The sequence below is a fragment of the Anomaloglossus baeobatrachus genome, chromosome 5 (genome assembly GCF_048569485.1).
Source record: "Anomaloglossus baeobatrachus isolate aAnoBae1 chromosome 5, aAnoBae1.hap1, whole genome shotgun sequence".
Classification (NCBI taxonomy): Eukaryota; Metazoa; Chordata; class Amphibia; order Anura; family Aromobatidae; genus Anomaloglossus; species Anomaloglossus baeobatrachus.
This window is the reverse complement of record NC_134357.1, coordinates 448942341-449014429: the sequence shown is the minus strand read 5'-3', so window position 1 is coordinate 449014429 and position 72089 is coordinate 448942341. Positions and strand designations below refer to the sequence as shown.

At 49.6% G+C, this 72089-nt stretch overlaps 1 protein-coding gene across 1 annotated transcript; it reads right to left on the bottom strand.

Moving 5' to 3' along the window:
• Window positions 1-12310: 12310 nt before the first annotated feature.
• NSFL1C (NSFL1 cofactor) lies at window positions 12311-66979 on the bottom strand. Its single transcript, XM_075350506.1, has 9 exons — window positions 66824-66979; window positions 56602-56699; window positions 43987-44061; window positions 40332-40497; window positions 40112-40204; window positions 39916-40025; window positions 39315-39452; window positions 39045-39209; window positions 12311-14194 (listed from the first exon to the last, which is right to left on the bottom strand). Exons 1-9 carry the CDS (start codon window positions 66926-66928, stop codon window positions 14032-14034), a joined length of 1113 nt encoding a protein of 370 aa, XP_075206621.1. The 5' UTR covers window positions 66929-66979; the 3' UTR covers window positions 12311-14031.
• Window positions 66980-72089: the final 5110 nt, after the last annotated feature.

Below are 72089 nucleotides of genomic sequence, written 5' to 3'. Positions count from 1 at the left end.
TATCCTGGAAAAACAGTTGCTTCCTTCTGCTCAGGCAATGTTCCCCAACTCTGAGGACTGTTTTTTTCCCAGCAGTACAATGCTCCATGCTACACAGCTAGGTCAATCAACGTGTGGATGAAAGACCACCACATCAAAACCCTGTCATGGCCACCTCAATCTCCAGACCTAAACCCCATTGAAAACCTCTGGAATGTAATCAAGTGGAAGATGGATAGTCACAAGAGATCAAACAAAGAAGAACTGCTTACATTTTTGCACCAGGAGTGGCATAAGGTCACCCAAAAGCAATGTTAAAGACTGGTGGAAAGCATGCCAAGACACATGAAAGCTGTGATAAAAATCATGGTTATTCCACAAAATATTGATTTCTGAACTCCTCCTGAATTAAAACATTAGTATTGTTATTTCTAAAAGATTATGAATTTGTTTTCTTTGCATTATTAGAGGTCTGAAAACAATGCATTGTTTGGTTATTTTGACTATTTCTCATTTTCAGAAAATAAATACAAAACTTATGCTTGGAAATTCGGAGACATGTCAGTAGTTTATAGAATAAAAGAACTATTTACATTTTACTCAAATATAGAGAAAAATCAGAAAAACTGACAATTTTGCAGTGGTCTCTTAATTTTTGCCAAAGCTGTACATAACACCACATAACCAAACATGATTATATGTGTATATATGTATGTGTGTATGACCACAGAATCATACACGTGTGCCACTAATGAGCCAACCAGTCTCCTCCCATGACTGTACCCAGTGACCACATAATGGTCCTGTCCTCAGACACCTTAGTTATCATTATCCGAGAGAGTACTGAGTGATATATATATACATATATTTCTCACACACTGTGTGTGTGTATTATATATATATACATACATACACACACACACACACACACACACATTTTATATATGTTTATATATCCTCTTCCGAAAATAAGACCTACCCTGAAAAAAAGTCTTTGCATGATTTTCTTAATATTTTTGTGGATGCTAAAAATATAGGCCCTACTACACAAATAAGCCCTAGTTACAGTTCATAAAAAAAGTGAATTGAAATAGTGTCCAGGCAGCTGTAGATATAAAAAGTAAAATTAATTGGCAATAGAATGCAGCAGGACAGAGAACCTTGAAAAAAAGAAAGCTAAATGCACTCATAAGACACCAATGAGACTCGAGCAATAAGGGTTGGCAAGTGTCAAGCTCTCACACAATCCTTATTGCTTTGAGTCTTTTGGAGGTGATATTTTTGGAGGTATCTGCTTTTATTTGTGAATATAGTCTATATACTATAGTACACTACCATATGTAAAGAGATGAGCAAGAAATATATCATACTAGTATATTGACCCCTAGACAACATGAGGGCAAAAAGAATGAACTATTCCATTGTTACAAGAAAGGAATTGTGGAGGATTCTCGGGCAAAACTCTTTCTGCTTTCTGCAAAGAGAACATGCTGGATATCTGAATGGTCTGAAAATGGCGAACAGAGTACAATAACCGCAGTCAAAAGGTTACAAGGGGAAAGCTAAGAAGCGCAAGTGTGGATCAGGTTGGCAATACTTGTTTCCTGAGCTAGAAGACATGATCTGGGTTGCTGACAGGACAGCAAAGGCTTTGGTCATGACTATTATCTGAATAAATGTGGATTTCTTGCACAAGAAGAAATGTAGATTTTTATTCATGGAAAAGAAGGGAATTTTGTTTACTTACCGTAAATTCCTTTTCTTCTAGCTCCAATTGGGAGACCCAGACAATTGGGTGTATAGCTTCTGCCTCCGGAGGCCACACAAAGTATTACACTTAAAAGTGTAAAGCCCCTCCCCTTCTGCCTATACACCCCCCGTGCATCACGGGCTCCTCAGTTTTAGTGCAAAAGCAAGAAGGAGGAAAGCTAATAAATTGGTTTAAAGTAACTTCAATCCGAAGAAATTTCGGAGAACTGAAACCATTCAACATGAACAACATGTGTACACGAAAAAACAACAGCCCGAAGGGAACAGGGCGGGTGCTGGGTCTCCCAATTGGAGCTAGAAGAAAAGGAATTTACGGTAAGTAAACAAAATTCCCTTCTTCTTTGTCGCTCCATTGGGAGACCCAGACAATTGGGACGTCCAAAAGCTGTCCCTGGGTGGGTAAAATAATACCTCGTAATAGAGCCGTAAAACGGCCCTTTCCTACAGGTGGACAATCGCCGCCTGAAGGACTCGCCTACCTAGGCTGGCATCCGCCGAAGCATAGGTATGCACCGGATAGTGTTTGGTGAAAGTGTGCAGGCTCGACCAGGTAGCCGCCTGGCACACCTGCTGAGCCGTAGCCTGGTGCCGCAAAGCCCAGGACGCACCCACGGCTCTGGTAGAATGGGCCTTCAGCCCTGAGGGAACCGGAAGTCCAGAAGAACGGTAGGCTTTGAGAATTGGTTCCTTGATCCACCGAGCCAGGGTGGATTTGGAAGCCTGTGACCCCTTACGCTGACCAGCGACAAGGACAAAGAGTGCATCCGAGCGGCGCAGGGGCGCCGTACGGGAAATGTAGATTCTGAGCGCTCTCACCAGATCTAACAAATGCAAATCCCTTTCACATTGATGAACTGGATGAGGACAAAAAGAAGGTAAGGAGATATCCTGATTGAGATGAAAGGTGGATACCACCTTAGGAAGAAATTCCGGAACCGGGCGCAGCACCACCTTGTCCTGGTGAAACACCAGGAAAGGAGCCTTGCATGACAGCGCTGCTAGCTCAGACACTCTCCGAAGTGATGTGACTGCTACTAGGAAGACCACCTTCTGCGAAAGGCGAGAAAGAGAAATATCCTTCAAAGGCTCGAAAGGTGGCTTCTGAAGAGCCATCAGAACCCTGTTCAGATCCCAGGGTTCCAACGGCCGCCTGTAAGGAGGGACTATGTGACAAACCCCCTGCAGGAACGTGCGTACCTGAGAAAGCCTGGCAAGACGCTTCTGAAAGAACACAGAGAGCGCTGAGACTTGTCCCTTAAGGGCGCCGAGCGACAAACCTTTTTCCAATCCTGATTGAAGAAAGGAAAGAAAAGTGGGCAAGGCAAATGGCCAGGGAGAAAACCCCTGATCAGAGCACCAAGATAAGAATATCTTCCACGTCCTGTGGTAGATCTTGGCAGACGTTGGTTTCCTGGCCTGTCTCATAGTGGCAATGACCTCTTGAGATAACCCTGAAGACGCTAGGATCCAGGACTCAATGGCCACACAGTCAGGTTGAGGGCCGCAGAATTCAGATGGAAAAACGGCCCTTGAGACAGCAAGTCTGGTCGGTCTGGTAGTGCCCACGGTTGGCCCACCGTGAGATGCCACAGATCCGGGTACCATGACCTCCTCGGCCAGTCTGGAGCGACGAGAATGGCGCGGCGGCAGTCGGACCTGATCTTGCGTAACACTCTGGGCAACAGTGCCAGAGGTGGAAACACATAAGGGAGTTGAAACTGCGACCAATCCTGAACTAAGGCGTCTGCCGCCAGAGCTCTGTGATCGTGAGATCGTGCCATGAATGCCGGGACCTTGTTGTTGTGCCGGGACGCCATTAGGTCGACGTCCGGCATCCCCCAGCGGCAACAGATCTCCTGAAACACGTCCGGGTGAAGGGACCATTCCCCTGCGTCCATGCCCTGGCGACTGAGAAAGTCTGCTTCCCAGTTTTCTACGCCCGGGATGTGAACTGCGGATATGGTGGAGGCCGTGGCTTCCACCCACATCAAAATCCGCCGGACTTCCTGGAAGGCTTGCCGACTGCGTGTTCCGCCTTGGTGGTTGATGTAAGCCACCGCTGTGGAGTTGTCCGACTGAATTCGGATCTGCTTGCCTTCCAGCCACTGCTGGAACGCTTTTAGGGCAAGATACACTGCCCTGATCTCCAGAACATTGATCTGAAGGGAGGACTCTTGCTGAGTCCACGTACCCTGAGCCCTGTGGTGGAGAAAGACTGCTCCCCACCCTGACAGACTCGCGTCCGTCGTGACCACCGCCCAGGATGGGGGTAGGAAGGATTTCCCCTTCGACAATGAAGTGGGAAGAAGCCACCACCGAAGGGAAGCTTTGGCTGCCTGAGAGAGGGAGACGTTCCTGTCGAGGGACGTCGACTTCCTGTCCCATTTGCGTAGGATGTTCCATTGAAGAGGACGCAGGTGAAACTGCGCGAAAGGGACTGCCTCCATTGCTGCCACCATCTTCCCTAGGAAGTGCATGAGGCGCCTCAAGGGGTGTGACTGACCTTGAAGGAGAGATTGCAACCCTGTCTGCAGTGACCGCTGTTTGTTCAGCGGAAGCATCACCATCGTTGAGAGGGTATGAAACTCCATGCCAAGATATGTCAGCGATTGGGCCGGTGTCAGATTTGACTTTGGAAAATTGATGATCCACCCGAAACTCTGGAGAGTCTCCAGAGTAGCGTTGAGGCTGTGTTGGCATGCCTCTTGAGAGGGTGCCTTGACAAGCAGATCGTCTAAGTAAGGGATCACCGAGTGTCCCTGAGAGTAGAGGACCGCTACTACTGTAGCCATGACCTTGGTGAAAACCCGTGGGGCTGTCGCCAGGCCGAAAGGCAGTGCCAGGAACTGAAGGTGTTCGTCTCCTATGGCGAAGCGCAGGAAGCGCTGATGCTCTGGAGCAATCGGTACGTGGAGATAAGCATCTTTGATATCGATCGATGCAAGGAAATCTCCTTGGGACATTGAGGCGATGACGGAGCGGAGGGATTCCATCCGGAACCGCCTGGTCTTTACGTGTTTGTTGAGCAGTTTTAGGTCCAGGACAGGACGGAAAGACCCGTCCTTCTTTGGAACAAGTTGGAGTAAAAACCGTGACCCTGTTGCTGAAGAGGAACCGGGACCACCACTCCTTCTGCCTTCAGAGTGCCCACCGCCTGCAGAAGAGCATCGGCTCGCTCGGGAGGCGGAGATGTTCTGACGAATCGAGTCGGAGGACGAGAGCTGAACTCTATCCTGTAACCGTGAGACAGAATGTCTCTCACCCAACGGTCTTTTACCTGTGGCAGCCAGGTGTCGCAAAAGCGGGAGAGCCTGCCACCGACCGAGGATGCGGTGTGAGGAGGCCGAAAGTCATGAGGAAGCCGCCTTGGTAGCGGTACCTCCGGCGGTCTTTTTAGGACGTGACTTAGACCGCCATGAATCGGAGTTCCTCTAATCCTTCTGAGGCCTTTTGGACGAGGAGAATTGGGACCTGCCCGCGCCCCGAAAGGACCGAAACCTCGACTGTCCCCTCCTCTGTTGGGGTATGTTTGGTTTGGCCTGGGGTAAGGATGTATCCTTTCCCTTGGATTGTTTGATGATTTCATCCAATCGCTCACCAAACAAGCGGTCGCCAGAAAATGGCAAACTGGTTAAGCACTTTTTGGAAGCAGAATCTGCCTTCCATTCCCGTAGCCACAAGGCCCTGCGTATTGCCACCGAATTGGCGGATGCAACCGCCGTACGGCTCGCAGAGTCCAGGACAGCATTAATAGCGTAGGACGCAAATGCCGACGTCTGAGAGGTTAAGGACGCCGCTTGCGGAGCAGACGTACGTGTGACTGCGTCAATTTGCGCTTGACCCGCTGAGATAGCTTGGAGTGCCCATACGGCTGCGAATGCTGGAGCAAAAGACGCGCCGATAGCTTCATAGATGGATTTCAACCAGAGCTCCATCTGTCTGTCAGTGGCATCTTTGAGTGAAGCCCCATCTTCCACTGCAACTATGGATCTAGCCGCCAGTCTGGAGATTGGAGGATCCACCTTGGGACACTGAGCCCAGCCCTTGACAACGTCAGGGGGGAAGGGATAACGTGTATCCTTAAGGCGCTTGGAAAAACGCATATCTGGACAAGCTCGGTGTTTCTGGACTGCCTCTCTGAAGTCAGAGTGGTCCAGAAACATACTCGTTGTACGCTTGGGAAACCTGAAACGGAATTTCTCCTGCTGAGAAGCTGACTCCTCCACTGGAGGAGCTGAGGGAGAAATATCCAACATTTGATTGATGGACGCGATAAGATCATTCACTATGGCGTCCCCATCAGGAGTATCTAGGTTGAGAGCGGCCTCAGGATCAGAATCCTGATCAGCTACCTCCGCTTCATCATACAGAGAGTCCTCCCGCTGAGACCCTGAACAATGTGATGATGTCGAGGGAATTTCCCAGCGAGCTCGCTTAGGCGGTCTGGGGCTGCGGTCCGTGTCAGAGACCTCACCCTGGGATCTATGAGACACCCCGGGAGCACATTGTTGTTCCAACTGAGGGGGACCAGGGTGCAATGATTCAACAGTGCCCATGGTCTGAGATACCGGTCTGGACTGCAAGGCTTCTAGTATCCTAGCCATAGTCTCAGAAAGTCTATCAGTAAAAACTGCAAACTCCGTCCCCGTCACCTGGACAGTGTTAACAGGTGGTTCCCCCTGGGCCACCCTTAGCAGAGGCTCCGGCTGAGAAAGTGCCACAGGGGCCGAGCATTGCACACAATGAGGGTCGGTGGAACCTGCCGGTAGTATAGCCGTACATGCGGCGCAGGCAGCATAGTAAGCCTGTGCTTTGGCACCCTTGCTTTTTGCGGACGACATGCTGTTGTCTCCTCTGAGCAATCCAGGAGGGTATATAGCCAAAAATCAACAGTGCGACCATACAGTGTAAAGTATAGCCTATAAGCATATAAATCTATATGTACACTTCTGCACTAGTGGGGCCAGCACCTCAGGTGCTGCTTACCGCCCGCTCAAAGCGGTTGTGTGATCACCAGAATCCCTGCCTGGGTCTCCCAGAGCTTGTCTCCCCTCTCCAGCGTCAGAAGAGCTGACAGGAATGGCTGCCGGCGTCCTGTGGAGAGGAGGGGGCCGTGGGCGTGCCCTAGAAAGTGCGGGAATCTGGTGTCCCACTGTGCTCAGTGAGGGGGGTGGAGGATGCAAAGCATGCTCCAGCCCTCAGCGATGACGTCCTGTGCAGCGTCCCGCCCTTCCCCTGACTGGCAGGCCTGGGGGCGGGAAAAAAGTGAGACTAGGCCGCAAAAGCCGGGGACTAAAGTTATAAGCGCGGCCGGCGTATAAGCGCGGTCAGCGCGGTAGTCCCCGGCGCACTAACACTCCCAGCCGCGCTGCAGTGTGAAATGGCAGCGCGCGGTCAGCGCGGTAGTCCCCAGTAAACTAACACACCCAGCCACGCTGCAGTGTGTGATGGCACAAGCGCGGTCAGCGCTGCGGTCCCCGGCGCACTAACACACCCAGCAATGCTGCAGTGTTTCTGTGCGCGGTCCCCACGGGGACACAGAGTACCTCAAAGTAGCAGGGCCTTGTCCCTGATGATACTCGGCTCCTTGTCCAGCAGAGTCCCCAGGGGCTGTGGATGGAGCACGGTCTCAGTGCCTGGAGACAGATTAGGATCCCACTTCACCCAGAGCCCTAAAGGGATGGGGAAGGAAAACAGCATGTGGGCTCCAGCCTCCGTACCCGCAATGGATACCTCAACCTTAACAACACCGCCGACAAGAGTGGGGTGAGAAGGGAGCATGCTGGGGGCCCTGTTATGGGCCCACTTTTCTTCCATCCGACATAGTCAGCAGCTGCTGCTGACTAAGATGTGGAGCTATGCGTGGATGTCAGCCTCCTTCGCACAAAGCATGTAAACTGAGGAGCCCGTGATGCACGGGGGGTGTATAGGCAGAAGGGGAGGGGCTTTACACTTTTAAGTGTAATACTTTGTGTGGCCTCCGGAGGCAGAAGCTATACACCCCAATTGTCTGGGTCTCCCAATGGAGCGACAAAGAAATAAGACACTTCCTGAAATAAGCCCTAGAGCATCTTTTGGAGCAAAAATTAAGACCCTTTCTTGTTTTCTGAGAAACACAGTGTAATTTTTATATATATATATATATTATATATTATATATATATACATATATATACACACATATATATACATACATACATATATATATATATATATATATACACACACACACACACACACACACAGTACAGACCAAAGGTTTGGACACACCTTCTCGTTCAAAGAGTTTTCTTTATTTTCGGGACTCTGTAAATTGTAGATTCACATTGAAGACATTAAAACTATGCATTAAAACATGTGGAATGAAATACTTAAAGTGTGAAACAACTGAAAATATGTCTTATATTCTAGGTTCTTCAAAGTAGCCATCTTTTGCTTTGATTACTGCTTTGCACAATCTTGGCATTCTCTTGATGAGCTTCAAGAGGTCACCTGAAATGGTTTCCCAACAGTCTTGAAGGAGTTCCCAGAGATGCCTAGCACTTGTTGCCCCTTTTGCCTTCACTCTGCGGTCCAGCTCACCCCAAACCATCTCGATTGGGTTCAGGTCTGGTGACTGTGGAGACCAGGTCATCGGGCATAGCACCCCATCACTCTCCTTCTTAGTCAAATAGCCCTTACACAGCCTGGAGCTGTGTTTGGGGTCATTGTCCTGTTGAAAAATAAAATGGATGGCCTAATTGAACGCAAATCGGATGGAATAGCATGCCGCTGCAAGATGCTGTGGTAGCCATGCTGGTACTGTATGCCTTCAATTTTGCATAAATCCCCAACAATGTCACCAGCAAAGCACCCCCACACCATCACACCTCCTCCTCCATGCTTCACGGTGGGAACCAGGCATGTAGAGTCCATCCGTTCACCTTTTCTACAAAAACACAGTGGTTGGATCCAAAGATCTCAAATTTGGACTCCTCAGACCAAAGCACATATTTCCACTGGTCTAATGTCCATTCCTTGTGTTCTTTAGCCCAAACAAGTCTCTTCTGCTTGTTGCCTGTCCTTAGCAGTGGTTTCCTAGCAGCTATTTTATCATGAAGGCCTGCTGCACAAAGTCTCCTCTTTACAGTTGTTCTAGAGATGGTGTGTCCAAACTTTTGGTCTGTACTAATAAATTTATTATATATATATAGTAGATGACCTTTGTTCAAAAGTTAGATTTTTACAAATGTATTTTTGTGTCATTTAAGGTTTCATCTTTTTCCTTTCATTTTCTGTAGCAGATTTGTGGCCTATATCTGATGCAATACACAGACTAACGGTTACCCCACTATAGCTATACACTATAAAGCATCTACTTAAAGTGAACTTGTCAGGTCCAATATGTACCCAGAACAACGAGCAGTTCTGGGTGTATATTGCTAATCCCTGCCCAACAGTCCCTGTATACACTAGTATAGATAAAGGGATCTTTAGAAAAAGTGTTTCTAAAGATCTTTTATAATACACTAATGAGAGCAGGGACTAGTCCCAAGGGTGTAATATCCCCCGACTAGTCCACCCTCTTAGCATGTAAAGGTCCAGTCACACTAAGCAACTTACCAGCGATCCCAACAACGATAGGGATCGCTGGTAAGTTGCTAGGAGGTTGCTGGTGAGATGTCACACTGCGACGCTCCAGCGATCCCACCAGCAACCTGACCTGGCAGGGATCGCTGGAGCGTGGCTACACGAGTTGCTGGTGAGCTCACCAGCAACCAGTGACCAGCCCCCAGCGCCGCGTGGAAGATGCTGCACTTGGTAAATATCGGGTAACCAACCCGATATTTACCTTGGTTACCAGTGCACGGAGCTACAGAACAGAGAACAGGGAGCAGCGCACACTGAGCGCTGGCTCCCTGCTCTCCTAGTTACAGCACACATCGGGTTAATTACCCGATGTGTGCTGCAGCTAAATGTGCACAGAGCAGGGAGCAGCGCACAATGCTTAGCGCTGGCTCCCTGCTCTCCTAGCTACAGCACACATCGGGTTAATTACCCGATGTGTGCTGCAGCTAAATGTGCACAGAGCAGGGAGCAGCGCACAATGCTTAGCGCTGGCTCCCTGCTCTCCTAGTTACAGCACACATCGGGTTAATTACCCGATGTGTACTGCAGCTAAATGTGCACAGAGCAGGGAGCAGCGCACAATGCTTAGCGCTGGCTCCCTGCTCTCCTAGCTACAGCACACATCGGGTTAATTAACCCGATGTGTCCTGAAGCTACATGTGCACAGAGCAGGAGCCGGCACTGACAGAGCGGCGGAGGCTGGTATCAAAGGTAAATATCGGGTAACCAAGGACAGGGCTTCTTGGTTACCCGATGTTTACATTGGTTACCAGCCTCCGCAGAGGCCGGCTCCTGCTGTCTGCACATTTAGTTGTTGCTGTCTCGCTGTCACACACAGCGATCTGTGCTTCACAGCGGGACAGCAACAACTAAAAAATGGCCCAGGACATTCAGCAACAACCAACGACCTCACAGCAGGGGCCAGGTTGTTGCTGGATGTCACACACAGCAACATCGCTAGCAACGTCACAAAAGTTGTTCGTTAGCAGCGATGTTGCTAGCGATGTTGCTTAGTGTGACGGGGCCTTAAGGCGAGTGCTAATATACTATTCAATGGCCAGCACCATCAGCAGTGGTGTGTACCTGTGTCTGTTGTCACTGCTTCAGAACACCGGGCGTAGGCTCAGTGCGCATTGTCATAAGTCCCCAGCACTTCTGGTTATACGCACTAGACCTCTCTGAAGCCAGGACACGTACACCCGGCTTCATATTGTGCATGACCAGAAGTGCGGAGCATTCTGATTGTGCGTACTGACCTTAACCCGGCGTCTGAAGCGGTGTCAACGGACACAGGTTTACGCGTCACTGCTGATGACGCTGGGCAATGGGCATTGAATAGTATGTTAGTACACCATTGTGGGTGTGCTAACATGCTAAGAGGGTAGACTGCTTTGGGGATATAATGCCCTTGTAACTAGTCCATGCGCTCATTAGCATATCGTAAAGGATCTTGGAAATACACTTCAGCAAAAGTGTCTGGCAATGGCCAAGAAATGGGACAAGTGCAAGGAATGTATGGGTGACATGAAAATGGCAATGTCATCACCGATAGGTGGGGGTCCAACCAATACATACACTATAAACATCTATGGTTGGAACAGAGAGGATCTATTACAAGGAAGGTGGTCATGTGATTCCCCCCCCCCATTTTTATATAAAAGCTGGCCACTCTTGCTATGGGATTTACAGCATTTATGATGGGAAAACCCCCGTTCAATCATTGCTTCCTGCTGCAGCCACTATTAGCCTGTGCGTCCTGCATTATTAACAGCTCCATTGTTAACCACATTAATTATAAACACGTTCACAAGTCACCCATGGGTTCAGGTTTGCTCTCTTGGGCTACCGACACCTCAGCAACATGATCCAAACAAATACAAGCAGATCGAATGATAACGAGGTCTACAGACCAGTCACCCACAGAACGGATGTCCCTGACACACTGTAACAAGCCCTGCAGCTGTTTTGGTTGGGAATGGCCAGTACAGGTTCCCTTCCACAGATGATCTGGCCTGATAATGGTCTAGTGCTCTATTGTTACGAGCCGTGTTACCTCGGTTAGAAAAAGTCAGCCTTTGCATGTAAACCATGAAGTTTCCATTCACTGACAGATAACAGGACTCTTGAAAATGTTGAGAAACTGAAACAAAAGTTTTAAAAGCACCAGAACGATTTCTTATACAAAGAATAAGCTTTACTTGTCTCATAAAAGCTATAAATAATAGTTCTGTTTTATAATCAAAGCAAAAGGGTAAAAACAATCCTGTATGAAGCATTTTATTATCCACCCCCCGGGGTGTAGAGAGTAACTGCACCCCAGGTTCTAGTGCACGAAGATGCCCAAAAGCCCCTTTACCACGTTGGACACTTTCCTAATGAACGGTATGTGCTCGGTGTGGACCCCATTACAGACTTTAGACTGAGCCCCAGAAGAATTTGGTTACACCTCTGCCCTCTTCTGTGAAGTAGTTTCCTGCAGCAGAAACCTCTCCCCATTGCTTCTTCTGCAAGGAGCTACCAAAATACGAAAGTCCCACCCATTTTGTGTAAGCTCCACCTCCTCCATCATACCACATCCAAAAATGGGGGCAATAAGGACAGACTTCCTTCTATCTATATGGCTGGACCACATATGACAAGCTTTTCTCCCCACCCATTCACCTTTTGTGCCTCCCCGATTTCCTCATCGACTGTAGCTTACGAGCAGGGCCCTCACTCCTGGTATCTTAATTTTGTTATTTTGTATTGTCTCATATTATCTGTACATGTCTCCTCTGAATTGTAAAGCGCTGCGGAATATGCTGGTGCTATAGAAATAAAACATTATTATTATTTTATTCTTTCAATCTTCCTAAACAGGCTTCATTACTTTACACCAATGGTTTCCAGGTTTTTGCTTTCCAGCTGCTGCAAAATTACATTTCCCAGCATGCACTTACAACTTACTAGGAGTCTTAATTTTGCAACAGAATTTATTACAACATCATCAGCTAAGAGATACCTATAGATTATAATCCAGCTGTCCAGTGATGATGATATACTCCAATATAGACTGTGGGACCTCCAGAAGGGCTGAAGGACATGACTGAAACCCAATTTAATAGGTCATTCTGCTTCGCTAAAAGTCAACTTCCACCACTGAGCATTTTTTTTTTATTAAATCAAGTAGAGTCGAAAATGACAGTAATTGCTCCAAGTGAACTGCATAGAGCTAAATACAGATGAGCAGATCGGGCAATATTGTAAGTCGCCTGTTCCCAGAAAATTGGATATGTAGAGAAGTTATTCTCCCCAAGTTTAAAGTCCTTATTATGCACTGGGGCTCTCTCCAGAACCCAGAGCATAAACATTATGTGTTAAAAGCAAAATAAAACCTTATACTCGCCCTCCGCTACTCAGCACCACCCGTTTGGGCTCCTGATCCCCCGCGCTCAGATTGGCATCTACGTGCCTCTCGCATTGTTGGACTTTCTTAGCTCACCATGGAGGGATCTGCACAAGAGCGCAGAAAGTTGACGATGTCATGGCATCACAACATGTAACGTGACCTTCCTGCTCGCCTGCGCAGGACCCTCCTTCGCGCCAGGACAGCATTACTGTCCCAGTGTGAGACCCAAAAATTCCAACATGAGTGGTGGGGTTTCAGAAGATGCGGCAAGGACCGGTCAGGTAGCGGGCAGTAGCAGACGTGAGTGGTGAAGGGAGTATAACAATTCTTTATTTTTTTTTTACACTTTTTGATGGTCTATTATGGCTCAGAAAAACAATGCAGCCCTTATTTTGCTAAAACAGAGTGGAATCGAAGTATACAAACATTTTTTTCACATTTTGGCGAATTTAGATTGTTGCAGAATTCAATTCCACTTTAATTTATTAGCAGAGGTGAGTATAACAATTTGTTTTAAATTTGGGTACCCCATTAGGATTCAGAAAAAATGGCGGCCAGCAGGCCTTATTTTGCTGAATCAGCGTGGAAGCAAATTAAAAAAATAAAAAAAATTTAAAAGAAAAAAATAAACCACATTTTAGTGGATGCAGATCTTTGTAAAAATAAAGTAGAATTCAATTCCACTTTAATTTCTTCGCTCATCTCTAGGGTTAAACTTCTGCCTACCTGGAGCCATCACTAGGGGGAGGAATAATACGCCAATATACAGTGAGCTCCCTCTAGTGGTGGCTGCAGGTAGACAGGACTTTATCATGTAAAACTATATGCAGCGGATTTGGAGCTCTGTATCAGGAAGAGAGTGCAAAACCCCCTATAAAGCTATGTTCTGTAATGAATCTGCTCAGATTATCGAATCTGAAAGCAATAGTATTGAAATATGGACATTTGCAATATTCCCACCAGATCTTATTGAAGGGAAATATTTTTGGATACAGGAAATTTCTCCTTACCTCAGGTATTTGGGATAAATGGCCAAGCTCAGGATATTCAGGTCTGACGTAAATTATTAAGACAGTTTTTTTTTTTAAGTTTTATTTCCTATTTATTTCACTTTTTAAGTCCAATGCTTATTACAAATCCTGCAAAATGTACGTCTAGAGAGGATATTAGGAGTCCACCCGAAGCATTGGGGAACCCAGGACTACATGACAGAATGGCTCCATGTCACCAGAAGAGGTTGGAACAGAAGGGAAGAGTGGAATAGAATGATGGGATGGGGGTGTGATGTCATATTAATCGCTGCACAATGACAGCATTCAGAAGGTTTGCCTCCTTCAGCGTCAGGTCTTCATCGGTCAACTCTTTGTTTGGGAAAGTTGTCATTAGTACGAAGCTGGTGGCAGCCATGGCTGGTCGAGCGCTGGCAATAAACATACGAATGTCGCGAATCCTGCAGAGGAGACAGATAATATCAATGACAGCAGCAGGTAACTAGTGTAATTATGCGTATAGGAGATGACAAGGTAATATCTGTGCACCAAGAGGGCAGGACTCTAAACCTTCTCACAGATGTTCCCATAAGACTCCTTCCATAACTAAAGCTCTGTAGGTATTCCTTCCATTCTTCATAACATGAGCCTGTAACACACAAATCTTCTAAAATACTCTGTGCCAATACCCAAAAGTCAGTAATTACCCACTTGCCTCTATTAGCCTAAGGACCAGGGGGCATACACTGCGAGTGGAAGAAAAGCGATTCCGGCAGCTAAATAGGAAAGGGTTCTTTACAGTTAGAGCAGTCAGACTGTGGAATGCCCTACCACAAAAGGTAGTAATGGCAGAAACTATAACTGCGGGCGTCATGCTGGCTGTGTGAAGCAGAGCGGTGTGGCGGGTGTCACATATGCTCTGTCGATGGTGCAGGCTTCAAAGAAATGGCTCGCAGAGTTGGTGCAGATTGAGCTATCGGCTAAAAGACAAGCCAAGATCTTATCTGCGCACGCGCCACCTCCGGGCGCCATTTTCCTTATGTCCAATGCTGGGAGATCAATGGACCGGAGGCGGCACGTGCGCAAATGAGATCTTGAGCCGAGAGCTCCATCTGCGCACACTTTGACTCTGGGCACCATAATTTAAAGCCCACACTGCCGACAGAGCATCTCACCTGCCGCACTGCCCTACTCTACAGAGCCTATTCTCCACCTCCCGGTAAGCTACATTTGCATTATAAGATGCACCCCTCATTTTTCTCACAAATTTTTGTGAGGAAAAGTGCGATGCATAATCTAAAATATATATATCTATCTATCTATACACAGGGTGGTCCAAAAGTATGTGGACAGTATGTGTAATAGGGTTATGAAGGGGGAGATTTATCAAACAGTGGAAAGTGATACTGACTCAGTTGCCCTTAGCGACCAGATTCCACCTTTCATTTTCCAAAGAATCTGTGAAGACTGGAAAGTGGAATCTGATTGGTTGATAAGGGCAACCGAGTAAGCTTCACTTTACACCATGTGTGTGTGTAATATATAATATATATATATATATAAATAAAAACAACGACAAAGCAAAGCAGAGTCCAGCAATAACGTGAACAATCCAGGATGCTGTTAAAAAATTTTTTCCTTCTTTTTATTCATAAATTCATTAAAATATAATGGTCCAAGCAATTCAGAACAGCATTATCGCAGGAAAATAGCGCAGATAGGACTACGTGTTTCAGCGGTAAAATCCGCCTTCTTCACGGTCCAGAATCTGATCTGCTTTCCAAACATACAACCTTATATACATCTCACTCCCATCAGTGTAATTACAAACATGTATGAGAGATTTAAAAACATGAGCTAGAAAAGCAAATCAAACATGTAAGCTATCCGCATATTGATCAATATACAGCATGCATAAGAGTTATAAGGAAAGGATTCAGCATTTTGGAGAAAAATACAATCAGAAAATCCAATAACCTGACCATAAAATTATTTTTCAAGTGATACAAAAAGCCTAACACAGTAGTAATAGCCAGCAACATATAATGCAACAATGTATCAATAGTGCATAATGATATCCATACGATTGTTAAAGCCATGTGGCATGCGGGTCCCCAGCTCAAATATCCACCTTCTCTCTTGCAAGCACTTTTTTATGAAAATCTCCCCCTCTCAATGGTTTTTTTACATGCTCTATGCCCATAAAAGAAAAAACGCGTAAATCCCCATTGTGTGGCTATCTTGCGATGTGGTGGGGTTATATCCCTCTATCCCCCATCATATCGCGATACGATGTATCACATATTATTTGTCCAGATACAGCAATTACGAGGATTCCATCCAGAAGTTTATTGCCTCTTCAATTCAGTTTCTTTTAAGTCATAATTATTTTTCGTTTGATGAGAGATACTTCCTCCAGACACAAGGCGTGAGTATGGGCGCTAAGTTTTCACCTTCCCTAGCTAACCTGGTTATGTCCGTGTGGGAGGAAAATTATATTTTTAACATTGATAACCCATACAAGGATAATATTGTTTGGCTGGGTAGATTTATTGATGATCTGATATTTGTCTGGAGGGGTAGTCTCTCGTCTGCGAGGAGTTGTTTTTTCTTATTTGGATTTGAATGATTTCAATCTAAAATTTACGAGTAGTGGTCATGAGGTATCAACAAACTTCTTGGACTTAAAATTGACCGCAGATTTGGATAGCAATAAGGTCTTTATCTCCCTATAAAAAATCTACTGCATGCAACAGTATTTTAATGGCTTCCTCTAGTCATCCCAAACATGTCATTCAGAATATTCCTGTGGGGGAGCTCATTAGACTAAAAAGGAATACCACATCTAGTGATAGATTGGAGGAAGAAATTGAAATAACTTGTAACAATTTAAAAAAAAGGGGGTATCCTAATTGGTCTTTGGAGAGAGCCAAGAAAAAAGTAGCAGGCATTGATAGGGTTAAACTGTTGGATTCTACTAAGAAAAAAAGACAGTTTGACTCCAAAAAATCTGGGGTAGTTTTCAGCACCAACTATAGTCCTCAGTTTAACCCCTTCATGACCGCGGGCAGTAAAATTACGTCCTATTTTAACGTGACTTAACGACCAGGGACGTAATTTTACTGCCTAAACTTCATTTGATTGCCGTGGCCATAGCAACGGCTTTCAAATGATGTCCCCTGCTGTTTCTTACAGCAGGGGACCTTTGCTTGACCCCAGGGGGGGCGGCATCGCCACCCCCTATCGACGATCGATGTGATTGGCTGTTCAAATCTGAACCGCCAACCACATCGATCGCACTAATTTCGGCAAAAATAATGCCCGAATTAGTGCGATCCTGTGAGATCCAGCTATGAGATGCCGCAGCTGCTGCAGCATATCATAGGTGGACCTCAAACATGCCGCCCCCAGCCCCTGCAGCACTGATTGGAGCGATCGTGCTATGACGCGCAATCGCTCCAATCAGTGTGCAGTGGGGCGGTCTGATCTGCCGGTGGCCGCCCTCCCCAGGCCTGTGCTGGCCTGTGAGCCCTCCCCCAACATGTCTGCAGCGTGGAGTGGCTGGTACTTTTGGTACCACGCCACCGCTGCTGCTGCCGCCGCCGCCTCTGATGTCTCCGCCGCTCCTGCTCCAATGGTAAGTATTCCGCCCCCCTGCGCGCTCCCGTGAAGGCTCCTGCCCGTGCCCCCCCCGATCTGCCCCCCTACGCCCCGATCTGCCCCCCGGCATCCCGATCTGCTACCACCGCTGCTGCTGAGGTCACCGCTGCTGCTGCAAAGTAAGTACTGTGCTCACTTTGCAGCCCGTGCGCGCTCCCGTGGTGCCCCTGCGCGCTGCCGTGATAGCCCCTGCCGTGCCCCCCCCGCGATCTGCTCCCCCCAACCACACCAAACCCCCCCCCCCCCCGACATCCCGATCCGCTCCCCCCGCGATCTGACTGCCTCCCCCATTATTTCTATTCTGCTTCTGCAGTTCCCTCTCCGGTCTCCCCCTCTGCTCTCCCCCTCCCCCTCTGCTCTCCCCCTCCCCCTCTGCTCTCCCCCCCCCCCTCTCCCCCTCTGCTCTCCCCCGACGTCCTCTTACCTGTCTTCACCGGCCTGATCACATCTGCGTCCATCGCTGGGTCCTTCCTGGGCATTCTGCTGATCTGCCCGCTGCTCCTGTAAAGCTGTCCATCTCTCTGCCATCTGTTCCTCTGCAGCTCTTCTGGTCAGTGATCCTCCTGCTAGTCCTCTGGGTACTGTGAGTATAACTTTTTTTTTTTTTTTTTTTTTCCGTATCCCCTGTCCATTTTTACACCTCATCCGTCCGTGCGTCCCGCCAAGCGCTGATCAGGAATGCAGATAACGGATCGGCATCCCTGCTCAATTTTTGGCGTGACTTTTTTTTCCGTATCCCCGACGCTTTTTGTATCGCATCCGTCCGTGCGTCCCGCCAAGCGCTGATCAGGGATGCAGATAACGGATCGGCATCCCTGCTCAATTTTTGGCGTGACTTTTTTTTCCGTATCCCCGACGCTTTTTGTATCGCATCCGTCCGTGCGTCCCGCCAAGCGCTGATCAGGGATGCAGATAACGGATCGGCATCCCTGCTCAATTTTTGGCGTGACTTTTTTTTCCGTATCCCCGACGCTTTTTGTATCGCATCCGTCCGTGCGTCCCGCCAAGCGCTGATCAGGGATGCACATAACGGATCTGCATCCGTGGTCAATTTTTGGCGTGACTTTTTTCCGTATCCCCGACGCTTTTTGTATCGCATCCGTCCGTGCGTCCCGCCAAGCGCTGATCAGGGATGCACATAATGGATCGGCATCCATGGTCAATTTTTTGCTTGACTTTTTTCCGTATTCACGATGCTTTTTGTATCGCATCCGTCCGTGCGTCCCGCCGAGCGCTGATCAGGGATGCAGATAACGGATCTGCATCCGTGGTCAGTTTTTGGCGTGACTTTTTTCCGTATTTGCGACGCTTTTTGTATCGCATCCGTCCGTGCATCCCGCCAAGCGCTGATCAGGGATGCACATAACGTATCTGCATCCATGGTCAATTTTTGTCGTGACTTTTTTTTTTACGTATCCCCGACGCTTTTTTTTTATCGCATCCGACCGTGCATCCTGCAGCGGCCGATCAGTGCACCGCGTCTGTGCGTTTGAAAAGTCAAATGGCGCGCCTTCTCTTCTGAGCCCCGCCATGCGCTCAAACAATTACTTTCCACCACATATGAGGTATCTGCGTACTCAGGAGAAATTGCACAATACATTTTATGGTGCATTTTTTCCTGATAGCCTTGTGAAAAAAAAAGCTACCTAGTTGAAGCAACCGTTTTGTGGTAAAAAATTTTTTTTTTCTTTTCACGGCTCAACGCTATAAACTTCTGTGAAGCCCCCAGGTGTTCAAAGTGCTCACCAAACATCTAGAAAAATTATTTGAGGGCTCTAGTTTCCAAAATGGTGTCACTTGTGGGGGAGCTCCACTGTTTAGGCACCATAGGGGGTCTCCAAACGTGACATGGCGTCCGCTAATGATTCCAACCAATTTTGCTGTCAAATGGCGCTCCTTCTCTTCTGAGCCCCGCCATGCGCCCAAACAATTACTTTCCACCACATATGAGGTATCTGCGTACTCAGGAGAAAATGCACAATACGTTTTATGGTGCATTTTTTCCTGATAGCCTTGTGAAAAAAAAAGCTACCTAGTTGAAGCAACCGTTTTGTGGTAAAAAAAAATTTTTTCTTTTCACGGCTCAACGCTATAAACTTCTGTGAAGCCCCCAGGTGTTCAAAGTGCTCACCAAACATCTAGAACAATTATTTGAGGGCTCTAGTTTCCGAAATGGGGTCACTTGTGGGGGAGCTCCATTGTTTAGGCACCTCAGGGGGTCTTCAAACCCGACATGGCGTCCGCTAACAGGTGCAGCTAATTTTGCACTCAAAAATTCAAATGGCGCTCCTTGCCTTCCGAGCACTGCTGTGTGTCCAAACATTTGATTTCCACCATATATGAGGTATCTGCGTATTCAGGAGAAAATGCACAATACATTTTATGGTGCATTTTTTCCTGTTACCCTTGTGAAAAAAAAGCTACCTAGTTGAAGCAACCGTTTGTGGTAAAAGAAGGGAATTTTGTTTACTTACCGTAAATTCCTTTTCTTCTAGCTCTAATTGGGAGACCCAGACAATTGGGTGTATAGGCTATGCCTCCGGAGGCCGCACAAAGTATTACACTCAAAAGTGTTAAGCCCCTCCCCTTCTGCCTATACACCCCCCGTGCTCCCACGGGCTCCTCAGTTTTGGTGCAAAAGCAAGAAGGAGGAAAAAGAATTATAAACTGGTTAAAAGTAACTTAAATCCGAAGGAATATCGGAGAACTGAAACCATTCAACATGAACAACATGTGTACACAAAAAAACAGGGGCGGGCGCTGGGTCTCCCAATTAGAGCTAGAAGAAAAGGAATTTACGGTAAGTAAACAAAATTCCCTTCTTCTTTGTCGCTCCATTGGGAGACCCAGACAATTGGGACGTCCAAAAGCAGTCCCTGGGTGGGTAAAAGAATACCTCAATAAAAAAGAGCCGAAAAAACGGCCCCCTCTTACAGGTGGGCAACCGCCGCCTGAAGGACTCGCCTACCTAGACTGGCGTCTGCCGAAGCATAGGTATGCACTTGATAGTGTTTCGTGAAAGTGTACAGACTAGACCACGTAGCTGCCTGACACACCTGTTGAGCCGTAGCCTGGTGCCGCAATGCCCAGGACGCACCCACGGCTCTGGTAGAATGGGCTTTCAGCCCTGAAGGAAGCGGAAGCCCAGAAGAACGGTAGGCTTCGAAAATCGGTTCCTTGATCCACCGAGCCAAGGTTGACTTGGAAGCCTGCGAACCCTTACGCTGGCCAGCGACAAGGACAAAGAGCGCATCTGAACGACGCAGGGGCGCCGTGCGAGACACGTAGAGCCGGAGTGCTCTCACAAGATCCAAAGAGTGCAAATCCTTTTCACACTGGTGAATTGGATTAGGGCAAAATGAAGGCAAGGAGATATCCTGATTGAGATGAAAAGGGGATACCACCTTAGGGAGAAATTCCGGGACCGGACGCAGAACCACCTTATCCTGGTGAAACACCAGGAAGGGGGCTTTGCATGACAGCGCTGCTAGCTCAGACACTCTCCGGAGTGATGTGACTGCCACTAGAAAGGCCACCTTCTGCGAAAGACGTGATAAAGAGACATCCCGCAGCGGCTCGAAAGGTGGTTTCTGAAGAGCCGTTCGCACCCTGTTAAGATCCCAGAGTTGCAGCGGACGCTTGTAAGGTGGGACTATGTGGCAAACTCCCTGCAGGAACGTGCGGACCTGCGGAAGCCTGGCTAGGCGCTTTTGAAAAAATACGGAGAGCGCCGATACTTGGCCCTTGAGAGAGCCAAGTGACAAACCCTTGTCCATTCCGGATTGAAGGAATGAAAGAAAAGTGGGTAAGGCAAACGGCCATGGAGTAAAACCGTTATTAGCGCACCAGGATAGGAAGATTTGCCAAGACCTATAATAGATCTTGGCGGACGTAGGCTTCCTGGCCTGTCTCATGGTGACAATGACATCCTGAGATAACCCTGAAGACGCTAGGAGCCAGGACTCAATGGCCACACAGTCAGGTTGAGGGCCACAGAATTCAGATGGAAAAACGGGCCTTGTGACAGCAAGTCTGGGCGGTCTGGAAGCGCCCACGGTTGACCCACCGTGAGATGCCACAGATCCGGGTACCACGACCGCCTCGGCCAGTCTGGAGCGACGAGAATGGCGCGACGGCAGTCGGACCTGATCTTGCGTAACACTCTGGGCAGCATCGCCAGAAAAGGAAACACATAAGGCAGTCGAAACTGCGACCAATCCTGAACTAACGCGTCCGCCGCCAGAGCTCTGTGATCCTGAGACCGTGCCATGAATGCCGGGACTTTGTTGTTGTGCCGTGACGCCATGAGATCGACGTCCGGCGTTCCCCAGCGGCGACAGATCTCTCGAAACACGTCTGGGTGCAGAGACCATTCCCCCGCATCCATGACCTGACGACTGAGAAAATCTGCTTCCCAGTTTTCTACGCCCGGGATGTGAACTGCGGAGATGGTGGAGGCTGTGGCTTCCACTCACTGCAGAATGCGTCGGACTTCCTGGAAGGCTTGACGACTGCGAGTGCCGCCTTGGTGGTTGATGTATGCGACGGCAGTGGCGTTGTCCGACTGGATACGGATCTGCCTGCCCTCCAGCCACCGATGAAAAGCCAATAGGGCTAGATACACTGCCCTTATCTCCAGAATATTGATCTGAAGGGATGACTATCGGAGTCCAGGTTCCCTGAGCCCTGTGGTGGAGAAAAACCGCCCCCCACCCTGACAGGCTCGCGTCCGTCGTGACCACAGCCCAGGTGGGGGGTAGGAAGGATTTTCCCTGCGATAGAGAGTTGGGAAGGAGCCACCACTGAAGTGACGTCTTGGTTGCAAGGGAAAGAGAGACGTTCCTGTCGAGTGAAGGCGACTTCCTGTCCCATTTGCGGAGAATGTCCCACTGGAGTGGCCGCAGATGGAATTGCGCGAAGGGCACTGCCTCCATCGCTGCCACCATCTTCCCCAGGAAGTGCATGAGGCGCCTCAAGGGGTGTGACTGACCCCGAAGAAGAGATTGCACCCCTGCCTGCAGCGAAAGCTGCTTGTCCAGCGGTAGCATGACTACTGCTGACTGAGTATGAAACTCCATCCCAAGGTACGTCAGTGATTGGGTCGGTGTCAACTTGGATTTTGGGAAGTTGATGATCCACCCGAACTGCTGGAGAGTCGCCAGAGCGACGGAAAGGCTGTTTTGACACGCCATCTGAGAGGGTGCCCTGACCAGAAGATCGTCTAAGTAGGGAATCACCGAGTGGCCCTGAGAGTGTAGGACCGCCACAACAGATGCCATGACCTTGGTGAACACCCGTGGGGCTGTCGCCAGGCCGAAAGGCAGTGCCACGAACTGAAGGTGTTCGTCCCTGATGGCGAAACGCAAAAAGCGTTGATGTTCGGGTGCGATCGGCACATGGAGATAAGCATCCTTGATGTCGATCGATGCTAGGAAGTCTCCTTGTGACATCGAAGCGATGACAGAGCGGAGAGATTACATCCGAAACCGTCTGGTGCTCACATGTCTGTTGAGCAGTTTGAGGTCCAGAACGGGACGGAACGAGCCGTCCTTCTTTGGCACCACAAACAAGTTGGAGTAAAAGCCGCGACCATGTTCCTGGAGGGGAACAGGGATCACAACTCCTTCTGTCTTCAGAGCGTTCACCGCCTGAAAAAGTGCATCGGCTCGCTCGGGGGGCGGAGATGTTCTGAAGAAACGAGTCGGGGGACGAGAGCTGAACTCTATCCTGTAACCGTGAGACAGAATGTCTCTCACCCATCGGTCTTGAACATGTGGCCACCAGGCGTCGCAAAAGCGGGAGAGCCTGCCACCGACCGAGGATGCGGTTCGGGGATGCCGAGAGTCATGAGGAGGCCGCCTTGGAAGCAGTGCCTCCTGCGGCCTTTTGGGGGCGTGACTTGGACCGCCACGCATAGGAGTTCCTCTGGCCTTTCTCCGGCCTGCTGGACGAAGAGGATTGGGGCTTGGCGGAGGGACGAAAGGACCGAAACCTCGATTGTATTTTCCGTTGCTGAGGTCTCTTTGGTTTGGACTGGGGTAAGGAGGAGTCCTTTCCCTTGGATTCCTTAATAATCTCATCCAATTTTTCACCAAACAAGCGGTCGCCAGCAAACGGCAAACCGGTTAAGAACCTCTTGGAAGCCGAGTCTGCCTTCCATTCGCGCAGCCACATGGCCCTGCGGACTGCCACAGAGTTAGCGGATGCCACCGCTGTACGGCTAGCAGAGTCTAAAACTGCGTTCATGGCGTAGGAAGAAAAAGCTGACGCCTGAGAAGTCAAAGACGCAACCTGCGGAGTAGAATTACGTGTGTCTGCATTAATCTCAGCCAGACAAGCTGAGATAGCTTGTAGTGCCCACACGGCTGCAAAGGCCGGGGCAAAAGACGCGCCCGTGGCTTCATAGATGGATTTTACCAGGAGCTCTATCTGCCTGTCAGTGGCATCCTTTAGCGATGATCCATCTGCAACCGATACCACAGATCTAGCCGCCAATCTAGAGACTGGGGGATCCACCTTGGGACATTGAGCCCAACCCTTAACCACGTCAGAGGGGAAGGGGTAACGTGTGTCAGTAAGGCGCTTAGTAAAGCGCTTGTCCGGAACCGCTCTGGGCTTCTGGACAGCATCTCTGAAGTTAGAGTGATCGAAAAACGCACTCCGTGTACGTTTGGGGAACCGAAACTGGTGTTTCTCCTGCTGAGAAGTCGACTCCTCTACCGGTGGCGGCGGGGGAGAGATATCTAACACCTGGTTGATGGACGAGATGAAGGGAATTTTGTTACTTACCGTAAATTCCTTTTCTTCTAGCTCTTATTGGGAGACCCAGACGATTGGGGTATAGCTACTGCCCTCCGGAGGCCACACAAAGCACTACACTAAAAAGTGCAAGGCCCCTCCCCTTCTGGCTATACCCCCCCGTGGTATCACGGGTTCTCCAGTTTTAGTGCCAAAGCAAGAAGGAGGAAGCCAATAACTGGTTTAAACAAATTAACTCCGAATAACGTCGGAGAACTGAAAAACCGTTCAACATGAACAACATGTGTACCCGCAAACAACAAAAAAATCCCGAAGGACAACAGGGCGGGTGCTGGGTCTCCCAATAAGAGCTAGAAGAAAAGGAATTTACGGTAAGTAACAAAATTCCCTTCTTCTTCAGCGCTCTATTGGGAGACCCAGACGATTGGGACGTCCAAAAGCTGTCCCTGGGTGGGTAAAGAGATACCTCATGTTAGAGCTGCAAAACAGCCCTCCCCTACGGGGATGTCACTGCCGCCTGCAGGACTCTTCTACCTAAGCTGGCATCCGCCGAAGCATAGGTATGCACCTGATAATGTTTGGTGAAAGTGTGCAGACTCGACCAGGTAGCTGCCTGGCACACCTGTTGAGCCGAAGCCTGGTGTCGCAAAGCCCAGGACGCACCCACAGCTCTGGTTGAGTGGGCTTTCAGCCCTGAAGGAACCGGCAGCCCAGCAGAACGGTAGGCTTCCAGAATTGGTTCTTTGATCCATCGAGCCAGGGTGGCTTTAGAAGCCTGCGACCCCTTGCGCTGGCCAGCGACAAGGACAAAAAGTGCATCTGAACGGCGGATAGGCGCCGTGCGAGAAATATAGATTCTGAGTGCTCTCACCAGATCTAGCAAACGTAAGTCTTTCTCATACCGGTGAACCGGATGAGGACAAAAGGAAGGCAAGGATATATCCTGATTAAGATGAAACGAGGATACGACCTTAGGGAGAAACTCCGGAATGGGGCGCAGCACTACCTTGTCCTGGTGGAACACCAGGAAGGGAGCCTTGGATGACAGAGCTGCCAGCTCAGACACTCGCCGAAGCGATGTGATCGCAACAAGAAACGCCACTTTCTGTGACAGGCGAGAAAAGGAAACGTCCTTTAGAGGCTCGAAGGGCGGCTTTTGCAGAGCAACTAGTACTCTGTTCAGATCCCATGGATCTAACGGCCGCTTGTACGGGGGCACAATATGACAGACCCCCTGTAGGAACGTGCGCACCTTAGGAAGACGTGCTAGACGCTTCTGAAAAAACACAGATAGTGCCGAGACTTGCCCTTTAAGGGAGCTGAGCGACAATCCCTTTTCCAACCCCGATTGCAGGAAGGAAAGAAAGGTGGGCAATGCAAATGGCCAAGGGGATACTCTCTGTGCAGAGCACCAGGATAAGAAAATCTTCCACGTTCTGTGGTAGATCTTAGCAGACGTTGACTTCCTAGCTTGTCTCATTGTGGCTACGACTCCTTGAGATAATCCTGCGGACGCTAGGATCCAGGACTCAATGGCCACACAGTCAGGTTCAGGGCCGCAGAATTCTGATGGAAAAACGGCCCTTGGGACAGTAAGTCTGGTCGGTCTGGCAGTGACCATGGTCGACCGACCGTGAGATGCCACAGATCCGGATACCACGATCTCCTCGGCCAGTCTGGGGCGACGAGTATGACGCGGCTGCAATCGGATCTGATCTTGCGTAACACTCTGGGCAAGAGTGCCAGAGGTGGGAAGACGTATGGGAGCCGGAACTGCGACCAATCTTGAACTAATGCGTCTGCCGCCAGAGCTCTTTGATCGCGCGACCTCGCCATGAATGCCGGGACCTTGTTGTTGTGCCGGGACGCCATTAGGTCGACGTCCGGCACTCCCCATCGGCGACAGATTTCCTGAAACACGTCCGGGTGAAGGGACCACTCCCCTGCGTCCATGCCCTGGCGACTGAGGAAGTCTGCTTCCCAATTTTCTACGCCTGGGATGTGAACCGCGGATATGGTGGATGCTGTGTCCTCCACCCACATTAGAATGCGCCGGACTTCTTGGAACGCTTGCCGACTGCGCGTCCCTCCTTGGTGGTTGATGTATGCCACCGCTGTGGAGTTGTCCGACTGGATTCGGATCTGCTTTCCTTCCAGCCACTGTTGGAAGGCCAGTAGGGCAAGATACACTGCCCTGATTTCCAGAACATTGATCTGAAGGGTGGACTCCTGCGGAGTCCACGTCCCCTGTGCCCTGTGGTGGAGAAACACTGCTCCCCACCCTGACAGACTCGCATCTGTCGTGACCACTGCCCAGGATGGGGGCAGGAAGGATCTTCCCTGAGACAATGAGGTGGGAAGGAGCCACCATTGTAGAGAGTCCTTGGCCGTCTGGGAAAGAGAGACTTTCCTGTCCAGGGACGTTGACTTCCCGTCCCATTGGCGGAGAATGTCCCATTGAAGTGGGCGCAGATGAAACTGCGCAAAGGGAACTGCTTCCATGGCTGCCACCATCTTCCCGAGGAAGTGCATGAGGCGCCGTAAGGGGTGCGACTGGCCTTGAAGGAGGGATTGCACCCCTGTCTGTAGGGACCGCTGCTTGTTCAGCGGAAGCTTCACTCTCGCTGCTCGAGTATGAAACTCCATGCCAAGATACGTTAGCGACTGTGACGGTGACAGATTCGACTTTGGAAAGTTGATGATCCATCCGAACGTCTGTAGAGTCTCCAGCGTAGCATGTAGACTGAGTTGGCATGCCTCTTGAGAGGGTGCCTTGACAAGTAGATCGTCTAGGTAAGGGATCACCGAGTGTCCCTGAGAGTGCAAGACTGCTACCACCGCCGCCATGACCTTGGTGAAGACCCGGGGGGCTGTCGCCAGACCGAATGGCAGAGCTACGAACTGAAGATGGTCGTTTCCTATCACAAAACGTAGAAAACGTTGATGTTCTGTAGCAATTGGCACGTGGAGATAAGCATCTTTGATGTCTATTGAGGCAAGGAAGTCTCCTTGAGACATTGAGGCAACGACAGAGCGGAGGGTTTCCATCCGGAACCGTCTGGCGTGCACATGTTTGTTGAGCAGCTTTAGATCCAGAACAGGACGGAACGAGCCGTCCTTTTTTGGAACCACAAAGAGATTGGAGTAAAACCCTCGCCCTTGTTCCTGAGGCGGTACAGGAACCACTACTCCTTCCGCTCTTAGGGAGTCCACCGCCTGCAGCAGGGCATCTGCTCGGTCTGGATGTGGGGAGGTTCTGAAGAACCGAGCTGGAGGACGAGAACTGAACTCGATTCTGTACCCGCGAGACAAAATGTTTGTCACCCACCGGTCTTTGACCTGTGACATCCAAATGTCGGAAAAGCGGGAGAGCCTGCCCCCGACCGGAGATGCGGAGGGGGGGAGCTGGAAGTCATGAGGTAGCCGCTTTGGAAGCGGTTCCTCCATTTGCTTTCTTGGGGCGTGCGTGAGCCCGCCAGGAATCTGAGACTCTTTGCGTCCTCTGCGTCCCTTTGGACGAGGAGAATTGTGTCTTGCCCGAACCTCGAAAGGACTGAAACCTCTGCTGCCATTTTTTCTGCTGAGGTTTGCTTGATCTGGGCTGGGGTAAGGAAGAGTCTTTACCCTTGGACTGTTTAATGATGTCAGCCAATGGCTCGCCAAACAGTCTATCTCTAGATAAAGGCAAGCTGGTTAAACATTTTTTGGAACCAGCATCTGCTTTCCAGTCCTTTAACCACAAGGCTCTGCGCAAAACTACCGAATTGGCGGACGCCATTGAGGTGCGGCTGGTAGATTCTAGGACCGCATTGATAGCGTAAGACGCAAACGCAGACATCTGCGAGGTAAGGGACGCCACTTGCGGCACCGCTGGATGTATGATAGCATCCACTTTTGCTAAACCAGCTGAAATAGCTTGGAGCGCCCATACGGCTGCGAATGCTGGAGAAAACGACGCGCCGATAGCTTCATAGACAGATTTTAACCAAAGGTCCATCTGTCTGTCATTGGCATCCTTAAGTGAAGCGCCATCCTCCACTGCAACTATGGATCTAGCTGCAAGTTTGGAAATCGGGGGGTCTACTTTTGGACACTGGGTCCAGCGCTTGACCACATCAGGGGGGAAAGGAAAACGTGTATCCTTAGAACGTTTAGAGAAACGTCTTTCTGGATGAGCGTCGTGTTTCTGGATTGACTCTCTGAAGTCAGAGTGATCCAAGAAAGCACTCAATTTACGCTTGGGATAGAGGAAACGAAACTTCTCCTGCTCTGCAGCTGCCTCCTCTGCAGAAGGAGCTGGGGGAGAAATATCCAACAGTCTATTGATGGCTGAGATAAGCTCGTTTACCATGGCGTCCCCATCCGGGGTATCCAGATTGAGAGGGGTTCCAGGATAAGACTCCTGATCACTCTCTTCAGACGCATCACAGGGCGACTGATTGCGTTGAGACCCTGAGCAGTGTGATGACGTTGAGGGTCTTTCCCAGCGAGCTCGCTTAGGGTGGCTGGGGCTATCATCTGAGTCATAATACTCAGCCTGGGAAGCCGGGGACCCCCTTGCAGTCTGGATTAATTCCAACTGAGGGGGATTAGAGGACAGAGACCTCGCCGTGTCCATAGACTGAGCCCCAGTCATGGATTGCAAAGTTTCAAGGATTTTTGCCATAGTCACAGACATTCCATCAGCAAAAACTGCAAAGTCTGTCCCTGACACCGGGGCAGGACTTACAAGCGTCTCAGCCTGGGTCACTACCCCTCCGGACTCCGGCTGGCGAAGCAGCACCGGATCTGAGCATTGCACACAATGGGGGTCTTTGGAACCTGCTGGTAGAGCAGCCCCACATGCAGCACACGCAGTGTACACAGCCCTAGCCTTGGCAGCCTTGCGTTTTGTGGATGACATGTTGCTGCTTCCTCAGAGCGATCTGGGGTATCCAGCCAGGAAGCGACCTCACAGTGCAAGAAATAAATAAATATATATATCTGGTGACACAGTACACCAATACACACTGAGGCACTAGAGGGGCCAGCTGAAATGCCGCTTACCGCCCGCTTAAGAGCGGGTGTGTGGTCTCCAAAAGCCCCCTAGTCCAGGTCTCCCAGAGCCTTGCGTCCTTCCTCCAGCCAGACTGCATGTAATGGCTGCCGGCGTCCTGGGAGAGGAGGGGGGGCGGGCCCTGGGCGTTCCTGACTAAGAGCGGGAAGCCTGCTTCCCTCTGTGCCTAGTGAGAGGGCTGGAGCATGTAAATCAGGCTCCAGCCCTCGTCGCTGCTGCGAAACAGCGTCTCTCCCCTACCCTGATTGACAGGGTGGGGGCGGGAACGAAGCGGAGCTAGGCCGCAAAAAAGCCGGGGACTAAAGTTATAAACGCCGCCGCCGTAAAAGCGTGGTCGGCGTGTCCCCGGCGCACCACAAGTCACAGCAGCGCCGCCCGATCCAGTGGGGGTCGGCGCTGCGTTCCCACAACACAAAGTCCCCCAGTAAACTGTAGGAACACTAACTCCAACGTTACGGTCCCCGGCGCACTACAACACCCAGCCAGCCCGGAGTGTGTCTGTGCCTGCCAGGGACACAGAGTACCTGTATGATGCAGGGCCATGTCCCTGATTGTACTCCTGCTCCGTATCCATCAGGTGCTATGGGTCTGTGGATGGAGCCCGGCGTCAGAGCTTAGAGGCCGGCAGGATCCCACTTCCACAGAGCCCTACAAGGGGATGTGGAAGGAAAACAGCATGTGGGGCTCCAGCCCCTGTACCAGCAATAGGTACCTCAACCTTACAACACCATCCACGGGTGAGAAGGGAGCATGCTGGGGGCCCTGTTATGGGCCCTCTTTTCTTCCATCCGAAATAGTCAGCAGCTACTGCTGACTAAAATCTGTGGAGCCATGCGTGGATGTCTGACCTCCTTCGCACAAAGCTTGAAAACTGGAGAACCCGTGATACCACGGGGGGGTATAGCCAGAAGGGGAGGGGCCTTGCACTTTTTAGTGTAGTGCTTTGTGTGGCCTCCGGAGGGCAGTAGCTATACCCCAATCGTCTGGGTCTCCCAATAGAGCGCTGAAGAAAAGGTCATTTACTATGGCGTCCCCTTCAGGTGTATCAAGATTGAGAGCAACGTCAGTGTCAGAGCCCTGAGCTGCGACGTCCGCCTCGTCCTCCAGAGAGTCCTCACGCTGGGAACCCGAGCAGCGTGAAGAAGTCGGGGAAGATTCCCAGCGGGCCCGCTTAGCTGGTCTGGGACTGTGGTCCGGGCCGGAGTCCTCCACGTGAGACCTAGGGCCCCCCCTGGGAACGTGCTGCGGCGCGGACAGAGAGGGGCCTGGAGGTGAAGATCCAACAGGGCCCGGGGCTTGTGTAAGGACCGGTCTGGACTGCAAAGCTTCAAGCAGCTTGGCAGACCATTTGTCCATAGACTGAGCCATGGATTGTGAGAGTGACTCAGAGTTTTTCAGCAAAAACTGCAAACTCTGTCCCTGCCGCCTGGACAGGGGGAGCAAGGGGTTCTACCTGAGCCGAGGGGCCCACTAGTGACCGAGGCTCGGGTTGAGGAAGCAAAACAGGGGTTGAGCATTGCTCACAGTGAGGGTAGGTGGAACCCGCAGGTAACTTAGCCGCACAAGAGGTACAGATCGCAAAATAACCCTGTGCCTTGGCACCCTTGCTCCTTGTGGACGACATGCTGTTGTCTCCTAGGAGAGTGATCACTGAGGGTATATGGGAAGGGTATACAGCCCGACCGAACAGAAGAAGGGAATTTTGTTTACTTACCGTAAATTCCTTTTCTTCTAGCTCTAATTGGGAGACCCAGACAATTGGGTGTATAGGCTATGCCTCCGAAGGCCGCACAAAGTACTACACTTAAAAGTGTTAGGCCCCTCCCCTTCTGCCTATACACCCCCTGTGCTCCCACGGGCTGCTCAGTTTTGGTGCAAAAGCAAGAAGGAGGAAAAAATAATTATAAACTGGTTTAAAGTAACTTCAATCCGAAGGAAACTCGGAGAACTGAAACCATTCAACATGAACAACATGTGTACACAAAAAAACAGGGGCGGGTGCTGGGTCTCCCAATTAGAGCTAGAAGAAAAGGAATTTACGGTAAGTAAACAAAATTCCCTTCTTCTTTTTCGCTCTATTGGGAGACCCAGACAATTGGGACGTCCAAAAGCAGTCCCTGGGTGGGTAAAATAATACCTCGTAAGAGAGCCGTAAAACGGCCCTTTCCTACAGGTGGGCAACCGCCGCCTGAAGGACTCGTCCACCTAGGCTGGCATCCGCCGCAGCATAGGTATGCACCTGATAGTGCTTCGTGAAAGTGTGCAGGCTCGACCAGGTAGCCGCCTGACACACCTGTTGAGCCGTAGCCTGGTGCCTCAAAGCCCAGGACGCTCCCACGGCTCTGGTAGAATGGGCCTTCAGCCCTGAGGGAACCGGAAGCCCAGCCGAACGGTAAGCTTCGATAATTGGCTCCTTGATCCACCGAGCCAGGGTTGATTTGGAAGCCTGTGACCCTTTACGCTGGCCAGCGACAAGGACAAAGAGTGCATCCGAGCGGCGCAGGGGCGCCGTACGAGAAATGTAGAATCTGAGTGCTCTCACCAGATCTAACAAGTGCAAATCCTTTTCACATTGGTGAACTGGATGAGGATAAAAAGAGGGTAAGGAAATATCCTGATTGAGATGAAAGGGGGATACCACCTTAGGGAGAAATTCCGGAACCGGACGTAGAACCACCTTGTCCTGGTGAAAAACCAGAAAAGGGGCTTTGCACGACAACGCTGCTAGCTCAGACACTCTCCGAAGAGAAGTGACTGCTACTAGAAAAACCACTTTCTGCGAAAGTCGTGAGAGGGAGATATCTCTCATTGGCTCGAATGGTGGTTTCTGAAGAACCATCAGCACCCTGTTTAGATCCCAGGGTTCTAACGGCCGCTTGTAAGGTGGAACGATGTGACAAACTCCCTGCAGGAACGTGCGTACCTGTGGAAGTCTAGCTAGGCGCTTCTGGAAAAACACAGAGAGCGCTGAAACTTGTCCCTTAAGGGAACCGAGCGACAAACCCTTTTCCAGTCCAGATTGAAGGAAGGACAGAAAAGTAGGTAATGCAAATGGCCAGGGAGAAAAACCCTGAGCAGAGCACCACGACAGGAAAATTTTCCACGTCCTGTGATAAATCTTGGCGGACGTTGGTTTCCTAGCCTGTCTCATAGTGGCAATGACTTCTTGAGATAACCCTGAAGACGCTAGGATCCAGGACTCAATGGCCACACAGTCAGGTTGAGGGCCGCAGAATTCAGATGGAAAAACGGCCCTTGAGACAGCAAGTCTGGTCGGTCTGGTAGTGCCCACGGTTGGCCGACCGTGAGATGCCACAGATCCGGGTACCACGACCTCCTCGGCCAGTCTGGAGCGACGAGGATGGCGCGGCGGCAGTCGGACCTGATCTTGCGTAACACTCTGGGCAACAGTGCCAGCGGAGGAAACACATAAGGGAGCTGAAACTGCGACCAATCCTGAACTAAGGCGTCTGCCGCCAGAGCTCTGGGATCTTGAGACCGTGCCATGAACGTCGGTACCTTGTTGTTGTTCCGGGACGCCATGAGGTCGACGTCCGGCACCCCCCAGCGGCAACAGATCTCCTGAAACACGTCCGGGTGAAGGGACCATTCCCCTGCGTCCATGCCCTGGCGACTGAGATAATCTGCTTCCCAGTTTTCCACGCCTGGGATGTGAACTGCGGATATGGTGGAGGCCGTGGCTTCCACCCACATCAAAATCCGCCGGACTTCCTGGAAGGCTTGTCGACTGCGTGTGCCGCCTTGGTGGTTGATGTATGCCACCGCTGTGGAATTGTCCGACTGAATTCGGATCTGCTTGCCTTCCAGCCACTGCTGGAACGCTTTCAGGGCAAGATACACTGCCCTGATCTCCAGAACATTGATCTGAAGCGAGGACTCTTGCCGGGTCCACGTACCCTGAGTCCTGTGGTGGAGAAAAACCGCTCCCCACCCTGACAGACTTGCGTCCGTCGTGACTACTTCCCAGGATGGGGGTAGGAAGGATTTCCCCTTCGATAATGAAGTGGGAAGAAGCCACCACCGAAGGGAAGCTTTGGTCGCCTGAGAGAGGGAGACGGTCCTGTCGAGGGCCGTCGGCTTCCTGTCCCATTTGCGTAGGATGCAGGGCTGTGGAGTCGGTAAGCCAAACCTTCGACTCCGACTCCGACTCCGACTCCTCAAATTCTCTTGCACCGGCTCCGGCTCCGACTCCGGCTCCGGCTCCGACTCCGGCTCCGGCTCCGACTCCGGCTCCGGCTCCGACTCCGGCTCCGACTCCGGCTCCTACATATATTGCTTATAGTTAGGTGAAAAATTTATTGTAGTACATGAATATGTGTATGTGAACATCAGACATTTAATAATTTTTATGATACAATAATCAAGATATTTGGATAGAACATAAAATATATTTATTGGAATACAACTTTAGAACACAAAAAACTGTAATAAATTGTAAATATGTAATACACTATGTAATATACAGTAGATTACATATATATCTTGTGTGTGTATATACACTGTATATATATATATATATATATATATATATATATATATATATATATATATATATATATTTTACATATTTACAATTTATTAGTTTTTTGTGTTCTAAAGTTGTATTCCAATAAATATTTTATGTTCTATCCAAATATCTTGATTATTGTATCATAAAAACAATTAAATGTCTGATGTTCACATTGTACTACAATAAATTTTTCACTTAAATATAAGCATTATACTAAATGTTATTATTTAGTAAAATATTCAGCACATTCTGCATTGCACTCCTGTCCCCAATTTATTATATATTTTAGGAGTCGGAGTCGGTGCATTTTATACCGACTCCGACTCCACCAAAATGAGCTTCGACTCCGACTCCGACTCCACGACTCCGACTCCACAGCCCTGGTAGGATGTCCCATTGAAGAGGACGCAGGTGAAACTGCGCGAAAGGGACTGCTTCCATTGCTGCCACCATCTTCCCCAGGAAGTGCATGAGGCGCCTCAAGGGGTGTGACTGGCCTTGAAGGAGAGATTGTACCCCTGTCTGTAGTGACCGCTGCTTGATCAGCGGAAGCTTCACTATCGCTGAGAGGGTATGAAACTCCATGCCAAGGTATGTGAGCGATTGGGCCGGTGTCAGATTTGACTTTGGAAAATTGATGATCCACCCGAAACTCTGGAGAGTCTCCAGGGTAGCGTCGAGGCTGTGTTGGCATGCCTCTAGAGAGGGTGCCTTGATCAACAGATCGTCCAAGTACGGGATCACCGAGTGACCCTGAGAATGGAGGACCGCTACTACAGTAGCCATAACCTTGGTGAAAACCCGTGGGGCTGTTGCCAGGCCGAATGGCAGTGCCACGAACTGCAGGTGTTCGTTTCCTATGGCGAAGCGCAAGAAGCGCTGGTGCTCTGGGGCAATCGGAACGTGGAGATAAGCATCTTTGATATCGATCGATGCAAGGAAATCTCCTTGGGACATTGAGGCGATGACGGAGCGAAGGGATTCATCCGGAACCGCCTGGTCTTTACGTGTTTGTTGAGAAGTTTCAGGTCTAGGACAGGACGGAAAGACCCGTCCTTCTTTGGGACCACAAACAAGTTGGAGTAAAAACCGTGGCCCTGTTGATGAAGAGGAACAGGGACCACCACTCCTTCTGCCTTCAGAGTGTCCAGCGCCTGCAGAAGAGCCTCGGCTCTCTCGGGAGGCGGAGAAGACCTGAAGAATCGAGTCGGGGGACGAGAGATGAACTCTATCTTGTAACCGTGAGACAGAATGTCTCTCACCCAGCGGTCTTTTATTTGTGGCAGCCAGGCGTCGCAAAAGCGGGAGAGCCTGCCACCGACCGAGGATGCTACTAGAGGAGGTCGAAAGTCATGAGGAAGCCGCCTTGTTAGCGGTGCCTCCAATGTTCTTTTTAGGACGTGACTTAGACCGCCATGCATCAGAGTTCCTTTGTTCTTTCTGAGACCTTTTGGACGAGGAGAATTGGGACCTGCCCGCGCCCCGAAAAAACCGAAACCTCGACTGCCCTCTCCTCTGTTGGGGAATGTTCTGTTTGGGCTGGGGTAAGGATGTATCCTTTCCCTTAGATTGTTTGATGATTTCATCCAGACGCTCGCCAAACAGCCTGTCGCCAGAAATTGGCAAACTGGTTAAGCGCTTTTTGGAAGCAGAATCTGCCTTCCATTCCCGTAGCCACAAGGCCCTGCGGAGTACCACCGAATTGGCGGTCGCCACCGCCGTACGGCTCACAGAGTCCAGGACAGCATTAATAGCGTAAGACGCAATTGCCGAGGTCTGGGTGGTAATGGATGCCACTTGTGGCGCGGCCGTGCATGTGGCTGCTTCAATTTGCGCTTGACCTGCTGAGATAGCTTGCAGCGCCCATACGGCTGCGAATGCTGGGGCAAAAGAAGCTCCGATAGCTTCATAGATGGATTTCAACCAGAGCTCCATCTGCCTGTCAGTGGCATCTTTGAGCGAGGCCCCATCTTCCACTGCAAGTATGGATCTAGCCGCCAGTCTGGAGATTGGAGGATCCACTTTGGGACATTGAGTCCAACCTTTAACCACGTCCGGGGGGAAAGGATAACGTGTATCCTTAAGGCGCTTAGAAAAACGCTTATCTGGACAAGCATGGTGATTCTGGATTGCCTCTCTGAAATCAGAGTGGTCTAGAAACATACTCTGTGTCCGCTTGGGAAACCTGAAACGAAATTTCTCCTGCTGAGAAGCTGACTCCTCCGCCGGAGGGGCTGAGGGAGAAATATCCAGCAACTGATGGATGGACGCAATAAGATCGTTTACTATGGCGTCCCCGTCTGGAGTATTAAGATTGAGAGCGCTCTCAGGATCAGAATCCTGATCAGCTGTCTCCGCATCATCAACCAAAGATTCCCCCCGCTGAGACCCTAAACAATATGATGTCGAGGGAAATTCTAAGCGAGCCCGCTTAGTCAATCTGGGGCTGGGGTCTAAGTCAGAACCCTCAGACTGGGATGTAGGAGATACCCCGGGAGGACATTGTTGGTCCAACTGAGGGGGGCCCGGGAACAACGATTCAACAGGGTCCCGTTGCTGAGATACCGGCCTGGACTGCAAGGCTTCTAGTATCTTAGCCATAGTCTCAGAGAGTTTAGCAAACTCAGTCCCCGTCACCTGGACAGTGCCAACAGGTGGCTCCCCCTGGGCCCCTCTTAGCATAGGCTCCGGCTGAAGAAGTGGCACAGGGGTCGAACACTGCACACAATGAGGGTCAGTGGAACCTGCCGGTAGTGGGGTCTTACAAGCGGCGCAGGCAGCATAATAAGCCTGTGTTTTGGCACCCCTGCCTTTTGTGGGCGCCATGCTATAGTTTTCCTTGAGTTACACAAAAGGGTATATAGCCAGAATGCACTGTGCTCATACAGTGTAAAGTATATATGATACCCAAATAATGTACCAATACCCTACAGCACCATGGGGCTAGCACCAACAGGTGCTGCTTACCAGCCGCCTAAAGCTGTTGTGAGGCCACCAGAGACCGTGTCTGGGTCTCCCAGGACTTGTCCCTCTTCTGCAGCGTCGGTGGAGCTGACAGGAATGGCTGCGGCGTCCTGACGAGATGAGGGAGCTGTGGGCGTGGCCGAGAAAGAGCGCGAACTGGTGCTCACACCGTGCACAGTGAGGGGGGTGGAGTATGTAAATCATACTCCAGCCCTCAGAGCTGCTCGCTCCGTGCAGCGTCCCGCCCTTCCCCCTGCCTGTCAGGGCTGAGGGCGGGAGAAAAGTAAACTAGGCCGCAAGGAAGCCGGGGACTCTAGTAATAAACGCGGCCGCCGTAAAAGCGCGGCCGGCGTGAAAGTCCCCGGTGAACTACAAGTCCCAGCCGCGCCGCAGTGTCCCATGGCAGCGGCGGTTAGTGCGGCAGCCCTTACATATAAACACACTCAGCGACGCTGAGTGTGTAATGGCACATATAGACCCGGTCAGCGCCGCGGTCCCCGGTGCACTAGCACACCCAGCAAAGCTGAGGTGATGCCATGCGCGGTCCCCACAGGGATACAGAGTACCTTCAAGATGCAGGGCCATGTCCCTGAACGATACTCGGCTCCTATCCATCAGGCTCCACAGGAGTTGTGGATGGAGCACGGTCTCAGTGCCTGGAGACCGGTAAGATCCCACTTCACCCAGAGCCCAGAGGGGGATGGGGAAGGAAAGCAGCATGTGGGCTCCAGCCTCCGTACCCGCAATGGATACCTCAACCTTAACAACACCGCCGACAAGAGTGGGGTGAGAAGGGAGCATGCTGGGGGCCCTATATGGGCCCACTTTTCTTCCAACCGACATAGTCAGCAGCTGCTGCTGACTAATCTGTGGAGCTGTGCTGTGCGTGTCTGACCTCCTTCGCACAAAGCAAAAAACTGAGCAGCCCGTGGGAGCACGGGGGGTGTATAGGCAGAAGGGGAGGGGCCTAACACTTTTGAGTGTAATACTTTGTGCGGCCTCCGGAGGCATAGCCTATACACCCAATTGTCTGGGTCTCCCAATAGAGCGAAAAAGAAATATATAAATATATATATAGTATCTATTCCGGCACCCTAAGGGGACCAGCACCGGGTGACCGGTGTGGCTTACCGACCGCTAAAAAGCGGAGTGTGTGTCCTCCAGATTCCCTGCCTTAGGTCTCCCAGCGTTGCAGAGCTCTTTCCAGGAAATCCTCCACAGGCAGAATGCCAAAGAAATGGCTGCCGGAGCTCTCAGGGGAGGAGTGGAGCCGTGGGCGGCGTTAGAAAAAGTGCGGGAATCTGGAGTCCCCACAGTGATCAGTGAGGGGGGGAGGAAACATACAGGATGCTCCGGCCCTCACAGCCGACGTCAGGCCGGCCGTCCCGCCCTTACCCCTGATAGACAGGCCCGGGGGCGGGAGTTTTGCTACTAGGCCGCAATTGAAGCCGGGGACTAAATTTAAGACCGCAGCCGACAAACAGGCGCGGTCGGCGCGGAAGTCCGCCGGCCGTCACAAATAAGCAGCTGCTGCAGTGTCCGGGATGAAGGCGCTCCATGCACATCCCCCATGGGGATACAGAGTAGCAGGGCCCGGTCCCTGAGGATAAATAAACTCCTGTCCGACAGATTCCCACAGGGGCTGCGGAGGGAGCACGGTCCCAGTGAATGGATGACCGCTCAGGATCCCACTTCTCCCAGAGCCGCTAAGGGATGGTGAAGGAGACGGCATGAGGCTCCGGCCTTTGTACCCGCAATGGGTACCTCAACCTTAACAGCACCGCCGACTTAGTGGGGTGAGAAGGGAACATGCCGGGGGCCCCGTGGGGGCCCACTTTTCTTCCAACCGATATAACTAATCTGAGAATTCATGAGTGGATGTGTGCCTCCTTCCACACAAAGCATAAAACTGAGGAGCACGGGAGGGTGTATAGGCAGAGGGGAGGGGTTACACTTTTTAAAGTGTAATACTTTGTGTGGCCTCCGGAGGCAGAAGCTATACACCCAATTGTCTGGGTCTCCCAATGGAGCGACAAAGAAAGAATGTATGACGGGGAAACACGGTATGTATACATACATACATACATACATACATACATACATATATATATATATACACACACACACAAACACACACACACATACAGACATAGAAGCAGTAACCATTTGTACCTGCATCGGGTCATCAATACCACTTAGATCTTTAGTGAGATGTGAAACCAGAACCCCTTTGTGATGGTATCAGGCAATCACAAATGTAAAGGGTCTCTAATTGAAATGTCATAAAATGTGAACATTGGAAATCCCCTGTGGATATACACGATGATCATGGAACTCTTACCGGTGACTGTGATTGAACATTTGGACCAGTCTTCCCCCATCTGCAAGTCGAATCTGAATGTTCGTGGTGGCATTGGAGTTGTCGATGATCACAGAGGAACTGGCCCGGGCTTCATTTTCAGCCTGCTGTGACGGGGACGCTGTACTCAGGACATTGGGGGTCGTACTGGCAGCAACCAAAAAGGAGGAAGCAACGAAAAAAAATGTGTTAGCGAAACTAGTACTGTCCTAATAGAAGAGGCATCAATGTAACTGTGGGCACATCTCTCACCTGCCCAGTTTCTGCCCTTCTCCTGTGAAGGCTTTGAAGGAAGTTTTAGGTTTCATATAGTCTTCGTCACGGTGGTCTTCCATATCTAAGTTCACCTGTCCGCCCTGGGCTAGCCTGCGGAGCTCGCCTGGAATCTCCCTGATTTTGTATATTTGGAGAAACATGGTTATGGATAATAGCAGTAGTATACGGTGTCCTATTAAAATGTCTCGCCACAACACCCCCCCCCCAGAGTTAATTAGCTTTCTTTACCCCTCATAAAAGGAATTGACGATACCTTACAATATGGGCTAATGTGCGTGGTCAAGTCCTTTTGTTTATTTAGTGGCATATTGACTAATATACATTAAAAATGTGATTCTCATAGTTGCCTAAAACAAAACGATCTTCTGAGTCACTAGTCAAGTGACAATGTTGCGTAAAAAAACACTGAAGGGTAAAGTGTGATTTACTAAACTTTTTTTATGAAGTCGCAGCAATCGGATCACCAGTAGTTTACATAATTAATCTTATAAATTCAATCTCCTGAATGTTTTTTTTCATTGAAATAAACCTTCTTTTGACACCAGATCACAGTAAAAAGACTATCCCCAATGCATACCCTCTGCGTATAGCTTCCAAGAACTGCGCATTGCTAGGATCCTGATAGCTACGCAGATCACCGTCGTCCATACTGAATCCGTTCTTCCAGAGCTTTAGGACCACGTGGACCTGCAGAAGAGGGTGAGAAATTAACTACCCACAAAACAGTGGAGAAATCTAAGCAGTATTCAGACATACAATTATCAGACACTCACATCCTGTCCTTGGTGATGTTTGCGAGCACCAGCTACATAGGCAGATTCCTCCTCTGGGGCTGCCCCCAGCCTGTAACCACCGCCTGCAAATGGCTGAAAATGGAGGAGATTATCAGTCACAGCTGTGTTTTCAATAACTGAGGGTCAAAAGGTGTCATTAGAAATGGGAAAATCAGCTATTCTGGTGCAATCTGTATAGGCATCCCATCACTGATCTCACCGATGATCGGCTGCTTTCACCGGGGCTTTTGGTAGTTCTGTCCACAGCAACAGCTCCATGTTCTTTGGCTCCTTTGAAGAGATCCTCCACCAGCTCATTAGGGCTCCTCTTTCTTGGTGGACCAACAATTTGCTGCCCACTTCTCTCTGAACCACCAGCGTAAAACCTGTAGTATGATAATCCACAGACAAGTATTCTACTACTGTTCTCAATGTACAAGAATATATCTACTATAGTACTGTCCCCTATGTACAAGACTATAATACTGCCCCAATCTACAAGAATATAACTACCATAATACTGCCCCCTATGTGTAAGAATATAACTACTATAATACTGCCCCCCTATGTACAAGAATATAACTACTATAATACTGCCCCCCCATGTACAAGAATATAACTGCTATAATACTGCCCCATATGTACAAGAATATAACTATTATAATACTGGTGAGATCTCCCCTAACCCTGGCCTTCCTTCCACTAGTTTATATAACTCTCTTCCTGCTGCACATAGAAACTTTGCTAATCTTATTAACATTCATTACATGACTTCTTTTGTTTCTTAATTGTGCTCTCTGGAACTCATGGTCAGTCTGCAACAAACTCTACTACATCCATTACTTCTTCCTTTCTAATTCCCCTAACCTTTTGACACTCATTGACACCTGAATCCAGCGGTCTGACACCACTGCTCTCTCATATGGTGGCCTACAATTTTCACATACCCCCAGACCTGAGAACAGACAAGGTGGAAGAGGTGATTGCCTGCTCTTTTCATCACAATGTGCTTTCCAGGTTAACCTCCCCAACCCCTTGGTACCCTCGTTTGTGTTTCCTTCCTTTGAGGTCCACGTTGTAAGACAATTCAACCCCTTCTCCCTGTGAGTGGCGGTTGTGTATCGCCCTCTAGGCCCCACCCGTCAGTTCCTGGTTGCCACCTGGCTTACACATGTTCTATCCTGTGACAATCCCACTCATTATGGGAGACTAACATCCCCATTGATAACCCCCTCTCTGCATCTGCTACTCATCTTCTTTCCCTCTAACCTGGTCTCTCGGCCTTTCACAGTTTACTTTCTACACATGAAGATGGGAATACTCTGGACCTGGTCTTCTCCCGATTCTGCTCATTGTATGACTTTACTAACTTCCCTCTTCCACTCTCTGACCACAACCGTCTTTCCTTCTCTGTCAATAACTGTCTACCCGCTCAGGACTCCACCACTTACAGCACATAGAGAAATCTACATGCCATGAATACCCAGCAACTTATGAGCAATCTAAAGTCCTCTTTAGCTCTGCACTCCTCCCTCTTCTGTCCAGACTCTGTATTGTCACATTATAATAATACATTGCATAGGGCCCTGGATGAAGCAGATGATGTCAAACCTGGCAAACACGTTTTCTCCAGCAGTGCTCTAGGTGTGCTCTTTTCAGCAGAAGACTTATCCACTATGAGTTTGTGCTCAAAACTTACAGCTATGCTGAATAGATCTGGCTAAACAAGTCTACTTCACCATCCTCATCACATCACTAGCCAATAATCCAAAATAACTTTCCACTCCCTTCTGAGCCCTAAAATCGAGGTTCCGGTCATCAACGGCAGCGCTAAGAATCTGGCCACTTATCAACGATATCAGGCCATTTTTTCCCAATCAGTTCACAGCTTGCATCCCCTTCCCTCCCGCACCTCCAGTTCACTTTCACCCCTTGACTACGTAACAGACGTTACCCTGCTGATTCTTTTTGCCCTACTACCAGCATCAGTGACCCAATTCCCTCATATCTTCTTCAGTCCCTCTCCCAGGCTGTCACCACCCATCTAACTAAAATGTTTAATCTCTTTCTCCTGGAAACTTTCCCTCCTCATGCCATCATAACCCCTCTACTATAAAAACCATCCCTGGCCCAGAACTGGTCTAACTACAGCCCAGTCTCTCCTTCATTTCTAAACTTCTGGAACACTTGTTCCGGTCCAGTCTAATCCGCTAGCTCCCAGAAAATTCTTTTCTTGACCCTCTTCAATCCGGTTTCCGATCCTTACACTCTACTGAGACTGCTCTCACTGAAGTCTATAACGATCTATTAACATCTAAATCTAATGGTCACTACTCCCTGGCTGATTCTCCTGGATCTTTCCGCTGCATTTGACACTGTGGATCACCAGCTTCTTTTCACTATCAGCCTTAAAGAAACTGCTCTCTCCTGATTCTTCTCCTACCTCTGACTACTCCTTCACTTTTGCCGGCTCCTCTTCGCCTTACTATTGGCTGTCTAGGCCCCCTCCTCTTCTATCTAGCCCCTTTTATACAAACCATCAGCAGATTTGGTCCCCTCTCTATTCTGATAACACCCACTTATAAACCTCTTCTACTGACATCACCTCCACCTTAATAGAAAATTCTTGAGATTGAATATCTGCTGTCTCTAACGCCAGGTCCTCCCTCCATCGGAAACTGAATCTCTTCAAAATTGAACTTCGTGTTTCCTCCCTATAATAACCTTCCTATACCTGAAATAGCAATTTCCTTGGGTGATTCAACCATAACTCCCAAGAAGCACACGTATTATCTTGGGGTCATAATTAAACACACAACTTTCCTTTATTCTCTACATTTAATCATTCACTTGCTCATGTCATCTGCATCTAAAAAAAAAATCTCTATAATCCAACCTTTTCTCACCTTTGAAACTGCAAAAACTCTTACTGTCGCTCTTATTTATTCATCTGGCCTACTGCAAATCCCTGATTGATCCCCTTCGTACCATACTTTATCCTCTCCATCCTGAATGCAGCAGCCAGGGTCGTATTTCTGTCCAGCCGCTATACCAATGCCTCCACCTTGTGCCAGCCATTGTACTGGTTACCCATCCGCTACAGAGCACAATATAAACTAATTGCCTCCACCATCATACATCTTCTCCATCTCTATCACCCTACCTGTGCTCTCTATTCTGCAACTTATCTAAGATTAACAGCCTCCATAATCTGAATTTCCCACTGCCTTCTCCAAGATCTCTCTCGTGCTACACCAGTCTTCTTGAATGCACTATTCCACACAACCCAATTAATACTTAGCCCCCACACTTTTAAGGGGGCTTTAAAAACACTGCTTTAAACAAATCTATAACCTCACTTCACTAATCTAACTCTCCCCGGTTCCTTCCTCTAATTTGCCCTCAGAATCTAGTCCCTCAGTCATCTGTCTCCACAACCTCCATGTACCCTATAACACTTGGTAAATGCATTTAGACAGATACTGTCTTACAACGGCTAGTTTTTAAGATGGCTGGACTGTACATGACAAGCACACCCTACCTATTATGCCCCCACCCCTCCCCATCTACCTATAGACTGTAAGCTTGTGAGCAGGGTCCTCACTCCTAGAACTGCTGGACTGTGTTACTAAAGCTATATGCTATCTGAAGAAGTGTTACGGGGGCAAATTAAACTCTCTTTTGACCACCACAGAGGAAACAAAAACTAGAGATAGCTGCTAAATCAACTTGAACACAAACCCAACAAACAGCTGCTTATATCTTAGCTTCCAGGACCCATGTGTTATTCGGGTCACAAAGCTGTTACCATTGACATTGGCACCAATATTTGGAGTCATCCACAAAACAGCTGGTGAGTATATAAGAAATCTGACCTTTGCCCTTCCTCCTCTTCTTCCTCCTCTTCCTGAGCGTGCACCAAGTCTCTGAAAGACGTCACCCTGTGATCGCTGAGATGGGAGAAAATGATGAAAAGTCAGTGCTCGGAAATAATGTCTTGAAAGTTTATCAGGGTTTAGGAGTCAACCTGGTTTTTGTAGTAGCCAGACTGTAAAATATAGATTGATGCTGTCCGTACTGTCTCACTTTACTGCTGCTGCACTAACTTGAGCTCAGACAGTCCAATTGTGTTAAGTGTCATAGTCAAACAGAAAAAAAAAGCATGAGGATGTGCTCCAGGAGGGTGATGCATCATTTCCAAGTGGCTTTGTCCTGAATCGTCACGGATTCTACATATGAAATGCTCACACCACCGTATATGTCGGATGAGTGCTAACCGATTTTTTATTGGATAGCACTCGGTCCAATGTTATTCTATGGGGCAGTGCTGATCTGCATTTTTTTCTCACCGATTTGGCACAAGAAAAAAAAATTACAGCTTCTACAACTTACCAAGAAAATTGGATGCCACTCACCCATTCATGTCTATGGGTGGGAAAACATCAGATTGTATTTGGATGACATCTGAGTGCAGGTAGATTACCAGAGATTGACGCAAAAGGAGAAGATGGAGAAATTCTGTTCTCCATCTTCCCCTCACAGTGTGCTTCCATTCTCGCATCTAAAAGGTCCAGTCACACTAAGCAACTTACCAGCGATCCCAACAACGATAGGGATCGCTGGTAAGTTGCTAGGAGGTTGCTGGTGAGATGTCACACTGCGACGCTCCAGCGATCCCACCAGCAACCTGACCTGGCAGGGATCGCTGGAGCGTTGCTACACGAGTTGCTGGTGAGCTCACCAGCAACCAGTGACCAGCCCCCAGCGCCGCGTGGAAGATGCTGCGCTTTGTAACTAAGGTAAATATCGGGTAACCAACCTGATATTTACCTTGGTTACCAGCGCACGGAGCTACACGTGCAGAGAGCAGGGAGCAGCGCACACTGAGCGCTGGCTCCTTGCTCTCCTAGTTACAGCACACATCGGGTTAATTACCCGATGTGTGCTGCAGCTAAATGTGCACAGAGCAGGGAGCAGCGCACAATGCTTAGCGCTGGCTCCCTGCTCTCCTAGCTACAGCACACATTGGGTTAATTAACCCGATTTGTCCTGCAACTACATGTGCACAGAGCAGGAGCCGGCACTGACAGTGAGAGCGGCGGAGGCTGGTAACAAAGGTAAATATCGGGTAACCAAGGACAGGGCTTCTTGGTTACCCGATATAAGCGCGATCGCGGTAAACATTTACTTACCGCCCGATACCGTAAGTCACGTGACGCGATCACGTGACTTCCGATAGTTGTCATGGTAGCACAGGATCATGTGATGACTCCTGTACTACACCTGACTTGCTTTCACTTTCTCTGTGCCAGCGGCACAGCAAAAGAGAAAGAGAGCGTATCTGCTGTTTACAGCCTTGTAGCTATGATCAACAGATACTGCAGAGCGATCGGAATGCTGATCGCAATAGCCCCTTAGGGAGACTAGTAAAAATAAAAAAAGTTAAAAAAAAGTTTTAAAAAAAAAAAAATCAAAAAAACCTAAAAGTTCAAATCACCCCCCATTCGCCCCATTGAAAATTAAAGGGTTAATAAAATAAAAAATATACACACATTTGGTATCGCCGCGTTCAGAAACGCCCGATCAAAATATAAAATCAATTAATCTGATCAGTATACGGCGTAGTGGCAAAAAAATTCCAAACGCCAAAACGATGGTTTTTTGTTGCCACAACTTTTGCGCAAAATGCAATAAGAGGCGATCAAAACGTAGCATCTGCGCAAAAATGGTACCGTTAAAAACGTCAGCTCGAGACGCAAAAAATAAGCCGTCATTGAGCCATAAATCCCGAAAAATGAGAATGCTACGGGTCACGGAATATGGCGTAAAACGTGCGCCACTTTTTTCGGACAAACTTCCGATTTTTTTTTAACCCCTTATATAAAAGTAAACCTATACATGTTTGGTGTCTACGAACTCGCACTGACCTGCGGCATCACACCCACACATCAGTTTTACCATACAGTGAACACAGTGAATAAAATATCTCAAAAACCATAGTGCTATCGCACTTTTTTTTGCAATTTTTCTGCATTTGGAATTGTTTTGCCGTTTTCTAGTACACTATATGGTAAAACTGATTGTTTCATTTAAAAGTACAGCTCGTTCCGCAAAAAATGAGCCCTCACATGACCATATTGACTGAAAAATAAAAACGTTACGTCTCTCAAAAAAAGAATGGCGAAAAAAAAAAACGGAAAGCGAAAAATCGGCCGGTCGTGAAGGGGTTACAGCCAGAAAGTTGACATTTGTAATGACTTTAGTTTTGTGCCATGTCTGTGATCTGCATTTTTTTAAACAAAAGTAAACAACTGAATGAACATCCTCAGAGCCAGGTGAGTCCATTTTTGCCAGGGGCTGTACATCGGGAAATAACATTAATTTTTTAATCCAAGATCAAATCCGTATGATGGTTTAATCCTTGTGGTTAAGGAGAATGTAACATTAGGTTCCAATATGATTCCCCATTCAAAAAGGGCAGTCTCCGACCCCCACCTCTCTGTAATGGATTAACCCTTTCTATTCTAAAGAATTTAAAACCAGAAAGATTACCTTGATGCCCATTTAAAAAAAAAATAAAAATGTTTGGATACATTAAGGGATTTGTGGCACTGGGATTATTCAAATCTCTAATCTGTTCATTCATTCTGTCTTTGCTTATGAGGTATGCACCACTGTAGCGTGTTTTTGTTTTTTTTATTTTACCATTAGAGTGGTGCTTTAAATGCAAGTCCCCTGCCTTCTGACTTATACACAACCTCCGCCGTCTTTACTTTCTATCACCGGTGCTCCGGACGGTCTTCTGCAGATTGTGACCTGCCGGCTGCCCCATCATGGAGTGACCGGAGATCACAACTCAATACAAGTCTATGAGAGCCTCATTTTGGGTCTCATAGACTTGCTTTAAGAGCTTGTGATGTAACTTCTAACTTCCGGCCTGTCATAAGTTATGGGCACAATATGGAGCTGTGTGGATAAAAAGGTGAAGTCGCCAGAGTGTAGGTATATTACTAGGGGCAGGGATCTTACGTTAAAAGCACCACCCCAGCAGTGGAAAAAAAAACAAACACAAAAACACTGGAGTGGTGCTTTACAGTCGTTTTGTGGACACTGTCTGCAATAGGCAACACACGTGCTATTATTATGAGTTATTAAACTGATTTGTGTGTTGCTTATTGTCAAAATCAGTTTCTACGTCCTTTCCTTCTATCACATATTAAAGGGAACAAATCATCAGGATTTTCCTATATAAAGTAAAGCCAGTGCTATACTGGTGCTAGGATGCTGAATGTAAGCATAGCTTGTGTTCTGAGATTGGATGTTTTATTTCAGAAATATGATTTGATTGGCAGCTGCTGCTAAATATCTAATATGTGGGTGGGGTTTTGCTATGTATTCCCGCCCCTGTCTGCTGGCTGGCCTCTGTAGATGCTAGACTGTATGGGCTCCTTCCAGTAGGAGTCATTTCTGTCACGTGATAGGGGTGTGTTAAAGATACAGCCCATACAAACATCTACCAAGGCCAGGCAGCAGACAAGTGTGGGAATAGATAGCAAAACCTGACCCACATATTGGCTATTCAGCAGCTGCTGCCAATCAAATAATAGTGCATTTCTGTAACTTTACTTGTACATATTTCTGAAATAAAACATCCAATCTCAGAACAAAAGCTATGCTTACATTCAGCATCCTAGCACCAGTATAGCACTGGCTTTACTTTATATTTTCATATACAGTGGGAGCAGAAAGTATTCAGACCCCTTTAAATATTTCACTGTTTCAGTGCAGCCATTTTGTAAATTCAAAAAAGTTTATTTTTTTTCTCATTAATGTACACTCTGCTCCCCATCCTGACAGAAAAAAACACAGAAATGTAGACATTTTTTCAAGTTTATAAACAAGAAAAACTGAAATATCACATGGCCATAAGTATTCAGACCCCTTGCTCAGAATTGAGTAGAAGCACCCTGCTTTTGAGCTAGTGCAGCCATGAGTCTTTTTCGGAATGATGCAACATGTTTTTCACACCTGGATTTGGGGATCCTCTGCCATTCTTCCTTGCAGAGCCTCTCCAGTTCCGTCAGGTTGGATGGTGAACGTTGGTGGACAGCCATTTTCAGGTCTCTCCAGAGATGCTCAATTGGGTTTAGGTCAGGGCTCTGGCTGGGCCAGTCAAGAATGGTCACAGAGTTGTTCTCAAGCCACTCCTTTGTTATTTTAGCTGTGTGCTTAGGGTCACTGTCTTGTTGGAAGGTGAACCTTTGGCCAAGTCTGAGCCAAAGACAGAGCACTCTAGAAGAGGTTTTCATCAAGGATATCTCTGTACTTGGCCGCATTCGTCTTTCCTCCAAATGCAACCAGTCGTCCTGTCCCTGCAGCTGAAAAACACTCCCATAGCATGATGCTGCCACCTCCATGTTTCACTGTTGGGCTTGTATTGGGCAGGTGATGAGCAGTGCCTGGTTTTCTCCACACATATCGCTTAGAATTATCAGCAAAAAGTTCTTTGTCTCATCAGACCAGAGAATATTATTTCTCATAGTCTGGGAGCCCTTTGTGTGTTTTTTTTTTTTTGCAAACTCTATGCAGGCTTTCCTATGTCTTGTACTGAGGAGAGGCTTCAGTTGGGCCTCTCTGCCATAAAGGCCCGACTGGTGGAGGGCTGCAGTGATAGTTGACTTTGTGGAGCTTTCTCTCATCTCCCTACTGCATCTCTGGAGCTCAGCCACAGTGATCTTGGGGTTCTTCTTTACCTCTCTCACCAAGGCTCTTCTCCCACGATTGCTCAGTTTGGCTGGACGGCCAGGTCTAGGAAGAGTTCTGGTGGTCCCAAACTTCATCCATTTAAGGATTATAGAGGCCACTATGCTCTTAGTAACATTGAGTACTCCAGAAATTCTTTGTAACCTTGGCCAGATCTGTGCTTTGCCACTGTGTCTCTGAGCCCCTTGGGCAGTTCCTTTGACCTCATGATTCTCATTTGGTCTGACATGCACTGTGAGCGGTGAGGTCTTATATAGACAGGTGTGTGCCTTTCCAGATCAAGTCCTATCAGGTTATTAAAACACAGCTGGACTCCACTGAAGGCGTAGAACCATCTCAAGGAGGATCACAAGGAAATAGGCACCATGTGACTTAAATATGAATGTCTGAGCAAAGGGTCTGAATACTTTTGACCATGTGATATTTCAGTTTTTCTTGTTTAATAAATTTGCAAACATTTCTACATCTGTTTTTTTCTGTCAAGATGGGGAGCAGAGTACATTAATGAGAAAAAAAATGAACTTTTTTGAAATTCCAAAATTGCTACAATAAAACAAAGAGTTAAAAATTTAAAGGGGTCTGAATACTTTCTGTACCCACTGTATATGAAAATGCTGATCATTAGTTCTCTTTACAATAATAACCCAAAACCTTGTTCCTTTAGGTAGATATTAATCTGTCAAAACCACAACTTGACACTACCTTCCTTACAACTTGACACTACCTTAGTAAGGTAGTGTCAAGTTGTGGTTTTGGGCGTTCTCTTTACTATGACCCACACTTATTTATGCCACATTTAAAGGTAATCTGTCACCAGGTTTTTGCCACCTAATCTGAGAACCGCATAATGTAGGGGCAGAGATCCTGATTCCAGAGATGTGTCACTTACTGAGATGATTAATGTAGTTTTGATCAAATCACTCTTTAATCAGCAGTAGATAATTAGAGGACTACTTAGTGTGCTGCAGGTAGTCCAGCATATTCCTGAGCTCTGTATAACTGCTAGATCTGCAGCAGAGAAAACGGATTTTATCAAAATAACAGCAAACAGCTCAGTAAATGACACATCGTTGAAATCAGGGTCTCTGCCTCTTCTTTATGCTGCTCTCAGATGCGGGAGCAAAAACCTGGTGACAGATTCCCTTTAAGAAAGCCCTAATCTGACAGCCATGTTTTCTTGTTACATTCATCACTAAGCTGGGTGCTAGTATTTTGGCCCAAGTTAGAGATTTCTTCACAGAAACAATTATAGCCATCTTGTTTTGTATCACAAAGAAGGGAATTTTGTTTACTTACCGTAAATTCCTTTTCTTCTAGCTCTAATTGGGAGACCCAGACAATTGGGTGTATAGGCTATGCCTCCGGAGGCCGCACAAAGTATTACACTCAAAAGTGTTAAGCCCCTCCCCTTCTGCCTATACACCCCCCGTGCTCCCACGGGCTCCTAAGTTTTGGTGCAAAAGCAAGAAGGAGGAAAAAGAATTATAAACTGGTTTAAAGTAACTTCAATCCGAAGGAATATCGGAGAACTGAAACCATTCAACATGAACAACATGTGTACACAAAAAAACAGGGGCGGGTGCTGGGTCTCCCAATTAGAGCTAGAAGAAAAGGAATTTACGGTAAGTAAACAAAATTCCCTTCTTCTTTGTCGCTCTATTGGGAGACCCAGACAATTGGGACGTCCAAAAGCAGTCCCTGGGTGGGTAAAATAATACCTCGTAAGAGAGCCGTAAAACGGCCCTTTCCTACAGGTGGGCAACCGCCGCCTGAAGGACTCGTCTACCTAGGCTGGCATCCGCCGAAGCATAGGTATGCACCTGATAGTGTTTCGTGAAAGTGTGCAGGCTCGACCAGGTAGCCGCCTGACACACCTGCTGAGCCGCAGCCTGGTGCCTCAAAGCCCAGGACGCGCCCACGGCTCTGGTAGAATGGGCCCTCAGCCCTGATGGAACCGGAAGCCCAGCCGAACGGTAAGCTTCGATAATTGGCTCCTTGATCCACCGAGCCAGGGTTGATTTGGAAACCTGTGACCCTTTACGCTGGCCAGCGACAAGGACAAAGAGTGCATCCGAGCGGCGCAAGGGCGCCGTACGAGAAATGTAGAGTCTGAGTGCTCTCACCAAATCTAACAAGTGCAAATCCTTTTCACATTGGTGAACTGGATGAGGATAAAAAGAAGGTAAGGAGATATCCTGATTGAGATGAAAGGAGGATACCACCTTAGGGAGAAATTCCGGAACCGGACGCAGAACCACCTTGTCCTGGTGAAACACCAGGAAAGGGGCTTTGCATGACAATGCTGCTAGCTCAGACACTCTCCGAAGAGAAGTGACTGCTACTAGAAAAAACCACTTTCTGCGAAAGTTGTGAGAGGGAAATATCTCTCATTGGCTCGAATGGTGGTTTCTGAAGAACCATCAGAACCCTGTTTAGATCCCAGGGTTCTAACAGCCTCTTGTAAGGTGGAACGATGTGACAAACCCCCTGCAGGAACGTGCGTACCTGAGGAAGCCTGGCTAGGCGCTTCTGCAAAAACACAGAGAGCGCTGAGACTTGTCCCTTAAGGGAGCCGAGCGACAAACCCTTTTCCAGTCCAGATTGAAAGAAGGACAGAAAAGTGGGCAAGGCAAAAGGCCAGGGAGAAAAAACCCTGAGCAGAGCACCATGACAGGAAAATTTTCCACGTCCTGTGGTAGATCTTGGCGGACGTTGGTTTCCTAGCCTGTCTCATAGTGGCAAAGACGTCTTGAGATAACCCTGAGGACGCTAGGGTCCAGGACTCAATGGCCACACAGTCAGGTTGAGGGCCGCAGAATTCAGATGGAAAAAACGGCCCTCGAGATAGCCAGTCTGTTTGTTCTGGTAGTGTCCACGGTCGGCCGACCGTGAGATGCCACAGATCCGGGTACCACGACCACCTTGGCCAGTCTGGAGCGACGAGGATGGCGCGGCGGCAGTCGGTCCTGATCTTGCGTAACACTCTGGGCAACAGTGCCAGCGGAGGAAACACATAAGGGAGCTGAAACTGCGACCAATCCTGAACTAAGGCGTCTGCCGCCAGAGCTCTGGGATCTTGAGACCGTGCCATGAACATTGGTACCTTGTTGTTGTGCCGGGACGCCACGAGGTCGACGTCCGGCACCCCCCAGCAGCAACAGATCTCCTGAAACACGTCCGGGTGAAGGGACCATTCCCCTGCGTCCATGCCCTGGCAACTGAAATAATCTGCTTCCCAGTTTTCCACGCCTGGGATGTGAACTGCGGATATGGTGGATGCCGTGGCTTCCACCCACATCAAAATCCGCCGGACTTCCTGGAAGGCTTGCCGGCTGCGTGTGTCGCCTTGGTGGTTGAAGTATGCCACCGCTGTGGAATTGTCCGACTGAATTCGGATCTGCTTGCCCTCCAGCCACTGCTGGAACGCTTTCTGGGAAAGATACACTGCCCGTATGTCCAGAACGTTGATCTGAAGCGAGGACTCTTGCTGGGTCCACGTACCCTGAGCCCTGTGGTGGAGAAAAAACCGCTCCCCACCCTGACAGACTCGCGTCTGTCGTGACTACTTCCCAGGATGGGGGAAGGAAGGATATCCCCTTCGATAATGAAGTGGGAAGGAGCCACCACCGAAGGGAAGCTTTGGTCGCCTGAGAGAGGGAGACGGTCCTGTCGAGGGACGTCGGCTTCCTGTCCCATTTGCGTAGGATGTCCCATTGAAGGGGACGCAGGTGAAACTGCGCGAAAGGGACTGCCTCCATTGCTGCCACCATCTTCCCCAGGAAGTGCATGAGGCGCCTCAAGGAGTGTGACTGGCCTTGAAGGAGAGATTGTACCCCTTTCTGTAGTGACTACTGCTTGATCAGCGGAAGCTTCACTATCGCTGAGAGGGTATGAAACTCCATGCCAAGATATGTCAGCGATTGGGCCGGTGTCAGATTTGACTTTGTAAAATTGATGATCCACCCGACACCCTGGAGAGTCTCCAGGGAAGCGTCGAGGCTGCGTTGGCATGCCTCTTGAGAGGGTGCCTTGATCAGTATCCAAGTACGGGATCACCGAGTGACCCTGAGAGTGGAGGACCGCTACTACAGTAGCCATAACCTTGGTAAAAACCCGTGGGGCTGTTGCCAGGCCGAACGGCAGTGCCACGAACTGCAGGTGTTCATTTCCTATGGCGAAGCGCAAGAAGCGCTGGTGCTCTGGAGCAATCGGTACGTGGAGATAAGCATCTTTGATATCGATCGACGCAAGGAAATCTCCTTGGGACATTGAGGCGATGACGGAGCGGGGGGATTCCATCCTGAACCGTCTGGTTTTTACATGTTTGTTGAGCAGTTTCAGGTCCAGGACCGGGCGGAAAGACCCGTCCTCTTTTGGGACCACACACAAGTTGGAGTAAAAACCGTGGCTCAGTTGCTGAAGAGGAACCGGGATCACCACTCCTTCTGCCTTCAGAGTGCGCAGCGCCTGCAGAAGAGCCTCGGCTCGCTAGTGAGGCGGGGATGACCTGAAGAATCGAGTCGGGGGACGAGAGGTGAACTCTATCTTGTAACCGTGAGACAGAATGTCTCTCACCCAGCGGTCTTTTATTTGTGGTAGCCAGGTGTCGCAAAAGCGGGAAAGCCTGCCACCGACCGAGGATGCTACTAGAGGAGGTCGAAAGTCATGAGGAAGCCGCTTTGTTAGCGGCGCCTCCGGTGGCCTTTTAAGGACGTGACTTAGACCGCCATGCATCAGAGTTCCTTTGTACTTTCTGAGACCTTTTGGACGAGGAGAATTGGGACCTGCCCGCGCCCTGAAAGGACCGAAACCTCGACTGCCCTCTCCTCCGTTGGAGTATGTCCTGTTTGGACTGGGGTAAGGATGTATCCTTTCCCTTAGATTGTTTGATGATTTCATCCAGACGCTCGCCAAACAGCCTGTCGCCAGAAATTGGCAAACTGGTTAAGCGCTTTTTTGGAAGCAGAATCTGCCTTCCATTCCCGTAGCCACAAGGCCCTGTGGAGTACCACCGAATTGGCGGCCGCGACCGCCGTACGGCTCGCAGAGTCCAGGACAGCAATAATAGCGTAAGACGCAATTGCCGAGGTCTGGGTGGTAATGGATGCCACTTGTGGCGCGGCCGTGCATGTGGCTGCTTCAATTTGTGCTTGACCTGCTGAGATAGCTTGTAGCGCCCATACAGCTGCGAATGCTGGGGCAAAAGAAGCTCCGATAGCTTCATAGATGGATTTCAACCAGAGCTCCATCTGCCTGTCAGTGGCATCTTTGAGCGAGGCCCCCTCGTCCACTGCAAGAATGGATCTAGCCGCCAGTCTGGAGATTGGAGGATCCACTTTGGGACACTGAGTCCAACCTTTAACCACGTCAGGGGGAAAAAGATAACGTGTATCCTTAAGGCGCTTAGACAAAACGCTTATCTGGACAAGCATGATGATTCTGGATTGCCTCTCTGAAATCAGAGTGGTCTAGAAACATACTCGGTGTAAGAGAAGCTGACTCCTCCGCCGGAGGAGCTGAGGGAGAAATATCCAGCATTCGATCGATGGACGCAATAAGAACGTTCAGTATGGCGTCCCCGTCTGGAGTATTAAGATTGAGAGCGCCCTCAGGATCAGAATCCTGATCAGCTGTCTCCGCATTATCACCAGAGATTCCCCCCGCTGAGACCCTGAACAATATGCTGTCGAGGGAAATTCTAAGCGAGCCCGCTTAGTCGGTCTGGGGCTGGGGTCTAAGTCAGAACCCTCAGCCTGGAATGTATGAGATACCCCGGGAGGACATTGTTGGTCCAACTGAGGGGGGCCAGGGAACAATGATTCAACAGAGTCCCTTTGCTGAGATACCGGCCTGGACTGCAAGGCTTCTAGTATCTTAGCCATAGTCTCAGAGAGTTTTGCAAACTCCGTCCCCGTCACTAGGACAGTGTCAACAGGTGGCTCCCCCTGGGCCCCTCTTAGCAGAGGCCCTGGCTAAAGAAGTGTCACCGGGGCCGAACATGCACACAATGAGGGTCAATGGAACCTGCCGGCAGCTGGGTCGTACAAGCGACGCAGGCAGCATAATAAGCCTGTGCTTTGGCACCCCTGCCTTTTGTGGGCGCCATGCTATTGTTTTCCCTGAGTAACACACTAGGGTATATAGCCAGAATGAACTGTGCTCATACAGTGTAAAATATATACTAAAAACAAATAATGTATCAGTACACTACAGCACCATGAGGCTAGCACCACAGGTGCTACTTACCAGCCGCCTAAAGCGGTTATGAGGCCACCAGAGACCGTGTCTGGGTCTCTCAGGATTTGTCCCTCTCTGCAGCGTCGTAGGAGCTGACAGGAAATGGCTGCGGCGTCCTGACGAGAGGAGGGAGCCGTGGGCGTAGCCGAGGTGCTCACACTGTGCACAGTGAGGGGGTGGAGTATGGAAATCATACTCCAGCCCTCAGTGCTGCTCTTCCGTGCAGCGTCCCGCCCTTCCCCTGCCTGTCAGGGCTGAGGGCGGGAGAAAGGGAAACTAGGCCGCAAGCCAAGCCGGGGACTCGAGTATAAGCGTGGCCGCCGTAAAAGCGCGGCCAACGCCGAAGTCCCCGGCGAACTACAAGTCCCAGCCGCGCCGCAGTTTCCCATGGCAGCGGCGGTTTGCGCGGTAGCCCCTACATATAAACACACTCAGCGACGCTGAGTGTGTAATGGCACAGTTTAACCCGGTCCCCCGGTGCACTAGCACACCCAGCAAAGCTGAGGTGTTGCCGTGCGCGGTCCCCACAGGGATACAGAGTACCTTCACGTAGCAGGGCCATGTCCCTGAACGGTACCCGGCTCCTATCCAGCAGTCTCCACAGGAGTTGTAGATGAAGCACGGTCTCAGTGCCTGGAGACCGATAGGATCCCACTTCACCCAGAGCCCTGAGGGGGATGGGGAAGGAAAGCAGCATGTGGGCTCCAGCCTCCGTACCCGCAATGGATACCTCAACCTTAACAACACCGCCGACAAGAGTGGGGTGAGAAGGGAGCATGCTGGGGGCCCTATATGGGCCCACTTTTCTTCCAACCAACATAGTCAGCAGCTGCTGCTGACTAATCTGTGGAGCTGTGCTGTGCGTGTCTGACCTCCTTCGCACAAAGCAAAAAAACTGAGGAGCCCGTGGGAGCACGGGGGGTGTATAGGCAGAAGGGGAGGGGCTTAACACTTTTGAGTGTAATACTTTGTGCGGCCTCCGGAGGCATAGCCTATACACCCAATTGTCTGGGTCTCCCAATAGAGCGACAAAGAAATGAGGCATTGGCTCATTAATCATTAACTTTATCGATACTACATACACTAGGGAATTTAACCAAATTGTAAGAAAATTGATTTTTTTGTAAGTTGTTTTTTTTTTTTATAACTTGCTTGAAAATAAGTTTACACTGAGTAATTTCCTGTTTAATATTTTTAGCCCCATGAACCTGTCTCAAGCATTTGAGGTCATGTACTGATCACTATTGTGTGGCCAGGGTGACATGATTGTGCTTGGATTGATACTGTTCCTACAGACCTCTTTACGAAATGTATAAGTTTAATGCTGCTATTGTCTTTATATGTCCTCAGAACCAAATCCAAAAAAACGGAATATTATTTTTAATTCCAAACATGGGTAAATAAAATAAAAAAAAAATAAATATTGGTGACTTGTGCCATATAACGGTGGTCTTTAGTGTACGGAAGGATGTAATTGCCAGGGCACTAACCTTGGTCCCGAACCACGAGATGTGGAGCCTGGAGGTGGCTGTGGAAGTGTCACTATGTCATCGTCTCCTCCGTCCTCATAGAAACTGGCCAGAGCTAGCTGGAAGGACGAGAAAATCAAATTAATAGGTTTTTCTACCGTAAACCTATCCTGATACATAGCAGCGTTTGGGTAACTGCTGTACTTGTTCTATGTTATAATAGTGTCACTAACTTTCCAGTATATCTAATAATAATAATATTTATTCATTTATATAGCGCTATTAATTCCACAGCGCTTTACATACATTGGCAACACTGTGCCCATTGGGGCTCACAATCTAAATTCCCTACCACTGTTTTTGGAATGTGGGAGGAAACCCACGCAAACACATACAAACTCCTTGCAGATGTTGTCCTTGGTGGGATTTGAACTCAGGACCCCAGCACTGCAAGACTGCACTGCTAACCACTGAGCCACTGTGCCGCCCATATCTGAGATTAAATCCCATAGCCCTGCACTGTCAACACTCTGATCTTCTGCAAACTTTTAAGAGATGAATGACTATCATGTCTGGAAACAAAAAACGGGTCTTTCTGACAAGGACATACATCAGTGCAGTGACACTGGCCGAAACCAGGATTTTATGCTGCAGTCTCGTCAAAAGAAAAAAAAATAAATTGATTGCTCTGTGCACAACAACCAGATTAAAATGTGCTTAGTCTAAACAAGCAGAGATGCAGTTTAAAGCATGGAGCAGCAACAGAGCAGGCAAAAGTCACTGATGTAACTGGAGATGGATTTCAGACTTCCTCAGACTCCATACATTTAAGACTAAGTTCACATTTCCGTTGATTTGTATCAGTCACATGCGTCGCTTGACGCATGTGACTGATGCGCTGTTCAACGCTGTACAACGGATGACAAGAAGGGAATTTTGTTTACTTACCGTAAATTCCTTTTCTTCTAGCTCCAATTGGGAGACCCAGACAGTGGTGTATAGCTACTGCCTCTGGAGGCCGCACAAAGAACTACACTTAAAAGTGTAAGGCCCCTCCCCTTCTGGCTATACACCCTCCCGTAGGAGTACGGATTCCTCAGTTTTAGTACCAAAGCAAGAAGGAGGAAAGCCAATAACAGTTTCAAAAACAAATTCAATCCGATAACAAGATCGGAGAACTTAAGAAACAACATGAACAACATGTGCACCCGAAAAACGAAACCCTAAGAACAAATAGGGCGGGTGCTGGGTCTCCCAATTGGAGCTAGAAGAAAAGGAATTTACGGTAAGTAAACAAAATTCCCTTCTTCTTTTTCGCTCCTAATTGGGAGACCCAGACAGTGGGACGTCCAAAAGCAGTCCCTGGGTGGGTAAAAAGATACCACATGAACGGGCTGTCAGACAGCCTCTTCCTACAGGTGGGCCACCGCCGCCTGAAGGACCTGTCTACCTAGGCTGGCATCTGCCGAAGCGTAGGTATGCACTTGATAGTGTTTGGTAAACGTGTGCAGACTCGACCAGGTAGCCGCCTGGCACACTTGCTGAGCCGTAGCCTGATGCCGCAATGCCCAGGACGCACCCACGGCTCTGGTAGAATGGGCCTTCAGTCCAGATGGAATCGGAAGCCCAGCAGAACGGTATGTGTGAAGAATTGGTTCCTTGATCCACCGCGCCAGGGTGGATTTGGAAGCTTGCGATCCCTTATGCTGACCAGCGACTAGGACAAAGAGCGCATCAGAACGGCGTAGAGACGCCGTGCGAGAAATGTAAATCCTGAGTGCTCTCACCAGGTCCAACAGATGTAAACCCTTTTCAAATTGGTGAACTGGATGCGGACACAAAGATGGCAAAGTGATATCCTGATTGAGATGAAAGGAAGAAACCACCTTGGGAGAAAACTCTGGAATTGGACGCAGTACTACCTTGTCTTGGTGAAACACCAGGAAGGGAGATTTGCAAGATAACGCCGCTAGCTCGGACACTCTTCGAAGAGACGTGACCGCCACAAGAAAAACTACCTTTTGTGAAAGCCGAGAAAGGGGAACCTCTTTCAAAGGCTCGAAAGGCGGCTTCTGGAGAGCAATGAGAACTTTGTTCAGATCCCAGGGTTCCAATGGCCGTCTGTAAGGAGGAACGATATGACAAACTCCTTGGAGAAACGTGCGTACTTTAGAAAGCCGTGCCAAGCGCTTCTGAAAGAATACGGATAGCGCGGAGACTTGACCCTTAAGAGAGCTAAGCGACAAACCTTTTTCCAACCCAGACTGCAGGAAGGAAAGAAAAATTGGCAATGCAAATGGCCAGGGAGAAAACCCTTGAGCCAAGCACCACGCTAAGAATATCTTCCACGTCCTGTGATAGATCTTAGCTGAGGATGGTTTTCTAGCCTGTCTCATTGTGGCAACAACTTCATGAGATAAACCTGAGGCCGCTAGGATCCAGGACTCAATGGCCACACAGTCAGGTTCAGGGCCGCAGAATTCAGATGGAAAAACGGCCCTTGAGACAGCAAATCTGGACGGTCTGGTAGTGTCCACGGTTGGCCTACCGTGAGGTGCCACAGATCCGGGTACCACGCCCTCCTTGGCCAGTCTGGAGCGACGAGAATGGCGCGGCGGCAGTCGGACCTGATTTTGCGGAGCACTCTGGGCAACAATGCCAGAGGTGGGAACACATACGGTAGCCGGAACTGCGACCAATCTTGAACTAAGGCGTCTGCCGCCAGAGCTCGGTGATCGTGAGACCGTGCCATGAACACCGGGACTTTGTTGTTGTGCCGTGACGCCATCAGATCGACGTCCGGCATCCCCCAGCGGCGACAGATCTCCTGAAACACGTCCGGGTGAAGGGACCATTCCCCTGCGTCCATGCCCTGGCGACTGAGAAAGTCTGCTTCCCAGTTTTCTACGCCTGGGATGTGGACTGCGGATATGGTGGATGCCGTGTCTTCCACCCACGTCAGAATCCGCCGGACTTCCTGGAAGGCTTGCCGACTGCGTGTTCCCCCTTGGTGGTTGATGTATGCCACCGCTGTGGAGTTGTCCGACTGAATTCGGATCTGCTTGCCTTCCAGCCACTGTTGGAAGGCTCGCAGGGCAAGATAGATTGCTCTGATTTCCAGAACATTGATCTGCAGGGTGGACTCTTCCTGAGTCCACGTCCCCTGAGCCCTGTGGTGGAGAAACACCGCTCCCCACCCTGATAGGCTCGCATCCGTCGTGACCACTGCCCAGGACGGGGGAAGGAACGACTTTCCCTGTGACAATGAGGTGGGGAGAAGCCACCAACGCAGAGAGTCCTTGGCAGTCTGAGAGAGGGAGACAGTCCTGTCGAGGGACGTCGATTTCCCGTCCCATTGGCGTAGAATGTCCCATTGTAGAGGGCGCAGATGAAACTGCGCGAACGGGACTGCCTCCATTGCTGCTACCATCTTTCCTAGGAAATGCATGAGGCGCCTCAGTGAGTGCGACTGGCTCTGAAGGAGAGATTGCACTCCAGTCCGTAGCGAGCACTGCTTGTCCAGTGGAAGCCTCACTATCGCTGAGAGAGTATGAAACTCCATGCCAAGATAAGTCAGAGATTGGGTCGGGGTTAGATGAGACTTTGGAAAGTTGATAATCCACCCGAAACTCTGGAGAGTGTCTAGTGCCACCTTCAGACTGTGTTGGCATGCCTCTTGAGAGGGTGCCTTTATAAGCAGGTCGTCTAGATACGGGATGACCGAGTGACCCTGCGAGTGCAGAACAGCTACTACTGCTGCCATGACTTTGGTGAAGACCCGGGGGGCTGTTGCCAGACCGAAAGGTAACGCTACGAACTGTAGGTGTTCGTCGTGTATGACGAAGCGTAGGAAACGCTGATGCTCTGGTGCAATCGGCACGTGGAGATACGCATCTTTGATATCTATTGATGCTAGAAAATCTCCTTGAGACATTGAGTCTATGACGGAGCGTAGGGATTCCATCCGGAACCTCCTGACTTTTACGTGTCTGTTGAGCAACTTTAGATCCAGGACGGGTCGATACGATCCGTCCTTTTTTGGGACCACAAACAGATTGGAGTAAAAACCGTGACGTTGTTCCTGAAGAGGGACGGAGGTCACCACTCCTTCCGCCTTCAGAGCGGCCACCGCCTGCAACAGAGCATCGGCTCGGTCTGGTGGTGGAGAAGTTCTGAAGAAACGAGTTGGCGGACGAGAACTGAACTCTATCCTGTACCCGTGAGACAGAATATCCCTCACCCAACGGTCTTTGACGCGTGACAGCCAAATGTCGCCAAAGTGGGAAAGCCTCCCACCGACCGCGGGTGTGGGAATCGGAGACCGCAAGTCAGGAGGACGCCGTCTTGGCAACGGTTCCTCCGGCTGTCCTTTTTGGGCGTGACTGAGACCTCCAAGAATCTGAGCGTCTCTGGTCTTTTTGAGTCTTTTTTGACGAGGCGAATTGGGACCTGCCCGGTCCTCGAAAGGACCGATAACCAGACTGACCCTTCCTCTGTTGGGGTTTGTTTTGTCTGTGTTGCGGTAAGGATGAGTCCGTACCCTTGGAGTGTTTGATGATTTCATCCAAACGCTCTCCAAACAATCGGTCACGAGAAAAAGGCAAATTGGTTAAGCACTTCTTGGAATGAGAATCTGCTTTCCAATGTCTCAACCACAGGGCCCTACGCAAAACAACGGAGTTGGCTGACGCCACTGCCGTGCGGCTTGTAGCGTCAAGAACAGCATTAATCGCGTACGACGCGAATGCCGCCATTTGCGAGGTCAATGGTGCTACCTGCGGGGCAAATGCACGTGTGACAGAGTCGACTCGCGCAAGCCCGGCTGAGATAGCTTGGAGTGCCCATACGGCCGCAAAAGAAGGCGCTAATGACGCTCCAATCGCTTCATAGATGGATTTCAGCCAGAGCTCCATCTGCCTGTCAGTGGCATCTTTAAGTGCCGCTCCATCTTCAACTGCAACCAAGGATCTAGCTGCAAGCCTGGAAATTGGAGGATCCACTTTTGGACACTGGGTCCAACCCTTGACTACCTCAGGGGGAAAAGGGTAGCGTGTATCTTTAAGCCGTTTAGGAAAACGCCTTTCAGGATAAGCGTGGGGTTTCTGGATTGCGTCTCTAAAGTCAGCGTGGTCCAGAAAAGTGCTTAATGTACGCTTAGGGTATCTGAAATGGATTCTCTCGTGCTGCGAAGCTGACTCCTCTACAAGAGGAGCTGGTGGGGAAATATTTAACATCTTATTGATGTTAAATATAAGATCATTAACTATGGCGTCACCCTCTGGTGTATCTAGATTGAGAGCGGTCCCAGGATCAGAATCCTGATCAGTTACGTCCGCCTCATCACCCATAGATTCATCTCGCTGGGACCCTGACCATTGAGATGAATGTGAAGGCCCGTCATAGCGAGCCCGCTTAGGCTGCCCGGGGCCATCGTCCGAGTCAGAGTCTTCACCCTGAGGTGTATATGCCCGTCCCGGAGCTTGGAGCTGAGGGGGACCAGGGGGCAATGATTGCACAGTGTCCGTGGCCTGAAGTACAGGCCTAGCTCGCAATGTGTCAAGAATTTGTGACATAGTGAGAGACATTCTGTCAGCAAAAGCTGCAAACTCAGTTCCTGTCACCTGGACAGCATTCACAGGTGGTACACCCTGGGTCACGTCCAGCAGAGGTCCCGACTGTGCAAGCGCCGCAGGGGCCGAGCACTGCACACAATGGGGGTCCGTGGAGCCTGCCGGTAGAAAAGTCCCACATGCGGTGCAGGAAGCATATAATGTCTGTGCCTTGGCACCCTTGCGTTTTACGGACGACATGCTGCTGGCTCTCTGCAATGTGAGAGAGTCTATAGCCAAAGGGCGACCAGCGCTATGTAATACCAAGTATTTGTAGAAACAAAATACTAAGAATACTACTGGCACAAGAGGGGGTGAGCCCTGAGGGCTGCTTACCGCCCGCTGAATAGCGGGTAAGAGGCGCAGAATTCCTTGTCTGGGTCTCCCCGGCTCCCCTCTGCAGCTCAGCGTGTCAGCAGGAATGGCTGCCGGCGTCTGTGGAGAGGGGCGGTCCGTGGGAGTTCCCAAACAAAAGTGCGGGAAACAGTGTCCCCTCTGTGCCGATTGTGAGGGCTGGAGTATGTAAAAACGACTCCAGCCCTCGGCGCTGATGCACTGGCCAGCGTCCCGCCCCTCTCCTGACCGGCAGGTCTGGGGGCGGGAACGAACGGAAGCAGGCCGCAAAAGCCGGGGACTCGAGTTATCAGCGCGGCCGCCGTAAAAGCGCGGGCCGCGCTGAAGTCCCCGGCGCACCACAAGTGCCAGCCGCGCCGCAGTCCCAGCGGCCGGCGTGACCGATTCCCCGAAGTGGCCAGCGTCCCGCCCCTCTCTTGACTGGCAGGTCTGGGGGCGGGAACGAACGGAAGCAGGCCGCAAAAGCCGGGGACTCGAGTTATCAGCGCGGCCGCCGTAAAAGCGCGGGCCGCGCTGAAGTCCCCGGCGCACCACAAGTGCCAGCCGCGCCACAGTCCCAGCGGCCGGCGCGACCGATTCCCAGAAGTGTGCCTGCTTCAGCGAAGCTGAATGAGGCCATGGCACAAGCGCCGTAGCGCTGATGTCCCCCGGCGCACTACAACACCCAGCATGCTGCGGTGTGAGCGCCAAATGCACGGGGACACAGAGTACCTTGAGGAAGCAGGGCCATGTCCCTGATGTACTCCGCTCCATCCAGCATCTTCTCCAGGGGCTGTAGATGGAGCACGGTCTCAGTGCCTGGAGACCAGTAAATCCCACTTCACCCAGAGCCCTGTAAAAAGGGATGGGGAAGGAATCAGCATGTGGGCTCCTGCCGCCGTACCCGCAATGGGTACCTCAACCTTACAAACACCTCCGACATACAGTGGGGTGAGAAGGGAGCATGCTGGGAGCCCTGTATGGGCCCTCTTTTCTTCCATCCGACATAGTCAGCAGCTGCTGCTGACTAAAAACAATGGAGCTATGCGTGCGTGTCTGACCTCCTGCGCACAAAGCTAAAACTGAGGAATCCGTACTCCTACGGGAGGGTGTATAGCCAGAAGGGGAGGGGCCTTACACTTTTAAGTGTAGTTCTTTGTGCGGCCTCCAGAGGCAGTAGCTATACAGCACTGTCTGGGTCTCCCAATTAGGAGCGAAAAAGAAAGAACAGAATTTTTTGTCGGATTCCGTTGTGTGCGGGGGGCGGAGTTCTGGGGCAGAGCCGAGCGGGGGGCGGGGCCAGGCGCTGAGGAGGTCAGTGGAAGTGCTGCGGTCTGCATGGCTGGGGACAGGTGAGTGTATCTGTGAGTGAGTGAGTGTGTGTATGTGCATGTGTGCATGTATGTATGTATGTGTGTGCACATGCAAAGTGCGGGAGGGGGCGGAGCCGAGCGGGGGGCGGGGCCAGGCGCTGAGGATGTCAGTGGAAGTGCTGCGGTCTGCATGGCTGGGGACAGGTGAGTGTATCTGTGAGTGAGTGAGTGTGTGTATGTGCATGTATGTATGTATGTATGTATGTATGCATGTATGTGTGTGCACATGCAAAGTGCGGGAGGGGGCGGAGCCGAGCGGGGGGCGGGGCCAGGCGCTGAGGATGTCAGTAGAAGTGCTGCGGTCTGCATGGCTGGGGACAGGTGAGTGTATGTGTGAGTGAGTGTGTGTATGTGCATGTATGTATGTATGTATGTGTGTGTGTGTGTGTGTGCACATGCAAAGTGCGGGAGGGGGCGGAGCCGAGCAGGGGGCGGGGCCAGACGAGGGTGTCAGTGCTTGTCTGCATGGCTGGGGACAGGTGTGTGTGTGTGTGTGTACATACATGTGCGGAGTGCGGGAGGGGGCGGGGCCGAGCGGGGAAGTGTCGGCCTCCCTGCACACGTAACCAGCCTAAATATCGGGTAACAGCAAAGCACCCGATGTTTACCTTGGTTACCCGATATTTACCTTGGTTACGGGCCTACACCGCTTAGCGCTGGCTCCTTGCACCGTAACCAGGGTAAATATCGGGTAACCAACCAAAGCTGGTGACGTGTGCAGGGAGCCAGAGAGCATGCGCAGCGAAATCCGACGGATCTCGCTGCTCAAAAAACGTTACATGCTGCGTTCCTCCCGCCCGGCGGTCAGTCGTTCCACGACTGATCAGTCGGGCGGAGGGTGCAACGCAGCATCATCAGTCACAATCCGCTGCTCATACAAGTCTATGGGAGCAGCGGAATCCGCTAAACGGATTCCGCTGTTTACAAGAGCAGCGGATTGTGACTGATAGATTTTAGCGGAAATGTGAACTTAGCCTAAGCAGGAGTGTCCAACATTGCAGATAACCATTCCCGAAGATACTGATTATACAGTGAGGTGTCCTCTATATTTACTGTAATAATTTCTCACCTTGCAAAGCAGAGGGGCGCAATCCATTCTGGCCATTGCTTACTTATGGAAAATTCAGGTAATGGGAGACCACACAGGATGTGCTACTCCACACATGGAGAAAAAGTGATTGCTGGCACCCTATCCGCTCCTGACAGGTAAACGTTCCCAGGGGTCCCCAGTGTAGATTACATAGTGACAATTTAGCTTAAATTTTTATCAATTTTTAGTTTTTTTTTAGAAAGAACTCGACATCTGATACACCCCACGGCAGCATGCATCAAGCACTGGCTGTATGATCACAGACAGGTATGTGGCTTAGTGATTAGCACTGCAGTCTTGCATCGCTGGGGTCCTGGGTTCGATTCCCACCAAGGACAACATGTGCAAGGAGTTTGTATGTTCTCCCCGTGTTTGCGTGGGTTTCCTCGGGGTACTCCGGTTTCCTCCCACACACTAAACATATTGATAGGGAATTTAAATTGTGAGCCCCAATGGGGACAGTGTTCCTGATGTATGTAAAGCGCTGCGGAATATGTTAGCGCTATATAAAAATAAAGATTTATTTTAGTATGTTTAACTCTGCAACACGTTTCAGATGAAAATACAGTTTAATAGCCACCGGGGACCGAGCTGCACTACAGACCAGTCAGACAGGTCCCATTGGCTTTTCCCCATCTACTGCCCTGCAGTGACAGCTATCTGCCCAGACGTCCACCTGTCAATGCAGTGTAGTGGGTGGGGAGAAGCTGCCTGTCTGACTGGTCTATAGCGCAGCTCAGTCCCCGGTAGCTATTAATTTAATGCAGCAGAGTTAAACATACTTGGTCTTGGTCATGCTGCCATGGGTTGGGTCCCCTTTACACCTAATGGACTGACTTTAGGACAGACGCCAACCCTAAAGGCTGGAGGGGACAAGCTGGCACCGGGTCAGGACAGAACTTTACATAGAATCTGGACACTCATTCACAGCTGTGGTTGGGACGGATCCCACCCCGGTGTAGAGCATCGGATCCTCCTGCTTACTTACCTCTTTATATGTCCACCTCCTACCATCTGCCGATATTTACCAGGAGGCCGGGCGCGGTGCCGAGTGACAGCTGGCAGGCAGGCAGGCAGACGACACCTGCTCCTCTTGTATGACGTTCCTCTACTTTCTCATCTATTGACCATTTTCTAGGTTTGTACTTCCATTTGCTGAATGGGAACGTTCTAGTTTACATTCAGGATTCTGTACAGTCCTGGTACTGTTTATAGCTGAGGGTTTGGTACAATTAGACATTCCTCTGAGATAATCCGCCTGACACTGCGTAACAAGCGCTCAGAATAGATGTATACTGATGTGACTGTGTAGACTAGATACAACTGTAACGGACCCTCAGCTGTGATCAGTACCAGGCCTGCACAGGTTTTTAGCTTTCTGGTTCAGGTTCACTCATCTTTACCGTCACTGACTGATCGGCCATATTGTTTTTTTTGCAGTATGGTGCTGATTTGATAACGTGTCTGAGTCTCCTCAGTATCACCGCACACACAAGTCTGAAGTGTCACCAGTGGTGAGAGCTGCACAGTGAAAATCCCCTTTTAACTAAGTACAATGGAGTGAAACTACAACTCCCAGCATACCTCACAGTTGAAAAAAATGCAAAACCGTGGTGGGACTTGTAGTCCAACAAGAGAAGCCTAGGTGAAGGTTTATCTGGGGCAGTGATAGGGGGATTGGGGTGTCTATACGGCACAATGATAAGAGGGGAGGGGCCGTGGATCTGTCTCGGGTGGGTCAGGCAGATGACAGTGCGTTCTCCTCCCGGGGTGTCCACATTTCTCTCCCCTACATCCGCGCCTTTCGTCCCTTTTTTCCAACCTCCGCCCTACGGTACCTGCAAGTCCCAGCCGGCGGACTCGAGAAAAAACCGCGCCCTCTCCTCCTCCGAGCCGGTCACCAACACAAACTGTTGCATCGATTCCTCCTGCTGAGCCGCCATCTTGCTGTGCAGCAACAATGACAGCCGCCCGGAAACATGGCCCCAGCGCTGAACGTTCCCAGGGCGCCGGCTAGTGTCCTCGCGTAACCCGTCCCCCCGGAAACACAGCCTATGCTGCCATAGACCTGAAAAGACGCACGCCCCTGTGTGGTGGTCTCCAGGCTGTGACTACAAGTACCAGTATTGCTATAGAAGGCATGTTGGGAGTTGTAGTCTGTTAACAGCTGAGTCACATGCTGAGGACTATTGCTGTATAGTGGTGTTACTGGTATTGGCACCAGTTTCCCCCCCTTCCCTCCCCCCAGCATGTGTGTAATGCCTCTTTCACACGTTCGTGTCTCCGGTACGTGTTTGGTCCGTCTCCTCACGTACCAGAGACACGGGCACACGTAGACCCATTAAATCAATGGGTCTGCGGTCACGTGCGTGTTCTGCCATGGACCGTGTGTCCGTGTGGAGCATACATCTGCCCGTGTGCTCCACACGTAGACATGTCCGTTTTTCTCCTGCATCACAGGTTTCACACGGAACACAAACGGACCACACGGAGGTGATCCGTGTGACACGCACCGGAGAAAACACACGTGTCTGAGAAAAAAATAACAAAACTTTACTCACCTTCTCCAGCTCTGCTGTCTCTGCCGCTGCTGTCACTTGCTTCCGACCCCCGCTCATTATGCTCATTGCATATTCACTTCACTGTGGCCGGAAGCAGCAGCAGCGGGGAATCGGCAGGACCGGAGACCGAAGATCAGCACCACGGACAGCAACGCCAGGGACAGGTGAGCATGAAGTTCCCGTTCTTCGTGTGTTATCACGGATAACAGACGGAGAACACACGTGTGCCATAAAAACGGCACACGGAGGACAATACGCACCTTTGACACGTCCGTGAAAAATGTGCATGATTTTCACGGACGTGTGAAAGAGACCTAATATGTACTGGGAAAATAAGACAAACGTTTCCCCGTTCAGTACGATGATGCCGACACCAAACTTCTATAGGTTTTTTTTTTCATATGTACTAAACTGAACGGCGCAATCTATCAAGAGGAAGACGTGATAACTGAGCGCTATCCGTGGTTTTCATACATTGCTCTCCTAAAATTGTTCCAAGGGGGCGGGGCTAGGAACATGTCCGATTTTTTCCTGGGACCGAGTGGCCCAGAGAAAAAGTGACGTCCAATTTTGATCCGAGTATCAGATAAAAATGATCAATGCAAATCCATCAGGGTTCCAGCCTTTACTACTTCATTCTTCCTGGGAAACTGGTCCAAAATTACCGGTTCCCCTAAACAAAACATCAAGGGATAATTCTAAAACGGCTACTATCATTCGTTGTCAACGCTTATAGAGTTTAAGCAGGAGTGTTTAAAAAAAGACATTTAGGCTGGGTTGATTGCGTTACATTACCTGGTGCTGCACCAAACAAAACACCATTTTAAAGGGAGAAGTCTAAAATTGTTGCTATCTGCTTCAAGATCAAACATACAGTCCTTTACACGGATAATACGTTATAGTTTGTAATAAGAGTTTGCTTTGCTGCGTAGCTAATTTAAAAAGGAGCAAGTCAAGCGTTAAGGGACAGGGAAGAGGATGTGGTGCAGATGTTGGTGGTCATGGCCATGTGACAGGGCACCCCAAACCTCATCTCATGTTAAGTTCCTGTCCCAAATCGTATGATGGCATGGGACACCACTGTTGAAGCCAAAATGCTGCAAGCCGGTTGCGCGCTGGAAGGCAGCTAATGCTTCCAGTCTGTTTACGAGCACCACCTTGTCTTCCACACGATGCAGTCTCACTAGCCTAAAGGCTGGACCATATAATCCTCACCCTCATCCTCCTTCCTCCCACCATAATGAGTCCCAGGAGACAAGTCACCCCAAACTTGGAAACGCCGAGGAGCGCTTTACTATTAAATGTATTGCTTCTTTTGGCCTCTCACCATGCACGTTTCAAAAGGGACATGAGGAGGTCATGTGCGATGATTCACAAATATTTGAGAAACCACGGTCCGAAGAAGCCGATAGTGGGGAACAGCAGTTACTGTCTCAAGAGATGGATGATGATGAGACACAGTTGCCATCATGTCAGGTTATAAATGCAACTCAGGATTGAGGAAGTGGAAGATGAGGTGGTGGAGATGAAGCCATTGACCCAAGCTGGCAAGGTGGCACGCATAGTAGTGAGCACAGTAGTGCTGAGGGGAAGGCTTCCGTAGCACTGAGCCACCTCACCATATGCTTTGCGACCTGCCCACACTCTGAAACTCAACATTACACATGTTTGCAAGGCTTAGAGGGCAAAAGAGGGCCGTAATTGATTACCAGCTCCAACATAAACATTTGGCTTCCAATCAGCTTGTGCACAAAACAGCTGTGGAATGGGCATAGATGTTTGACATCTGTGAGGTTCTCCAAAACTTTGAGGACTCCACCAAGATGGTGGGTGGTGATGACGCCATAATCTCCCTAACCATCCCGCTGCTGAGTCTATTGAAACGCTAGTTGCTCACTCTGAAAGAGAAAGCTTTGCATGCCAAGCAGGTGGCTATGGAGCAAGAACTTACACTAGGTGATACTACCCAGCCCAGTCTCATCCCATCTTCTCAACCCATATTGGGTGATAACAGGAGAATGCTGACGAGGAAGAACAGGAGTTTCTTGTGTGACGCCCTGGCAAAACCAGGTAGTCACAAAAGTGTTCACCCTTCTTGTTACCACCAAAAACCCACACCCAGGTACAACATACAGCCAATCCGGTCCGGAGGCTGTGCCTGGACCCTAGGACGAGGAAGGTTGCATGCCCCTTGTTAATCAACCAGCAGAGGACGAGGTTTCAGGCCTTGTTCTCCAGAAGCCCAGAGAGCGAAACAGAAGCCCAACGCGGGGGATGGGGTGTCCGTCAGAACCCACAGAAATCCCAAGGGTCAGATTTCGCGGACCACAACTCCCAAACATACACAGTACCGGGAGTGGACATCTCCGTTCCATGTGAAGTCGTCCAACAGGAGAGACGAACATAACGTGCAGGAGGAAGGGATATCTGTTCACTAACCAGGGTGTGGGACCCGAATACACCCTCCAACGGCAGCCGGTCACTGGCAACTTGGTTTACCACTGGACGTGTGTGAGATTACTGAACTGTGAGTACACCATTGTCCCCCGATCCAATCCGGCACGCCACCTCCAGCAACCATACTCCCGTGTACCGACCACAGGTCCCGGGACTACGCCTCCCCTACCCGTGGAGGGGATCCCGTCTTGCTGCCACGCTCCACCAGCCCCGGGCGCCTCATCACCAGGCAGCGGCGGTGTCACCATCCCTCAATGCAACCCACGGGTGGCGTCACCGACACAACAAACCCCCCTGTAAATATCCCCCCTTTCCGACGTTTGTGAGGACAGACGCCCGTGCGAGCCCGGGTCCGGTCACCATTCGAGCCGCAGCAGTGAACCCGAATCCGAGCGGGCCCAGAGAAGCGGCAGAGCCCCCCCCTTCCCCCGCAACACTTGTCTGTGCTACAGAGGGGACTATCAACATCAGCTTCTTGTCTGTTCAGCGTGGATGGCCTGAAGAGGAGGAGCAGGAGCAGGAGTAGGAGAGACAAGAGGAGGAGATGATGAATAGTCTTCGTCCTGGTGGGGACACTGAAGATTGACTTTTGGTAGTCTGGCACACATGGCAGTGTTCATTATGTCCTACTGCCTTTCCCAGGACCCTCACATGATACACATTTTGACCATCACCAAATACTGGTTGTGCACCTGTCTCGACCCACGGTACAAGGAGAAATTTCCATCTCTCCTTCCAGTTTCAGAAAGGGCTAATACAATGCAAGACTACCAGAAGGCCATTGTTAAACAGTTGCTAAAAAATTCCCCTCAGACAATGCTGGAGGAGAGAAATGCAGACCAAGTGCAACACAGGCCGAGGCACAATGTGCAAGTCAGTTTCCTGAAAAGGTCCCAGCACCAAGGAATGGCTGTGCAGGGTACGATGATAAGGAGGGAGAAGTTGATGTGGATGGTGAAGGAGTTCCTAGGCAACCATACCAGCGTTCTCCATGATTGTTCAGTGTCATGAAACTATTGGGTATCCAAGATGGACACATGGCATGAACTCTCCTCGTACGCCTTGGAGGTGCTGACCTACCCTGCCGTTAGCGTCTGGTTTGAGAGGGTTTTTCGTGGGTCCGGGGCCATCATAACAGATAGGCGCAGGCGCCAGTCACAGGTAAATGCAGACAGGCTGACTTATAAAGTTGAACAAGGGCTGGATTCCCCAAGACTTTATCACCCCACTAGATGACACCAAGCAAACCAAACGTCACCCAAAAGGTTTTTAAGTTGTATTAACGTGAATCCCTTCCCATCCAAACAAGGATATATTTGTTTTATTTAGTTTCACAGATCCTACTCCTCTCCTCTTTTTCCACCATGTTTCAATGCTCATCATGATATATGTTTACCCCATAGGGGTAATTTTTATGTCTGTCCTTGCACATAGTGCATTGGCTCTACCACTCTAGGAGTGATATGTCTTACCAATGGTAACACATTATTGTAATGGGCCCCTCCTCACTGTCTGTTCCAGTATATATCAGACAGCCTCCAGGGGTAGTTTTTGGGTCCGCCCTTGCACATAATCTAAGTGTATTTAGGGTCCTTTGATTAGATCTCCCCTGATTTATAAATCCTTGTGTGTATAAGGATGCATTGGTAAAAGAAACTTTTCATCCCTGGCCACAAGGACTTGTCCACATATTGGTCGTTCGGTGGACATTCTGATTAACTGCATTGGTGATGTTATAAGACACGTGGTGTTGTAGGGCAAAAAATAGTGGCAGCTGGGCAGTGAGTACCGAACGCCACCCGCTGCCATGAGGTTGCGGCTTGCCTCAGTGTCCACAAGCTTAAACGGCAGCATTTTCAGGGTAAGCAGTCTGTAAATCTGCCAGTTTAATGTTTTGGCCTTTCGGTGGGTGGGTGCTTGTTTGGCTAGCTGTATATTTTTGTTTCCATGTCAAGGCCTGGGTTAGGGATATTTGAACGCTGGGCAAAAATTGTCAATGGTGATTGAGAATATGCAATGGCAGGTGCAGGGCAGGAGGCATTTAAGTTTGAATTCTGGACAGGGGATTGGCAAGCACATAGCTGTT

Coding starts and splice junctions, on each gene's coding strand:
- NSFL1C (XM_075350506.1), bottom strand. CDS start 66,928: ATGGCGGCTCAGCAGGAGGAATCGATGCAACAGTTTGTGTTGGTGACC. Junction 44,062..56,601: donor TCTCGTGGTTCGGGACCAAG/GTTAGTGCCCTG, acceptor CTCCCATCTCAG/CGATCACAGGGTGACGTCTT. Junction 14,195..39,044: donor ATGTTCAATCACAGTCACCG/GTAAGAGTTCCA, acceptor TCTCCTCTGCAG/GATTCGCGACATTCGTATGT.